This window comes from Ovis aries, chromosome 3 (genome assembly GCF_016772045.2).
Source record: "Ovis aries strain OAR_USU_Benz2616 breed Rambouillet chromosome 3, ARS-UI_Ramb_v3.0, whole genome shotgun sequence".
In the NCBI taxonomy this organism is placed as follows: domain Eukaryota; kingdom Metazoa; phylum Chordata; class Mammalia; order Artiodactyla; family Bovidae; genus Ovis; species Ovis aries.
Genome location: NC_056056.1, coordinates 161,802,654 through 161,863,601, shown reverse-complemented (window position 1 = coordinate 161,863,601; position 60,948 = coordinate 161,802,654). Strand labels below are relative to the sequence as shown.

Below are 60,948 nucleotides of genomic sequence, written 5' to 3'. Positions count from 1 at the left end.
TGTGGTGCTCGGGCTTCTCATTGCAGTGGCTTCTCTTGTTGCGGAGCACGGACTCTATAAGTTTGCAGGCTTCAGTAGTTGGGGCTCATGGGCTCAGTAGCTGGGGCTTCTGCGCTCTAGAGTGCAGACTCAATAGTTGTGTCTCAAAGGCTTAGTTGCTCCATGGCACGTGGAATCTTCCCAGAGCAGGGATCGAACTCATGTCTCCTGCATCAGCAGGTGGGTTCTTTAACACTGAGCCACTCTAGGGAAGCCCAGCAGTGCCTCTTGACTTCCCCAGTCCTGAGACATTTCTCTCATAGAACACAATAGTTACCCTAATGGGCAGACCCAAAATATTGAAAAGAACTCCCATTTGTCCTTATAGATATCTTTATTCGAAAACTTAAAATTCTGGCACATACAGATTTGAGCATTTAGATTTTGACTTCAGGGTATATATGTGAATAACTTTGATGATTTGTGGGTTAAATAGAAAATACCAACCTTAAAATTTAAACTTAGGCCCTCGCCCCAGAATTAAGCACTTTAAACAATTTTTCTGTTCTCTTACTTTTGACTTCTCCAGATTTTCATGCAGTTTTAGCGTTTTCTGCTAAGGCTTCAGCCAGAAGACCATACAAATTTCAAAGTGAGCAGCTACCATTTTAGGTATATGACAACTAAGAAACGCAGGGATGAGAAAAATGGAGTACATGCTGTGATTGGCAGGCTCAACTATCTCTCCATTAAGTAGCTGGACGTTAGGCAGAAATTAGAGAAATTCTTTCCTGACGTTGGCACTGTCTGCTCTCTTCTGGGATCTTGCAATAGACAGATGCCTTCTTTCCTCAGAAAAGCCCCTTTTCTTTCTTCATCTGGAGCTGTTTCCAGCCAGGCAGAGCAGCAAACTGCCCTCTTGTGATGCCAAACACAGAAACAAAGTCCCGTTCAGAGAGGTAATTCTAAGAGAGAAAACAAAGTTTCTAGTTAGAAGACCTGGCACCTGTCAGTGTTAATGGGGTGCGGGGGCGGGGGGGGGCAGAGGGGCCAAGAGATAGTCCCAAGTAGTTTCTTGAAAGGGGAAGTAGAATGAATTTTTCAGAAAGTCTGTGTTTGACTTAAATTATTCATTGGCTAGCTCTTCAGCTTGTGGAATCCCACCGTGGCCTGTGGAAGCGCTGACTGGGTTCACTGAGCTTGCAGTCCCACCTGGCACCAGTCTCTTGCCAGAAGGACAAGAAATGGGTTATATATTATGTATGAGTGCTAAACATTAGGCTTTGGCTGAATGGAGAGCTAAACTGAGTGACAGGTTTCCTTGCCTTATGCCCTCATCTGCCATTTTTTATTAATATTTTTCTTTTTTTATCTGCCATTTTTTATCCAGATGTTTTCCAATGCAGGATCAGGTGGATCTTGCTGAGAGCATAACATTCTAACATTTATTTATTAATGATTAATTAATATTTTCAGTCCAAGTAAAATTATTAAGGTATGGTTTCTGTTTTCAAGGAAGTTGTAGCCCAGATACTGAAGAATTGGTTACATAAGACACTGTGGAAAATTTAGAGACCCTTCAAGTGAAAGTTGCTCAGCTGTATCTGACTTTTTGCAACCCCATGGACTATACGGTCCATGGAATTCTCCAGGCAGAATTCTGGAGTGCGTAGACTTTCCCTTCTCCAGGTGATCTTCCCAACCCAGGGATTGAACCCAGGTCTCCTGCATCTCAGGTGGATTCTTTACCAGCTGAGCCACCAGGGAAGCCCATGAATACTGGAGTGGATAGCCTATTCCTTCTCCAGTGGATCTTCCCTACCCAGGAATCAAACCGGGGGCAGGCAGATTCTTTACCAACTGATCTATCAGGGAAGCCCAGAGACCCTTCAGGGGGAAAATAAATTCATTCATTCAACATGACTTGATTAAATCAGCTGAAAAGGAAGTTGTGCCTATGATCTGCCAGTCACCATTCAGGTGCTAAGAAGCTGAGAATGTGATGGTGAACAGTACAGACAAGGCACCTCCTTTTGAAGGTGTCAGGGAGTGGGGCAGACAGACATTGAGTGACCAAGTACAAGAGGACTGTAGGGGCTGAGGGAGGCAGGGTCGGGTGGCCAGGGAAGGCCTTCCTGGGGAGGTGACCCTGCAGCTGTGACCTAAACAATGAGGCGGACCTGGCTGTCTGATGATCTGGGAGAGATGTTTTTTCAGGCAGGAGCAGTAACCAGCAGAAAGGCTCACGTTTGAGGAACAGAAAAGCAGCAACTGGCTAAAGGGCTGTAAGTGAAGACAGTAGTGGCCTGTAAGACTAAATCAGAGGTGGGTAGGGGCCAGGTTGTATAGGGCCTTGGAGGCCATTACAGGGACTCTGGATTCTAAGTGCAGTGGGAAGCCATTCGAGGTGTGTTAAACAGAAGAGTATCATCTGCTGTAAAAGCCCATTGGTTGTTATATGGGGATCAGATTGTAGGGACAGAGGTGGAAACTCACTGGGGGCCTATGGCAGTGGCCCATGATGGCTGGCCATACTGGCAGAAGAGAGATGGAGAGCAGTGGGTGGCAGCTAGCTGGTGGGTTGATGTGGGAGGTGAGGAAAAAGAATCGAGAAGGAGCCCTGGATTTCTGGCTTGAGCTCCTGGGTAGGTCAGATGTCTACTGAGTGTTTACAGTGTTGGCCATACTCCGAGATGGTGCTTATGCAGAGTTCCACTCACGTCAGTCACTCACCTCCTTTTTGGCAGGGTTCACATCCTCTGGCAACTCCTGACTCTGATTTTTCAACAGAACTTCTAGGGGGTAATATTTTGGCTCAGAATTCAGGGGAAGGGTTGTGTCCCTCATATCCTAGGGAAGATAAGAATGTAGACACAATAAAAGACCACTCAGGTCTGTGCAATTGAAGTTCTGTGTTTATAACATTTAAATTTTTTTTTTTTCACCACTTCACACTTTATAATCATCTTTTAGAACAGTGGTCCCCAACACTGGCTGCATGTCAGAGTCATCTGGAAATCTAAAATATTTTAGTTTGGGGGTTCTTGGGAAGCTGATTCAGTGAGTCTAAGGTAAATCCTGTATCGTCAGTTGGCGTGAATGTTTTGCATAAATCTCACTTAAATACTGTGATCACATCCTTTCTCTTGGTGCTTTTACTTTGGGCTCTACATTTCTGGCCTTCAGATGATTTAAAATTGAAGTCATACTTCTCTTAAATACATTTTAAAGATGCTACATTGCCATGAGTTTTGAAATCTTGAGTTTTTAGAGCACAAACAACAAAATGCAAGATGGTTTGGACAGTGGTGCTGTGCACTGTCCTGATGTTAAAAAGCTGTTGGATTCTCGGCCAGGAGCTCCACTTTTGGGGGCCATTAAAACAGGGGTAATGGCCTGAGTTTCTGTGGATGCCACTGTCAGAAACTAATAGTGTCACCTGGGTTGAAGTGAAGTGAGCTCGCTTAGTCGTGTCCGACTCTTTGCTACCCCACGGACTGTAGCCCACCAGGCTCTTCCATGGGATTCTCCAGACAAGGATAATGGAGTGGGTTGCCATTTCCTTCTCCAGGGGAACTTCCTGACCCAGGGATCGAACCCAGGTCACCCGCATTGCATGCAGGCACTTTACCCTCTGAGCCACCAGGGAAGCCCCACCTGGGTTAGAAGCTTGTTATTTCTGAAAAATACTACTAGTAAATTTAATCTCTCCTGAGTGACAGAGTTGAATAATTTGATTTGGTAACAGCAAGTCTGTTCTAAATTCTGGAAGGCAGTAAAATAAGGAACTCGGCTCTGAAGCCTGCTTTTTCTACCAATTAAAACAATCTTCACATCCAATTAGACCGTCAGAGTGATACTGAGAAGGACATGATAGGGTTTCGGCCATGCTGTGTCTGTAGCATCTGCTGTTTCTTTCTGGCTCTGGTTGCCTGTGAATAGCTCCTCCAAGAAACTCACAGCAGTGATTCTTGTGATAGCAGCAGCGTCTCCCAGCTCCTCTTTTAACTGTTCATATGATTTCCCTGCCTGGAAAGAAGAGATAGAAAGCACAGGATGAGATGCTGCTTATAGTGGAGGGACGTCTCAGGTCTGGTCTGTAACCCTTGAGAGAAGAAAAACAGCCAGCGGACAGAAAACATTTCAGAGATAAACAGAAAGGACTATGCAGGGTTGGAAGGTACTTAAACATGATCTGCACTTTTTGCTGGTGGCTCCTCAATGTTCCATACTAAGAACAGTTGACTAGGAGTCAGAAAACCTGGCTTCTTCCTACTGGTTGTGACTATAGACAAGTAACTTCTCTGAGCTTCCTCATTTGTAACACAGGCAACAATGTTCCCCTGGCTATCAGGGTGTAATGTGTGTGGACAGACTTCACAAACTTTACTGCTTATCACATTGCCTGTTCCTGAGGCAAGCTGTGAATTTGCCGACTAAACTGCTGGGCAGGATGTGAAAGAGAAGGAAGGTGAAAACGCAAGAGGGGAGAAGGGAGTGGGGAGGTACAGTCCTGGGTCGACTCGGCCCTCGAGTACCCTGCCATCCTTCTGAGCTGTCAGTGCTGAGCACCCTGGCAGTAAGAACATCTCCCTGCTTCTCTGTCCTTACACTCCAAATGTGAGGGTCCCAGGCCAGGAACCAGCCTGTGAAGATGGGAGGCTCGAACCCCTGTTTAACGATCAGGATCGGTGTGCCGGTGTCTCGGCCGCTGGGGTGAGTGTGCAGGTACTCCTGGGCGGTAGACAGAGCACTCTCCTTCTCTGCGGCATTGGCCTCAGCCCCGATCCACAGGAACACCTGTTGTCATAGAGACTGTTCGTTACTGCGCTCACTCGTGCCAAAGCTAGATAGTACACGCTGCCCCGTCTTTCCCCGCCAGCAGTTCAGAGCCTCAGCAGAGTAAAGTTTTTCTCAGATTTGTTTTGATTTGTGTATCTCCCACATCTACATCTCTAGTCCTGAACTCTCTGAACGTCAGCTTCCTGAATCCAGCTGCTTGCAAAACATCTCCTCTTGGCTGTCTCCAAGCACCTCAAGTATAACACCCCCAACATGTAGCTCTTTTCTAAACTTGTATCTGCGTCTCCATTCTTGGGGAATGGTGTCCATTCAGTCACCCAAGGCAGTAACCTGGGAATCATCCTGAATGCCTTCTGTATCACCAGGACTGAGCTAGTTTACCTCCCACGCTTTTGTCAAATCTGTCGCCATCCATCCAGCTCTGCTCCACTGCTTCTGTGTGGGCCAGCAGCAGCTCTTTCTGAACTAGGACCGTGGTGTGCTGACGGGCCTCCCAACGTAGTCTTCTTTTTTGTCACACCCCCTCCCTCCTCTCCCACACTCGCCAGAGTGAGTGATCTAAAGCACACTCTGACCATGTCACTCACCTGCTTAAATTTCAGTAGCTTTCCAGGGTAAGTTCCAAACTTCTTGACTTGGTTGGTAAGGTCCATACCTACTTCTTTAGCTTCACCTCTAGGGCACTCTTTAACTCTGTATTATACTCTGATAATACTCTTTGTAGTTCCCTATATACTAGACTATTTCCTGCCTTGCTTTTCTTTTGCCTGGAATGGCCTCTTTACTTGGTTGATACCTGTTTCTCCTTGGAGTCTGGGAGCCATCTCCTCCAGAGAGTCTTCTCTGAGCCCTTGAACTGTGTTGAATACCCCTAATGTGTGCTCCCGAGGCACTTCATAGGTACCTCCATCACAGTAAAATGATGATTCTATGTCTGGTCTCCTCCACCTTCTATCAGCCTGTAGACTCTGAGAGTGGGGTGGGGCCCTTCGCCTTAGTGACACCACACCCAGCACAGTGATTAGAAAGGAAGAGGTGTCAGGATGTGGCGGAAGGGTGGCCTTGAAGATGTCCCCTTTTATCCCTTTATTCCCCCAAAGGCCCATATCTCCAGGTGTGGAGCCTGCTGCTCTTGGTCCTGAGAGAATGGAGTGTGTGATAGGTAGGATGGCATGATTTTCGCAGAGCATGGTGGGAAAATTCCCAGGATGGTGAGTTTTAAACAACATTCTATTCTCTCCAACGCTGGCAAAAAAGCAGGCTCTCCCTTCGGTCACAACTGACAATTGTTTGATTGACTTGGGGATGGTCCAGGGCTACCCTGGCTTAACTGGGGTTTGGGGGAGAGATACTATACAAAAATAGACTAAAGCGTGAGGATGTCTGTCATTCGTTCCAAGCTCTCCGGCTGTGTCTTACCTGGTCCCAGGTATCCAGGAGCATCACGTCACCTGGGTTCAGGTCGTCCTGGGTGAAGTCTATGATCTCAGTGACAGTGAACCGGCCAGTCTTATTGGAACATTCAAAGAGACGAGACTGGACATCTAGGATCTCCTGCTGTAGTCTGCAATACAGTCCATGCAGAGGAGCTGAGCTGCTTGGAAATCACCTGCAGTTCACCAGTCTGGGAGGCAGGGGGAGCCAAACGGAGGGGATGCTGCGGTCCTGTACCTTTTGTCACTGGCGTAGGGAGTTTTCCCTCCCAGCAGGTCCCAGAACTCAGCTGGCTCCTGGCCCTCAGCCACTGTGTTCTCAGTACCGTCGCAGAGAAGTCCGGCCAGCTCCTTAGCCATCGCCCGCTCATCCCCACTAGACCCCTGAGAACGGTGTGGCGAGAACACAGATGTTAGTCACACACAGGCACGTTGATGTGGGAATAAAGTGCCTTAGACTAATAACTCAGTGTAGAAGGAAATGGCACCCCACTCCAGTGTTCTTGCCTGGAGAATCCCAGGGGTGGGGGAGCCTGGTGGGCTGCTGTCTATGGGGTCACACAGAGTCGGACACGACTGAAGCGACTTAGCAGCAGCAGCAGCAGCAGCCAGGATTAGTCACCAAGCCAAAAGACCTCAGGACAGGGAGATAGATGGGTTTGTTCCGGTGCTTGGAAGGGTGGTTCTGGTGCTTGGAAGGGTGGAGGCGGGGGTTGGGGGCTGGGGGGGTGGGTGGTGGGTGGGAAGGAGGAAAACAGTGTGGAAGCAAAGGACAGGACTGGACTCTGAACTGGTCAGTGGGTATTGAGAGGTCACTTTTGTTTTACCTTCAGTTGGAATTTTAGCACCTACTTTTGATTTTTTTTTAAGAAAAAAATTAAACTTATTTTTAAAATTATATACAGGAAAATTCACCCTTTCTGCCATAGAGTTCTATGACTCTTGACAAATGCATAGAATCATGCTACCACCACCACAACAAAAACAGAAGTTGCCTCACCTCTGCAAAAGCTTCCCTCAGACTACCGTACCTTTGTAGTCAAACCCTCCCTGAATCCTTAGCCTCTGGCAACCAGGGATCTGTTCTCCATCACTACGGTTTTGCCTCTTCCAAAACCTGGTAAATGGAGTCCTACACTGTGAGGCCTTTGAGTCTAGCTTCTTTCACTTAGCATAACGCATCTGAGATTCTTCCTTGCAGCTGTGGGTGTTCTGCAGCTGAGTAGTATTCCATTCCAGTTGTGTGGAGGCACCACTGCTTGCTTATCCATCCTCCAGTTGATTTGCTTCCAGTTTTTGGCAATTACAAATAAAGGTGCTATTAAACATTTCTGTATAGATTTTTGTGTGAAGGTAGTTTTTTCACATGGGTACATACCCAGGAATGGGCTCATACAATAAGTATGTGTTTTATAAGAAACTGTCAAATAGTTTTCTAAGGCCATATTTGCATTTTCACCTGCAGTGTGTGAGAATTCCTATTGCTTTTTGCCACCAGCACTAGATATTATCAGTTTTTTAGTCATTACTCCTAGGTGGGTAGTGGTATCTCATTGGGGTTTCTATTTGCATTTCCCTAATGACTATTATTGAGCATCTTTTTCTATTCTGTTCTCTTTTGTAAAACAGTTCTAGTGCTTTTCAATGCATGAAATCTGAATTGACAAACATCATATTTTTAGTGTTCTTTTGTTCAGTGTTAATGCCTGTCCTATTACAGTGCATCACACTGGTGTGGAAAGATTGGCTTTTCCATCCTGCATCCAGCCTCCATGTGTTTAGCTGTTTATGGAGGGTCTCCTGGGTGTGAGGGGTGCCATTATTGAGTGTGTAACTGGAGGCCTAATTGTGAGAAACACCGCTGGTCCCTTTGAAGAATCTTTAGGAGAAGACTCCTCTTTGTGAGGACTGCTCCAGCCTACTCTAAGTTCCTTTGCCCTTGCTGACCAGAGGGTGGGTGCAGGGCTGGGAGCCAAGGGATGGGTGTGACTGCTGGGCCAGCCGTCCTACCTTGCCAAACCACAGGTAGTGCTCTGCCTGCGTCCGCAGCAGAAAGACATCATTGGAGTTTAGGGAGGAGGTGAAGGCTGGGACTTCCACTGCTTTGGTGTTATATTTGTTATGTCCTTGAATCTGGAAGAGTCTTACTGGAGGATCTGGCTCAGCATTTCCCTTCCTAGAAGTCCCACCCTAGAGAGAAAAAGAAAAGCAGAGTCTAGATCTAAGGTGTGCCGTGTGTGCTGAGCACTGGGCCAGCGCTGTGGAGAACAGGGCTGTATCTGACACCATTTTTGCCCTCAAGGAGCTTCTCAGCCAACTGAGAGAGGTTGAGGTGAGCCGGAGTCACGTTACCAACAGTGTTAGCTTTCGGGGGCTTCCCTGGTTGTCCAGCAGCTAAGACTCTGTGCTCCCAGTGCAGGGGGCCCAGCTTCAATCCCTGGTCAGAGAACTAGGTCCCACATGTGAGAGCTAAGACCCTCTGCAGCCAAATAAATAAATATTTTTAAGAAATGGTGTTAGCTTTCATTCTGAGACCTGAGTCATATGCCAGGCTCTTTTCTGGTGCCTTGACTATATCATTTTATTGATCCTCATAATAACTCTGTGAAGTAGGTATTATTATCCCACAGTGCAGGTGAGGAAACTGAAGCTCAGAAAACTGGCTAATCAATGACAAGACTAGGGCTTGACCACAGACTTGTGTATGTCAAGCCTGTGACATCATACAGTCCTGGTGGTGCTTCAGCCAAGGCTTTCTGGAAGACATGGGACTGGAGTCAGGGGCACAGTGGCTGGAGGAGGCAGACAGGACAATAGAGCACATGTGAGGTCTAAAGAGGAGACCCACCTGACTGGAGTGGAGTGTGGAGGTTAGGGAGCTGAGGCTGATGCACCTGCACAGGTGATACGGGTCAGATTATACAAGACCTTGAACATGACTAGGCAGGAGTGTGGATTTGAAGCCCTAGGCAGTCGGGATACACTTCAGTGTCTTAGAGAGATTCACCCCCTTCTCGTCTGTGTCCACCCCAAGCCCCACTCTCCACCCCTCCTCTCCTCTACTGTAGCTCCCTGCTGACCTGCTGGTTCTGAGCATTCTGCTTCTGGTGGAATTTTACCTAAGGTTTCTCACCTCAAAGATGACCAGCTTTCCTTTGAAGATGGCCATGAAGTGGCGCGGCTCCTTCCCCATGGTGACCCGAACCTGCACGGGGGCCCCTTCAAACTGCTGGTCCACCTCTACCGCCTGATATGCCGAGGCTGCCAGCTCATCCTGTGAGGCGTGGCGGCCCTGCAGGGGTGAGAGGGTGCAATGGGGCCCTGCCACCTCCCCCCTCCCCGCTGCTCAGTGGCCAGAGGAAGCACCAGGATCCAAAGCTAAGAGCCTGCCCCAGGCCTACCTGCCAGATATACAGGATGTAATGAGGCTTCCCATGCATCTCGTACGTATAGAGAACCAGATAGCAGTCTCCCCCGTAAAAAAAGCCATACCACTGGTGCTCCACGGGGACCAGCTCCAGGTTTTCTATCCTCCAGACCTGGGCATAGAAGGAGACACAGTTCCCCAGAGATGGGGGGAGTCCTCTTTGAACAAACAGCCACCTGGAGGGAACTGGGCCATGCTGAGCAGAGAATCCAGGTGGATAAGGCACAAAGGTCCATTCACAGTACCCCTTATCCTCTGCTGCTTCTTCCCAGTACTGAGGGCTTATCACATTTGCATGATTTGAATCCGGAGAACTAGGTCATCCCTGGTCAGATGCACCCCCATCACAGCTCAGAGGTGATTTGAATGCATCTGCCAGGTGAGCTGTTGACAGCACACTGGGGTGCCTACCTTTCCCTTCCCTGAAGAATTGTGGGAGAGCCCTGCAGACGCAGACACCTCTTAGGGAAGGGTCCCGAGGCCCCGGAGGTGACAAGGGCAGCAGAGGAGACACCGGATCCTGTGCGCTCCTCTGCAGCAAAGCAGCCAGGTGAGCCGGTGCCCTGCCTGCCCGGGCACACGGGGCACTGGGCTTATTACCTCAACTTTGCCATTGCCGTCATCCACCATTCTTTCCTGGGCTGCCACCCCTGGTTTGGTGTGCAGCAGAATTACATCAAATTTATCCTGGAAAACCTTCGCTGCAGAGAAGGGGTTGGGAGAAGCCAGGTGAGTGAAAAGCATCCGTGCCCGTCTTTCTAGAGACTCCCCACAATGAGAACACCATCTGGGGGCAGTCTTACCAACTTTACCCACGCTGAACGTTTTCCCCAGACCTGTGGTCTGTTCCTTCACCGTCCACTTCTGGAACAGCTGCTTGAACATGGCCGACTCGGCACCGTCATTGACGGTCTCCACGTTGGTGCTGCTGGGGTAGCCCTTCATCCTGATGAAATTCTGTGGGTACCCCCCCACCCCCAAAGGGCAGGTCAGTCAGGGAATGCACTGGGTTCTTGGCTTGACTGGTAATTCATCCCTTTGAAGCCATTGGATAAGATTGTTTCCTTCTGGGAGTCAGAGCCAAATTCTAACCCACTTCTGTCTAGGGACCAAGCTAGCTGCCTCAAGGAAAGGACTAAATGGAACACTTTGGCATTCCTTCATTGGTCATGATTATTACTGATTTTTTTTTAATCCCCTGTAGTATATTCCTTCAGCACTTTTGTACTCTACTGACTTTGCATCACCTTCATTTGCATTTTTTTTTTTTTTTTTTTTGCTTGGTAGATGCATCCTGCTTGGTTCAGCTGCAGGAGGCTGCACAATAATGTCATAAGTTCCTTGAGGACAGGGCTGTTGATATGTGATATTGCCTTCAATAATAACAGCCACCTTTTATTGGGCAGTTGTGTGTGCCAGTGTGTTTGAGTGCTTTACAAATGTTATTTAACCATCACAACAACTCCAGGAGGTAACACTAGACCTGGATTTGAATCCCAGTTTGTCTGTCTGACTGTGAAGTCACGGATATAACTGCGATATTTTGTGCTCCAGCGCCTAGTACGGCTCTCCGAGCACCTCTGACACTTTGTGGACAGACTTTTTGGATAATACTGCATGTCCATAGCTCCTACCAGGGCTTTAGACATGGCCATCTGTTTCTCAGCCTTTGTGGCTCCTCTTCCTTTCCACACATAGATCTTGGTTCCACTTTGGTCCAGGAGGTAGCAGTCCTGAAGCAGATGGCCAGGGACAAAAGTGGTTACTGCTGCCCGAGACCATAAGGAAGGCCTCTCTGTGCAGCCTGCCTCTGAAGCCAGGTCCAGCTACCCCAAGCCAAGCCCACCCAAGTGCTACTCACATCAGGGTTCAGTAAGTCCTGGACCAGAGGCCTCGTCGCTACCTCTGTGACCACCAGCTGTCCAGATGAATCTGAGACACTGCAGAAGGGGAGAAGTTAGCCTGTACCTTCCCTTCTACAACGCATCATGTGGTCAGTTTGCTATTTCCTGCTTTGGTCTTAGGATAAAGTTTCTGGGTAGAGTTTGGCTTCTTGCGACAGGCATGGCTTGAGTGCAGACTGGAATGTGATGGACACTGTTGTCTGGGGGAGACTTCTGTGTATCTCTTTCCTGAATATTATCTCCACCCTGCCCCTGACATTATCCTATCCACACCCCTGGGATGCATAGACCTGAGCCAAGGAACATTCTCTCCCAGAGACCAGGAATATTGCTAACAAGAGCAGACAGTAGCTGCTCAGGGAACAATGAGTTCCTTGTAGAAGCTGCATTCGAAGAAAGACTGAAAGAAACCCAGGTGCCTGCACCCCAGATGGAGCCAAGCAGAAGTGCTTGTTTCTCTGGGGGCCACCTTCTCCTGACCCCAGGTTCCAACCAGCAGCCAGCCTTAGCTACTCACTGATACAACGTGATGTTTGATTTCTGCTGCTGATCTATGACCTCATCTGGGACTGCCGGTTGGATAATGGAGCGCCGGCCAAGGGTGTCCTGAAGGACCTTCATCAGCTCCGGGCTGGCTGCCTCCTTGTCTCCCTCGATCACTCCTATCTCAGCACGGCCCCCTCGCTCCCTGTCCCGAATATCCTTTGCCAGAAGCATTGCCTGTAAAGAAGGCCAGGGATGCCCTTAGCTCCAAGAGAAACAGCCTAGATCCCAGACACAGGGGTTACCCTGATGCTGAGGAACCCCAGGCTGAGTCGCAGCCTCTGTCATGTGGCCTGTCTCTGAAACAGATGCTGCTCAAAGGCAGGCATCTGGCTGGAAGGGCAGGAAAGAGCCAGCCAGGAAAGAAGAAGGAAAGAGTAGCTGGGGGAAAGGAGGGGCCGACTGCATGGGCCACACCTTCAGGCGCTCCCCACTGTTGCTCTCCGGGCCGTTCCATTGGATGATGACCTTCCCAAGATCCAGCAAGAAGACATCCCCTTGGTTAAAACTGTCCCAGCTCATTTCCACCTGCAGAGAAGAGGTAGACATCAGGCAGAAGGAATTCCTGAGTGCCACGCGGAGAGGCCTCAGGCCCAGGACAGACAGGGGGCAGGACTCACCTCGGTGGCCCGGATGTTTCTCTTCCCCTTCACATGCAGCAGCCGCTTCACATCGTAGGTGTTGGTCTCCACGTGCTTCATCCCAGAGGCCACACCCCCCTTCTTGTAGCTGAGGGAACAACCGTTGCGTTATTTACTGAGAACCTGCTGTGTGCCAGGTCCTGGGGAGAGAGTCGTGGGCCACACAGAGGCAGCCTCTGCCCACACAGGTGATGACGGTAAATGAGCAAGGCAAACACTGATGCTGGTCACCCCTGCCACAGAGTTGCCCTCAGTGGAGGGCTTTTTGACAGAACATTTGGGGCTGTCTTCTTTGGAGGACTGACATTTGAGTTGAGATATTAAGAGTAGGAACCAACCGCCAGAGGACTAGATCTCCAGACAGAGGAGTGATTGAGTCCCCACGGCATGGAAGAGCTTGGTTTGTTTTGTTCTTGAAGCTGAACATCATGTGTGTTGGGGGAGGGGCACAGTCATCTCCCTGTGGCCTGAAGACCAACTCACTCCAGGAAACCACTCTCCTGCCTCTGGTCTCACCCCAACCCAGCCTCCTCTAGGCATCCCACATGTGAAGGGCACCCAGAAAGCCCCCGGGAGCAGAGGGCCTCTGTTGCTGGGTTCCCTGGTGACTCAACAGGCTGCTCTGTGCCCAGTGGGTCCTCAGTGAGGACTGCTCACCTGCAAGAAGCTGGCCTTCGACCAGCCTCAGAACTCTTGAGCTCCTTGAGATTGACAACAAAAGAATTCCAAGTGTAAATGTCGTCAATCTCAAGTGTAAGGTTTGGAGGTGATCAAACTCCTCAGCTCATGGAAGGCTGTCTGTCATCACTGGCCTTTACAAGACCCCCCTCTTGAAGTGTTCATGTGTTCCCTTCTATCTGCAAACCCTCCCCTCCCCGCCTTTTTCTCCCCACCATAGGCATCCATTCTAACCATTTAACATCTATCTTTCCATTTTCATTCTGGTAAACGTGGCCTGTTGTTTTGTGCTTATGTCATTTTTTACAAACATGAATTGGCATTCTGTTCTCTATTTCAAGCCTGTTTCTTCCTGTGTTCCTTAAGCCCAGTGTTTTTAAGGTGTGTCCACAGGTCAGATGTGTCTTAATGTGACGGCATGGTACTCCGTGCTGTCTCGGAGTGTTTCTCCTGTTCAGTCTCCCCGGGGGAGGCACGCCCCACTGCCTGCAGCTTCTCACCACCGCTAATACTACTATGAACATTCTGGCTCCCGTGCCCTTGTGGACCTGGGAACTGCCCCAGTGGCAGTAGCAGACTGCCCTCCGGAACACTGGGCCAGTCCTCGCTCCCACCAGCAGGGCTCCAGGCCCATCTCCCCACAGCCTTGCCAACACTCAGCAGCACCCAGCTCTCTAACTTACACTGGTGGAAAGAACAGCTTTGTTTTGATTCGCATTGCTCTGATTACTTTCTCACATACTTTTTAGCCTTTGGGTTTCCTCTTTGGTGGACCACATCTATGTCCTTGCTGTGTGCCCAGCTACTCACATGATGCCCTGCTTGAAGTATCCGTGGAAGGTGTCGGACTCGTGGTACTGGACCTCCCGGTGCTGAACAGGGCTGCCCCCCAGGTAGTCGTCCAGCTGCGTAGTGTAGATGGCTGCACAGCTCTGTTCATCCTGGGAGGAGTCCTTCCCAATCCAGAAGTGGATGTCTTGGGAGAGGAGGCTGCCCACTCTCCGGGTCTGGGGTATAGTCAAAGAGACTGGCTCAGGGGCCGGTTTGCCCCTCTGGCCTGGGAAGGTAGCTGCCTAGGGTGACTTGTGTCCCATTCTGGGCAGGCTCGGGCCTCTGTGTCCTGCTCTGCAGTCTCTTCCTCCCTGCAGTGTCCCCTGGGCAGACCTGTTATGTGACTCAAGCCCTAGCAGCCTGAGTCCCTCCCTACGTTTGGGGAATGCTGACAGCTTACTGTCCTCCACATAAGCAGAGGTGGGAGGATCTTCCCAGGCTAGACTGCAGGCAAGAGTTCTCTTGTTGTTCATTTGCACCCCTGCACTCTCACAGCTGTATAGAGCTGCTGTTTGCCAGCGTGGCTCTGTCAGCACCATCCATGTGCGAGGCTGTTCCCTCGGCTAGGTGAGCACTTTGAGGCCAGAGACGGCCCTGTGTCCACCTAGCCTTCCTCCACAGCACTGTAATCTGGGGTCTGGGCCCAGGAGGCCGAAGCCTGGCTGTGGGCCACGTGCTGAGGTTCAGACTGAGGGCCACACTCCGCCCCCCCCCCCCAATTCTGATGCAAAATTTAAAACCCTGGTCTAAGCACAGCCTTTGATAGTCAAACTGGAAGCCTGTTCCATGCAATAGCGAGGAAGAATCAAGATGGATACCAGAGAGGCCTGATTAACTTTGTGGGCAGATCTCCCAGGGAAGCCCTGGAACTGGCTTTCTGGGGAGGAGCTTGTGAGAATCAGAGGAGAGGGCGGGACGGTGCTCACCGAGAGGATGACATAGCAGTCTCCCTCGTAGAAGTTGCCATGGGCACTCAGGGGGACCAGCGCCAGCTCCATTTTCTGGAAGGACAGGGGTATGGGTAGGCTACATTCCTTCCCCCTCTCCCCCGCAAGCCTCCTCCCTCCACGCTATTATTTGGCACAGGTGACAGGGCTGGGGAGTGGGTGGAAAGGTAGGGAGATGTCCCCAACGGGGCATGGCGGCCAGCCCCAGGATGAGCGCACATCCCTTCGCCTTCTGCTGAGCTCCGCCCGCACAGCCCGGGGTCTGTCCTCCCACCACCTGCCTGGTCTCATCTCGCTACACTGAGGAATCTGTGAGCCCCCTCAGTCCTATGCAGCTGGGTGTAAGCCCTCAAGGAAGAGCCTCAAGTCTCCGAGCCGAAGCACCAGGGTCTCCAGCACTGACTCCATCTACCCAGCACTGGCCCAGGTCTGAGAATGGAGTGGAATACCCGGATTCTGTGTGGCTCTGGGGGCTGAGGGCTGGCTGTGTGCAGGTTCTGAGCTCAGGGCTCCTGTCTGGAGTCTGGATTGGAGCTCTGGTGCATCTGTCATAGCACGTCTGGCTCGTCCCAGGAGAGCCATTCATGTGGCCTCAGATGGGGACTTTCATCACTGTCTCCAAGGAGGTAAACCTGCGGTCCTATGTGAGTATATTCTATGTAAAATATGTGTGTCAAATGTGAAAATATTAAATATCCCACAGTTTGTGTGACTTCTTGTTCCTATTAGTTGTTAAATGCCCAGGGAGCCTTAAAAGCAGTGGGAGTGCCTGGCTCTGAGCAGCTCGCTAGGCAGCTGTGACCCCTCCTATGGACGACAGTGAGGTGGGCATCTCCCCTGGGTTTTATGCAGCAGTCTCTCACTGGGCTCAGAGCAGGGAGGAGGAGGAGGTGAGGCTTTCTGGACCAGGGCGGTTCCCAGCTACAGACCGGTGGTGCTCCAGGTCAGCCAGAGGGGCTCAAGCCAGAGTAGAAGGGATGAGCAGGGCCCCATCTATGGTGTACCCAAACTTCCTACTTTGCAGGAGCGAGAGTGCCCCGTGCAAGACAGGTTCCATTGTCCTGACTAGAGCAGCCAGTAGTCTTGGGGCTCTCTGGGTGGCCCGGGCCCCACCCATCTCTCCAGGGCATTTACTGGAAGTGCAGATGGCTGGATAAAGGGCCAGCTTATTTTTGCTTGGAGCCCTGCTCCCAAAGTGAAGAGCATTTCTTCCAGTTCACCCGCCCGCTCTGTGCAAGGATAGGAGGCCATGTTCTTCAGCCCTGCCTCTCACTGCTGCGGAGCCACTAGCAGGAGACTCAGTGTGGGGGGCCTTCAGCAACCCCTTCCAGCCCAGCTCACCTCTATCCTCCAGGTGATGATCCCAGGGTCGTTGCCCACAGCCCGGAAGGCGCTGCTCAGAGACATGGTGCTTGTCTTCCCGGGACTGAAACATCACAGACAAGTGGGGAGATGACGCCTCTCAGAGCAGGCATCCAGCCCACTTTCCTCCTAAGTCACTTCCCAATCTCTTGTCAGCCATCCGGCCATGTCCTCACAGCGCATCCCTGCACCGTCATCTCACAGTGATGTGGGAAATGACTTGTCCAAGTTCACATCGTAAGCCTGGCTGACCCAGCGGGGAGGTGGTGGGGGGTGGTGCCCACCGGAAGTTCTGCTTCGCCCTTGCCACTTCCCTCGTTAAGAGCTCTGGTGGTAACAGGCATGATTATTTACCAAAGGGGTGACAAATGTGTTAAGCCCTCTGTTGACTGACTTTCTCTCATTTAATTCTCATAAGCTGAATATATTTCCTTCATCTTAACATTGTGGGAAAATTGAGGTTCAGAGAGGTTAAATAATTTGCTCAGTATCACTGGAAAGAAATCCCTCCCTGATCTTAAAATCTCTGTTCTAATTACTCTGAGGTACTGCAACCCTTCCTAACTTACCTAAATCCAGTGGCCCATGGGGCTGAAAAGCTTACATCAGAGTATTTCCAAACTGAGTTTCCTTCTATCATTCTTATTCCAGTTCTCCCAGACTCTTTGCTTGGCAGGTCCTCTTCACAGTCCACTCTTTGGGCTTCCACTTACCAGACTTTTTAAAGTAAACCATCCTTAAACTATCCCATCCTGCTTTTGTCATATGACTAATATATTCCCCGTGCCTCACAGAGGAAAAGGGAAAGTAAAATGGCAGAGGTGGGACATAGAATTTAGGGGGTGGACTTCCCTGGCAGTCCACCACTTAAGACTCTGGGATTTCCAATGCAGGGGGTGGCGGGTTGGATCCCTGGTTGGAGTACTAAGAGTTCAGGGTGCCAGCAGGGACAGGTGGGCGTGGCCTGTGGACAGATCCTACCCACCGCCCCCCCCCCCCCCCCTCAGTCCCCCACAGATCCAGCCAGTGGTGCAGTGGCCTCCCGCAGGCGGGGTGTGGAGCGACAGCGAGAGGGAAAGAGAAGTGCGCATTGGGCACCATCTCTACTCGAGGTGTGTCTAGGGTTATCAAGCACCTACACATGGCCATGGTCACACAGCTTTTACATAATGAAGATTCCTGTGCGGTTCTTGCTCTCAAGGGGCCTGCAATTTCGTGATACACAGTAACTGATGGATGCTCTCACAGGCAAAGGTGAAGGATGGGCTTGACTGATTCATTAATCATAGGGAAAGGAAAAAACAAAAACCAAACACCCTGAAAGGTCTATCTGGGATTTTGCTGGGAAAGTGTTAGTCACTCAGCTGTGTCTGACTCTTTGTGACTCCATGGACTGTAGCCCACCAGGCTCCTCATCCATGGAATTCTCCAGGCAAGAATACTGGAGTGGGTAGCCATTCCCTTCTCCAGGGCATCTCCCTGACCCAGGCATCGATCCCGGGTCTTCTGCATTGCAGGCCATCTGAGCCACCAGGAAAGCCTGGGGTTTGGCTATTTGGAAGCATATTGTGTTTGTTAGGAGGAGCATGTCTGGCCATTCTTTTCTTGAGCCTTGGTAGATGAACCTAGGTTTGGATATGTGCCATTATCTAGTGTGGACACTGGCAAAACAAAAAAAAAAGAGAAACAAAAACCTCCCTTTGTCTACTGCTGTAGCAGGCCTAAAGCAGAGCAATGATGCGGAACAGTCAATGTTTGAGGATTTCATTTGATAACTGGCACTGCCCCACCCTGTGCTGCTTGGAACTGCTGGGGAATATTTGTTCAGGTTTTCTGCAGATCCTAGATTTCAGTCACTAAAGGTAAATGCCATGACCAAACTAGGGGAAGGGGATAAAGACCAATTCGTTCCTGGGAGAGAGCTAAGTGTAAACCTGCTAAAAGTCAAACCAGCGGTCACTAATTAGGACTGTGAGTCCAGGGGCCAAAAGTGGTCCCAATTCCCAACAGGGACTTAGCAATCAAGACACTCACTGGGCCAGGAGTCCTGAAATGCAGGACAGGACATGCTCACAAAAGGAACTTTGCCGTACTGGAACACCTAGAAGGTGTGATTTCCATCTGTGACACCGAAGTCTCCCAAAGCATCTCTCCGTCCCTCCTCAACTCCTAATTTATTAACTTAGTATCCTTTGACACTACCGATGGGTAGGGTGCGGTTTTGAAATCCCAGGTTAAAAGGTAGTGGCCCTTAATTCCTATCAACACTCCTATGAATGGACCCCAAGTAGAGGGAGCTGGTTTTCATTTATGCCTTGCTCTACACCATCTATTTGAGCTAGGGTATTCTCTTTCTTAGCTTTTGAAAATGTGCCTTAATGTTTAGGGGTCTCTCAAAAATTACCTCAACTTCTCAGCAGGAAGTTTGCAAAACTGACAAGCTCCTGCTTCAATCCTCTAAAAGCCTCATCCAAGAAGACAAGGCCAAGGAAATTTCAATGTCTTCTCCTTTCTTTCTAGTCTAGTAAAATTGCTCTACTGACATGCACCCATAAACCAAAGAGAACTTACCTTGCCTTCTCTCACCAGTCTTCCCAGTTTTCTTGCAGTCGGTAAGCAGTGTTGAGGAACCACCCAATGTGGGAGGCTCCAGGCCCTGCTGCCTTCTCTTAATAATGGCTGTGCAGACACTGGGTTTTATTTGCTTGGGTTTGCATTTTAACCGCATTTTCCTAGTCCTGGCCAATCACAGCCAACCTAGCCCTGGGCTTGACTTATTCAAACCAGAGGGAAAGCTTTATCTGTTCCTATTCAAAACAGCAAAAATAAGAGCAGACTTTTAAAGGCTTCTTTTTAACTCCAGTCCCACTCCCTGATCTAATTGATTTTTTAAAAGTGCAGTCCATCAATAATGCAGGAAAGAGGGTGGGAGGATATGAAATTTGCCATCCTGTAGATATGAATGCATTATGATGACAGGAGGCAGGGCTGGGCTGCCCGCTGAGCCCCTGGGGTGTCCAGGCTGGCAAGCGCCTCCCCCAGAAGCTTCTGGGCATTTCTCGGAGGTGAAGTCTGGGTGAAGGGCCTACAGTGTGTTATCAGGTCATCCTGTTTTGTCCCTTGGCAGTCCAATCAAAGTCTGAGTGCTTACTAGGTGCCAGGAACCACTGTTGAGTTTCAGGACTCCTGTTCTGGGAAAACCAGTAAGGGGCACAGAAGGAAGACTCTACGTCCCTAAGTCCCTCCAGGGCTTCTGGTTCCTCACCAGAAGTCAATAGGACACCAAGCATATGCTTATTAAGCACCTGGAGGGAATGGGGTTGGTTCCACCCAGGGGCCAGGGAAGAGCTAATAGAGCCCGACTTCTGTGACCTCGGGCAGAATCCCTGTGCTGAGTCCATAGTTGGTCTCCCAGCCTGGGCACTCCAGCCTCATAATGACAGAGGGGTTTTGAGGGAAGAAGGGGTTGGGGGGTAAGTTCCGAATGAACAACAGCAGGGGCAGGAGACAGCACCATTCATGGATGGGTTTTTTAAACCCACTTTTATTCATTAATTGTAAGTAATACAAATATTTCAAAAATATAAACAGACATTTAATGGCATCCTACATTTCAAGTTTTTGAATACAACAAATTTATCAAATTATGGACTTGTAAGCAAGGTGGTCAGAACCCCAGAGCCCAGTCACAGTGGGAGGCAGACCTCCCTGACCCTCCAGATGGCGTCTTGAAGGGGGTTGGGCGGCATAACAGACAGGTCAAATCTGAGATGACTACAAGCAAAGAAGCTCAGGGCCCCAAAGACTAGAGTCTGCTCCAGGGGCATGCCCCACAGCATTAAAGAGAATGCGGCAGGGGGCCAGACCTCTGCCTCCCCTCCCCGGCTTGAATGCAAGTATTTACTGGTGTTTTTTTTAAGACAAAACTAAAACCTCATTTTACAAAAAAGGCAACTGAGGGACAACAGTAACCAATAACCAAATGAAGACCTAAAGGGGAAAACAGGTTTACCTTCTGTAGACACTTGACCTGGCTGGGACATGGGGTGCAAGACAACCTTGGAGGGGGATGGGGAGTTGCCTTACTGAATGAGGCCTCCTCAGCAACAAGGTAGGGCTGCAAAACAGAACGGGACCCACTTCCCAGGGAATGACTGCCTTTAGACTTCCCATGCTGTTAGCACAGGGAAGCTTCAGGGGCCACTGTGAACAGAGGTGAATTTATACATTTATAAAATGGTCCAAATCTTTGTGAGGTGGGAGGGAATTAAACAGAAGGTCCCAGGTTAACTGAAGGCAAGTTACCTCAACCTCTTTAGTGAGGGACCATGGGCCCGCAAAGGGTCCCCTCTACAATGTGCAGAGTGAAGACCCTTACCTGACCCTTCCACACTGGTCCTGTGTCCAAAGCTCCCCCTATGAGAGGGACACGAACATCAGGCTTTTGATTTAGAAGCCCAATCAGAGAGACACGCTGTGTCCCTGAAGAGGCACCTTAAAAGAACTGAACTTGGCAGGTGGGCAGATTCCTGGCATGGCTTGAACTGGGGTTGGCCAGGCCTGGTGGCCTATTGCTTCCCAAAGGCCAGCCTCAAACAGTAAGGGCTGGTAGGAAACCCTGAAACAGATCCTGGGGTGAACTGGCTCCTCCTTGCAATCTTGCCCTCCTCCCAAGTTGAGTCTGGCCTGATTCCTCTAAGGAGCAAGTTTTGCAATCATCTCTTGTCCCTAACACACTGAAACTGGAGACCAGAAATCACATAACGACTTCAGGCTGGCTCTGGTCCAAACGGATAGACCCTGCTTAGACTTATATTTGGCTGAGCTACCTTTCCAGGGAAGGAGGGGAGGGGGTGTGGCATTTCTGGTAAGGAACCACAGGGGCGGGGCAGGGGTCTGGTGAGACAGGCCTGCGGAGCTGGGCTTCTTCATGCAGAAGCATCCCACCAGGTCATCCTGGGCCCTGGTCATGATCCCTTGGAACACTTAGACAAGCCTAACAGGAAGGTGGGTGGCAATGACACTTCCTGCAGACCAGGTGACCCAAAGGAGGGCAGAAAGGGTCCTTGAAACTGGGTCAGCCTAGAGCCTCTTATTGCTTGTTTAGTCAGAAAAGCTCGGCTGGACCCCATGGCAGATCTGGCCAGAGGTCTGACCCTTTGAGTGGGGCTTAGAAGAGGCCCCCCTGTGATACCAGGAGAGAGGCCTAGGCCAGGGGCTTGGAATCAGAAGCTCCTTCTTGTCTTCAGGAGATGTCGTTCCTGGCCAGCCCTGGAGCCCTCTTTCCCCACCTGCATGAAGCAGGATCCCACAGCCACCAGGAAATGCTTCTGGGGAAAAGAACACACACGCCTTGGGGGCCCTACTCCACTCATGCGACACCAAAGCGAAAGGCAAGGCCTCACAAAGCCAGAGGAAGAAACTGGGCAGCCAGAAGCCCAAGCTGCTGCTCCGCTGCCTGGTCCTGGTGAGCTCCTCAGACTGGCCTAGTGTGTGGGAACCGGAAGGGACAATGGGGGCGGTCCTGAGTGGGCAGTGTTCTCACACCTGAAGCAACTTACAAATGCTTGGTGACACCTGCCTCCAGGGAAAATGGGGGTGGGGGTGGGGTGACAGGAGCTCCCACCTGAAGGAGGGAGGGGAGGCCAAGGTTAAGGCAGTGATGCTGAGGTGGGGCTCCCCTTGGGGGGCCCCTTGTGCTCCCAATTACAGCAGCTCTTCCTCTTTTGTTTTCCATCCTGGGGAAACTTCCTTTTTGTGGCTTTCTTTTTTAAAAAAGCGTTTCACTATTAAGAAACTTTGAAAGCAAAGAGACTCGCAAAGCACAGGTGAGTGCAGAGCTCACTCACACCTGTTACTGTTGGCAGGGCGCACGTGTGTTACGTTGGCAAACTAAATGCAGAGAACACCCAGCCCCTCCGCCCAGGAAATGCAAGCGTGCCTGAGGCTCTGGAGAGAAAAAGCGCCAGCCAGCCAGCCAGCCAGCCAGCCAGGAGGGATGAAACACTCGGCACAGGCCAGGCCCTGGGGAAGACACGAGAGGAGAGAGCCCTGCCCAGGAAACAGGAGGGTGGGACGCTGAGCGCCCTTCCCGGACTTGGGAGCAAAGTCCTTGTGGCAGCACCAGCAGAGATTCCCTGAAGGGCAGACCGAGACAGCCCCAAGCTCAGCTGCCCTACAAGCCAAGGGGACACACACATTCATGCTTTGGGGACCCATCCCCACACCCCCGAGGCCTCCCACATTCACCTCAGGCCCAGGACTGCAGCTCTGTCAGAAACAAAACAGCTCAACACTGTATTTAGAAAGGGAATTTTAAAACAGAGTCAAAAGAACGGAAATCCGTTATCTGTCCTCTTCCAGGGCAGGGAGAAGACCTCCTTCCCCACAGGTTCAAGACTATGGCTAGGCGGCGAGGAAGGCAGGCCTGGTGCCCAGGCCTTGGGGAGATGCAGACAGGACCCGAGTCAGGCACTCAGCTGGAGGCAAGGGCAGCTGTCGGGCCACAGGACTTGATGGCCACTGGGCCTACCAGTTCTGGAAACAAGTTTCATCTTCCCAGAAATGTCGTTTCTCTGTCTGCAGCAGCTGGCAAGAGAAAGGCTTCAGAAAGACGCATGCCTGGGGCACCCAAAGGCAGCCCCTGACCCTACTCTCTCCTTGGCATAAACCTTACAACACTGAGGAAAGGCCATAGCTTTGGCAATGGAGCCTTCAACAGTCTTCATGCCTGGAGCTCGGTGGCTCTCAGGGTGAAGGGAGAGGAGAGAGACTAACTCGATGAGACTCTTGATCCTTCAGTTTCTCCCCCAACCTGAAACACTTCTATCCTGGGGCCACAGTTCACGGCAAGACACACACACACACACATTCTCTCTCTCTCTCTCACTCACATCTCAGGAACCCAACTCAGGGAGTAGGGAGTTCTGGTATCACTGGTCTGATATTTGCCCACTCGGCATCTAACCTGTCCTAATGCTCCTTCCAATCACGTCTATTTCCAGGCCTCATTTGGTGAGATGCTCCAGCTTCCACTCTGTCAAGCTGATCATAAAGGCACAGTGTAGGAAAGCCCCCTACTGGGATGGCCGTGGCTTGGCAGCAGGGAAGGCTAAGGGGCCCGCAGCTGCCCCAGGCTGGTGTAGACATCCTCAGCTCCGCTCAGCTCCTCAAAGATTGGGATCAGGTTAAGCAACTCAGTGTCCGCCATGTCGTCAAACCAAGACTGCACAGGCACCTGGGGAGGGAGAGGGCGGCCTAAGTCTCCCTGCCCCGGATCCCCCTGGAGCTTGGCCCATTCACCTGGGCTGGTGTGCTCCTCCAGTAAACCCCACAGCTCACCACCCTCCCTCTCCTCCCCGCTACTTCTCAGGACAGGGACTCTGCCAAGCCCTGCTGTGTGGGTGTGTCTGAACCACTCACTGCATTCTCTGGGTGGAAGATGTAGGAAGCAGGCGAGTTGTCCAGAATGAGGGTTTTCCTCAGGTCCCTTCCCAGGCGGCTGAGGTCCTTGACGTAGCAGCCCTGGTGGAACACACAGGACTCACGAAATAGGCGAGCCCGGAACACCCCACACCGGTCCAGCAGATCCGTCACGGGGTCAGCATACTGGGAGGAGAGAGGAGGCTTTTTGTGTGGATGCGGTCCTGGTTTCCCCGTGGCCTCCTGCAGACCCGCAAGGAGCTGCCACCCCTGCTCCCGGGCCTTTGCCCCCCTCCTGCCCCCAATACCTTGGCCAGGCTGGCAGTGAAGAGAACACATTCAAAGAGCTCCCCCATCCGTCTCAGGAACTCGTCCACGTATGGCCTCTTGAGCACGTATACCTGAGGAGAAGCAGAGCAGATTGCTGGAGGTGACCCTGTGTGGGGGAAGCTATGCTGCGTCAGGCCCCATCACCACTTGCGCAAGTAGGAGACTGGCTCAGTCCACATTCCCACAGCCCCGCCTCTGGGCCATTTGGCCAGCAGCCTTCTGCCCCACCGACCGGGGCACCAGCATCACCTCCTCACCAAGCTCCTGCTGGCTCGGTGGTCCCAACCTTGACCCAGCTCAAAAACAAACAAAAACACCTCAGGTCCCAGGAGCCATCTCTTTCCAGCGGCGAACCATCAGCTGCCTCCAGAAACAAGTAATCAAGAATAGGCCTCACGGATGGAAACAGCCTATCCTGGATTACTTGAATCCAGCCACAGCCTCGGCAGGAGTTTCTATCCTTGGTTCTGGCAGGACAGTCAGTCCAGGTCCCCATCAGGCAAGGTTGCAGATCTTTCCTAAAACCTCAAGCCCTCCCTTGCAGGGCTTCTCTGAAAGGCACCAGGGGAAAAGTGGCCTGTTCCTCTCCCGTGACCACAGATCCAACACCCCGAAGCATCTTGCCCTAGTGACTCCCACCCATTTTGTGCTTGCTCCTGCCAGCCACCCCACCCCTCGTGTCACCTGTCATCATCTTGCACATCATGGCCAGAAAGCTTCCCTGGGTGCGTGTCCCTCGTGGGTCTGCTGTGTGCCTGCCCCCATCCAGGTGTGCTCCTCTCATCCAGCCTACGTAGGTGCTCCTAGAACCATCCCTTCAAAGTTCTTTTTACCCACGTCTCTCCCTGCTCAAGAGCATGTGCCTCTGTGACTCTTCCTCCTGGAGGTGTCCTGGACTGGCCATCACTCACCAGACCCCTCCCAGCTCTGCAGCAGGAACCCTGGGCTCCAGGTAGCCACAACTGGGCCTCCTCTCACCTGCCGTTTCTTTACCCTTTAACAGGTCCTCTCTTCTTCCTGGTTACTCATCAAGCTTGGCATCCTCTCACCATTCTGCTGAAAACCCAACTTCTGCACATAGATACCCCATTACCACCCCCACCCCCCAATCATTTAAATCTCATCCCTTTTCCATTATTCACGTCTCTCCTTGTTAGCCAGGAGTTCACTGTGTTTATTTGTCTCTCTGAAGATATGCCTTTGTCTTCTCTCTGAGTTTTATACACCTCTATATACTCAAGTGTATTGCTCAGTTGTGTCCGACTCTTTGCAACCCCATGGACTTGCAGCCCATCAGGCTCTTCTATCCATGGGGATTCTCCAGCCAAGAATACTGGGGTGGGTTGCTGTTCCCTTCTCCAGAGGATCTTCCCAACCCATGGGTTGAACCAGGGTCTCCTGCACTGTGGGCTGATTCTTTCCCATCTGAGCCACCAGGGAAGCCCCCAAGCAGACTGTAAAGGGCTGCCACGCAGAATCTGGCGCTAGGCCTGGCGGAGCACCTCAGCTGGGAGGAGGGCCTTGGGACAAAGAGAACTTTTAATACATAGGAGAGCGATGACCATCCATGAGAGCCTCAAGTCCCATTTCCCTACAAGTAACTCTTCTGTTTGATTATCAATACCACCGATCCTTAACCTTGGACTGAGCCGGTTATACAGAGCCAGAGTCTGCTCTTACTTAGAATCAAGTGTTTTTAGATAGATGTGTACTGAGCATTTATTGTGACAGAATCCCGTGAAAGGACCCAAGGGGAGGGAGCTGCATAGAGAGATACAGAGGAGGAGATGCCTGAGCTGGGAAGGAAGAAAATTCACCAGCTAGATGGAATGGGTGGGCAGGGAAGGAAAGGAAACAGCCAGTACTGGCTTCCTTGCCTGTAACAGGCAGACACACCAACTCTTCAGATCAGAGAAAATGTAATAAAGCATTAACAGTGCTGGTCACATTCAGTAGGGGCAGGGCAGGTAAGTAAATGATAGCTATTACTGTTATTAAACAATACTTGTTTTTAAAAAGTTTGGCTGCGAAGAGAATAAAAATGGCACCTTGAGGCGACTGGGGGGCTGAATTTTTTAAGATGAGAAAGCCCTGAGTGTGCAAGGTACCAATAAAGATGGAGAGACTGAAGTTACAGGAAAGGATCAACTGATGGAACACAGCCGTGAGATACGGAGGACCCTGGGGCCCTGGGCCTGGCAGTACTTACCTGGTGAGTGGTCCCTTCGATCTCTACAGGCACTATGAAGTCAGCGTTGTTGATTGGCTGAAAGGCAGAGGAGTTAATGAGTCAGCTCATGAGAAGAGACAAGAAGCCCAGCCACACCCCAGTCCTGGCCAAGGCCTGTCCCCTGGGAGGAGAAGGGAGGGTCAGATCTCAGAGGCTCTAAGAAGCTCCTGCCGCCCCACTAAGTGGCTCTCACCCCAGTACAGGCTGCAATATCCCTTCTGGTTTTTCTACCTACTACCACCTGTAAATTCTACCTGAACTGAGAGTCTCTGGGCCTGATAAAACAGACAGGGACAGGGCCCAAGGCTGACTCATGGCCCGTAGCCTTCTTTTGGGCCTGTCCTATACAGAGCCCTGGTGGCTCCTATGCCACAAGAGGCAGATGCAGCCTGTTGGCAGTGACGAGAGAGAGCAGGAGCTCCTGCTCAACATTCTCTGGAGTGGTCTCCAGGTATCTGCGATGCCAGTGTGGCCAAATCCCAGAGGCCGGCCCTCCTGTCTCTATTCACTCTTCCAGCATCACCTTTAGGCCAATTCATGGCACCTGAGTCAGGTTCCCAGGACAGCCCGAGACGGGGGAGGAAGGGCTCCACAGGTCACGTTACCTTAAAGGAGCTATGCACAAGGGTTTCATCCAAGTCAATGACCACGCAGATTCTTCCCTGATCTTCCTCTGTCACCTCTGGGAGCAAGCAGGTCCCTGGAATCTAAAACCAGAGCCAAGGTGCTGTATCTGCCACCAAGATTAATGTCCCTCAACAGAACTCTGGGAGGAGCTAGGCCCGTTGAGGAGATGGAAGATGCCCCCCACTTCAGCCCGAGAGAGGTGACACCAGAAGACCAAAAGGAGAAAGAGTAGAGACCGACTCCCTGCTCCAGCCTCCCCGGGGACCGTGAAGTGATCCAGATACTAGAGACGGAGGCCAGCGCTGGTGGTCAGCTCCACAGGCTGAAGGCCAGCTGCTCCCTCCAAAATCCAAGGCCTTGCACATAGCGGGCCTTCAGCAAATGTCTGGGACAAACAGCTTCCCAGGTGGGGAGCTAGCCAGCACGCTACAAGGACTCAGGACATCGCCACAGGAGGTTAGCAGGGCTCACTGGGTCTCGGGGCTTCTGAGTAGACGCCCTGCAGAGTCACATACCTGATAAAACTGGTACTGGAGGCACTGGAGCAGATCCGACTACGGGAGAAAAGGAGGCAGTCAGTGCCAGCCACTAGTGCCTTTCCTGGCCGTCTGAAGCCCACTCAGCCCTGCAGGGGAATCTTCTCCCCGAGATCCCAGCCCCCTGAAGCCCCCTGACATAACAGAAGTGACTTTCCTTCAGAGCTGGGCAGGAAAGGGGCCGAAGTCTCCCTTCCGCACTAGACCTGATGAAGGATGGAGAAGGCAGTGTCCCTGAGCTCGGCTACCATTGCCTCTTAGAGGAACAGGGAACTGACGCAGCTGACGCCAACTGCACAGAGCCAGAATCCAAATCAGGACCCCTTACTACAGAGGCTTAGCCTCTTGCTTAGTCCAGAAACCAGCCTTTTCTTTGAGAACCTGTCTTTTTCCTATGTTCTCCGTGGGGGCACAGATGGCGGGGGTGTGTGTGCACGCGCTGAACCCCTACAAAACACAAGTAAGCCGATGTGAACCCACACTGCGGTCCTAAAATGTGAAGGGAGATAGAGTGCAGAGAGATCAGAAGTGTTTTTCCTGCCTTTGGCTAATAATAAAAATGTTATGGTTGTAGCAAGTAAGTGATCTTAATGGAAACCCTGAAGAAAAATGAAAGTCCTAGCACTTAGAGAAACAATGTCGGCATTTTACTGCATTTCCTTCTAGCTTGCTTTAGCAGTCTTTCCCCCTCATGACACATAATTTTGCTTTCTGTTTTTTGACTTAATGTTGCAACTCAACACTTCCACATTGTCGTGAACAGTTCAGTTAATACTGTCACCTTGTACTTCATTTAACCATTTCCCTGTTTCGGACAGTGAAGTTCATGTCTATAGCCTGGCTTTGAAAGAGAGGAAGGACAGCTAAAACTTTGATGGTTCAGAAAGAAATACCAATGGCCTAGGGGGAAAAAATAATTTCTATCCCCACCTCTGAGATGCCAGATGTATCTTCTGGTAATTATGGGAATCAAAGACACCCTATATATTTCCAAATGTCTCTAACAGGTACAGCTCAGAGTGCTGCAAGGAGTTACCAAGAAATGTGACAGAATTTCAGTTCCTTGGTTCCCTAAAAGTTCCCTGAAAGATAACTTGGAGGTTATCTTTGCTTAGTTAAAAATAAAAACAACAGTCACAGGACTTACAGCCAGAGAGATTTTAGTTCAAACCTTGATACTATCATTTACTAACCAATAACTCTTCAGGGGCTAACATATACACTCTGGGTTTCAGTTTTCATGTCTGTGAGCTGAAATCCTTGAGTCTCTTTGCAAGGCTGCTATGGGTCATATGAGACAACATATGCAAAGTGTGTTGGACAGTTCCAGGAACTTGGAAGGATCTGGATTACAGGGGCCCTCAGAAACCACAAGGACATCCAGGTGGCCCACACCACAGATGGGAATCAACAGGAAGAAGATGGCCCACGATGGGAAGGACAGAGGAAGGGCCTCCTCTGGGCCAGAGATCTTCTGATGCAGGCAAGGCTGGCTTGCCCTCTTGCTATGGTTACCGTGACCCTTACTCGCCCATGGCAGTCTCATCCTTGCTGGCATCACACCACCTTGGATCCAGCTACCTTAGCAATGGTGTTGGGTTCCTCCTTGTAGGGGGAGAGCTCAGTGGAGGAGGTTGACTGGCCAACATGCTGGGCACGAAAACAGCAGAAAAGGGCCTTGAAGATGTTACGGCCACGTGGCTTCTTAGGAGAGGACTTGGACACCAGGCCTAGAAAGGAGGGAATGACAGAGGCGTTAGCGACAGGACATCCACGGATGCCCACTTCCCGCGCTGGATTCCCTCTAGTCTATAAGCTCCACTGGGGCACACGGCACGGGCCAGGTGAACAACCAACCACAGTCAACAGTGAAATGTACGTGTTTATTCCAACATCTCTGTAAAGTAGAAACAGGAATCCCCAGTCCCTGGTTTGGGAAATGAGCTGCATAAAACTTGCTCTTAATTGCACAGGCGGGGGAGGGGCACTGAAAGATGGGCCAGGTACAGAATCCACTTTGGCAACAGCACACTAAGGGAACCCTCAAGATGAATTCACAAAACCAAAAATCCTCCCTACCACCAGTTTCCAGAAGACTACCAATTCTATAGAAGGGAGTGAGCTAGACCCCTTCAAGTTAGCAGAGCTCCTGTCCTGTCCTGGATCAGCTTCTTTCAATGCCCAATCAGTTGGCAGCACTAAGCCGAGACTAGAAAGCAGAACGGCTTCAGTCTCAAGAAGAACCTACATGCTTTGTTCACACACCTGTGTCCTTCCCACATTCCAGCCACTTTCCTTACCACTCCTTCTCCTCCAAGACCACAAGAAGGTCACTCTCTTGGGATACATGCATCCAGCGCTGGGTTCTGGGTTATGTCCCTGCTTCTAGGCTGTAACTGCCAAGTCCTGCCTTGACAATTTGGGCTTTGGAAATACAAAGCCATCTTAATCAGAGGCTTGGTAAAGCAGCCCCAGAAAGGTCAAGCTGATACAAAAAGCTATAGGTATTATAGGATCAACCAGAATCAGACTTTGGAAAACCTTTCTCAAGTTCCTTTTTAGATGAACTGTTCCAGCAACTGTGGAGCCAGAGTAGGAAGCCAGGATGTGTACTGTGGCCAGGAGGTGGCACTGCACCACTGCTCCAGAATGGTCCTTGGCCACAGGCCTGCTCTCCTGGGTCCAGGGCAGGAGATGGCCGTGGAATGAAAGCCACCCCACTCCACTTTAAGGCTTAAGGCAAACTCCAATGCAGGAAAATAAGCACCGGAAACACCTCCATCTCTGGCGAGGGTAGGGGACAAACAGAATGTAGCACTGAGGACAACGTTCCATGTGCTGTTGGGTTTAAGAAGGGAAAGGGGAGGCAAGGTGGTACCCAAACCGCCATCCCAGCAAGGCCAAGCTCCCTCTGCTCAGTCCTCAGAGGGTGTGCTGCACCTGCTTAGAGGCTGCTCCTATAGAAGTGATGGAGAGACATTTAACACCCAGTTCCTGGGCTGCCTGAGCCCCTGGAGAGGAGGGAAAACCAAACTCTATCCCTGGGACCAAGGATGAGGAAATGGCTGCTGACCATCAGTCAAGTGGCAGTCAGCACCGCCCCGGAACAACTGACTCAGCTCTGGCTCAACAGAGAGGCTGAGGTCGGGCACCAGTCAGTCCAGTCTAGCCCTCTCCCCTCCCTGGATCAGGCAGATCCCCTGACACTGGTATGACCACTTATAACCTTTCAGAACATGTTCAGGCTTCCCAGAGATGAGCCTAAAAACCTGGATATCACTCTTGAGCTCCTGGCCCTGGTGGAAAAAGCAGGATTTCCAGAGACTGGGGATCCTGGTCTGAAGGAAGAAGCTGCATTGGAGACCTTGCCCAAGGCTCCTGCGTCCAGGAGACAAACCTGTGAGCAGAGACCAGTACTTAAAGGCCACAAGGTAAGAGGTTCCTCGGACTTTTTCCTACTCTGAATAATCTATGCAGAAATCAGAGGGAAAGGACAGTTTCTCCACCTGTCTATATAGCCCACGTTCAATACCAAGCCCAGAGACTCAAACAGACGCTGACACAAAGCTCTAAGACCAAAGCTGAACCATCGCTTTTCCTCTGGCTTATGGTTTCTTCACACAGAACCACAATCAGAGGCTTAACCTGGGCACCAAGCCTTTCTTAAAAGGCCACACAGCCCAAGCCCTTCCTGAAGAGAGGCCGTCAAGAACGCACTCAGGATCTTAGTGACAGACGCTGTGAAGGCTGAGTAATCCTGGGAGGCAGCGGGGGTGAAAAGGGCAGCTGGCTGGGGCCACGGAGAGGCCTCACTGGTTCCCACTGTGGGAGGCCCAACAGGCAGGAGCGCTTCAGCCTCAGAAGGAGTTTGTGAGGAAGGGCTGGGGGCGCCTCAGCTTGGTTCAGACTCTGCAGGGGATGAGGGTCTCCTCAAAAACACAATGTGACCAGGCAGCCCCTGGGCCTCAGAGACCACGAATGCCTTGACCCCAAGGGCAGGCACTCGGAGCAGAGCACAGAGCCTTGGAGCCTCGGGAGGGGACCCCAGACCCATGACAGCAAGGTCAGCGCCCCAGAAGCCCCTCACCACCCCTCCACCTCTGGGGCCCCACTTCCCTCAATCCTTCTCCAGGCTGTCCATCCTCCTTACCTTTACAAACAAGCCACTGAGAATCCAGCAGGGCCTCTTCCGCCTCCCCCTAACATGGCTGCCTCCCGATGGGGCCTGCAATGGCCTCCAGCTTCTAAGTAGCTGGTGCTCAGCAACTCTGGCTGAGTGAGTGACTCTGGGGCCTCCAGGGCCTTGGTCAGCTCGACAGAGCCAGGACCTGTGGAAGCCTTCTGTGCAACTGGCCCACAAGAGTTAGAAACAAGCTCCCTTATGAGGAGAGGTGGGTAGACTGAAGAGCTGAGCACCTGAGACAAGCCACTCGGTCCTTCTGGGCCTCAGTCATGTTTACTGAGCACCAATGATGTGTCAGGCCCAGGATAAGATACCTGACATTATTATTTCATTTAATCCTCACTACAAACCCATCTATAGGCCTTAATCCCCCGTTTTATAGAAGGTTAACTGAAGCACAGAGGCTAAGCAACCTGCTTGAGGTTACACAGGGAGCAGGATAGCAGAGCAAGGGTGTGAACCCAGATCCACCTGAATCCAGAGTCAGGGCTCTTAGCTACTCTGTCGGGTCCCCAACAGCTCGGGCTTCGTGAGCATTTATTCCTGCAACAAGTGGGAAGCAGTGGGGCACTCTCAAGATCTCCTTTAGAGTGTTTGCTCTTTTCCTCTTTAGGCTGGACTGGTCAAGGATCAGTTTGGGTTTTGGCCCCCTTCTTTGCTGCCCTTGTGGGCAGTCTCTGAAAAGGGTTCGGGGTAAAACAGTACAAGGCTTTGGGATTCCATTCCAAGGCTCCCTTCACCCCTACCCCAGCCTAGCACATACTCTGACTGGCAGACAGCTCTGGGAGATCAAGAGGACAATGGGGGCAGGGAGAAGCTGGAGCCAGGACCTCTGGTCAGAGATCCTCTGTGTTGAGTGTTGAGGGGAAACACCCAAGGTGGGATCTGAGCCTTGTGTCAAAGAGCCTGTCACAGGACTCCTTTCAACCAGCCAGGGACTGCAACCGCTCCCCAGGAGAGGAGCCCTGGCACCAGCGGGTGTACAGGCCGGGGGAGGGGGTGGGGGGGGGGGGGGGGGGGGGGAGGGGTGGTGTGGATCTCACAGCACACAGTTTTGCCAGAGAGGGAGGGCAGGACTCCAGTGGGTACCACAGAGCTCCATTACTGATGTGTGCCTGCGCCCCCCGTTCCGAACCTCTGGTCTGAGGCTGAACGTCAGAAAGGACCAGCACTGACCTAATGGGGGGACCTCTGGCTTAAGAATAAAGTGTGCAGGTTGCTGAGAAAAGGGAGGCCAGGACACTCCTTCAACTCACTGCTGCAAGGCTTCCTACTGAGGCAGGATGTGAAGAGAAAGGGCGACGGGGAGGCATTGCCCCCCCCCCCCCCCCCCCCCCCCCCCCCCCCCGCCCCAGGACCACCAGGGCTGGGGTCCAGGCCCTGCCAGTTACCAACTCAGCCACACCGCTTCTTTGAGCCTTAGCTTCCTTATCTGTCAACTTCGATAACAAGACCACTCCTGACTGTGAGGACAGATAAAACTTACAAAGCACAGTAGCGCACCATGCGGAATAAACCTAAATCCATGCTGGTTTTAACACGTTATCTAAGGGGAAAACGACTGCACCTTGGCAACCCCATGGCACCCCCACCCCAGCACGTGGTTGAAGCTCTAGAACAGAAAGCAAGAAAGGTGTCAGAGAAACTCTGATCCTGAGCAGGCTTCAAAAAGTCAAAATCACCCCATACCTTCTCCCCAGTTCACTACAAAAGTTGTTTTCCAGTTGCAAATTCCCTCGCTGGCATCAGCAAGTAACAGGAAAGCAGGTGAAGCCATTCCACTTGAGACAAAGAATGGCCTCACCCCTTGTGTCCACCATGTCTGCCCCAGAGAAGCACCAGGTGGGGATGCTATTTGCCTCTGCCTCTTAAGAAGCTAGTGCACAAACATGCGTGCGTGTATACACACACACACACACACACACACACACAGATGGAGAAGGGCTTTGCCAGGACAACACTATTTTTAACCTCCTTCTGAAGGTCAGGCTCAGATATCGCCGTTGCCAACAACACAGCTTCGTGTCCCAGCAAAGGAACTCCTCACATACCCGCCTGGGATTCGGCAGAAGGCAAGCTTTTGGGCTGTCGGGTTTTAACAAGCCCATTCATGCAGAAGGATGCTTTCTTGGTTCACCCCTCAAAAGTACTTCTCTCGCCACCATCTCTCATCCCCCCACAGCAAAGGATGCCGCCTGGCTATGACTATAAAATGGCCTCTCAGAGGGGCCTCCCTCCCCTCAGCGTTTGGAGGAAGGAGCATGTGTGGAGCGTTTCCGGCCTTTCCTGGCCAGCTGCCTGGGACCTGAGGCCAAGACGCATCTGATTGGGGCTCCCCGTGGAGCGGAGTCCTCCCGGGTCCCCAGCACGGGGCATCCGTGCCTTGGCCGAGGAGAGGCCTGGAAGCGCCAGGTGGACGGAAGGGCTCTTGGACCATCAGGCGAGCCAGCAGGGGAGCCAGGTGAGAGGTGCCTCGACATCCCCCACACAGGAAAGGCTGGAAACGCGGGCCGACCGCGGACACTGCTCTCTTCAGGCGGCAAGGCAGGCGGGGCCCCTCCCCGCTCAGCGCCAGGTCCCTCGTTCCAAAGAGCAGTGGAGAAGCTGACGGTTCCGACTTTCAGAAAGTTGTAGCCGTGCTGTTTGGCTTGTGCCAGCGTGTTCTGTAGGAGCGCCATCCCTGCGGCCAGCAGCAGGGCTGTCCTGCCTACACAGATGCCTTCAGTAGCTCTTGCCAGGGCAGAAGGGCTCCCTGCCTCTCCCTCTCCTCTAAGGAAGGAGGACTTCTTTCAGTCCTGGGTCCTTCAGGCCACCGTGGGGTGGGAGCAGGGTACCCGGTCACCGGCAACCTCGTCTGCTTTTCCCCGGCCCCCTTCGGCAGTCTTGTCACTGATCACAACATGGGGCCACAACTTCAGGGCCCTTCCCTCAAGGACGACTCAGTCCTGGAAGCAAGGGATTCCTGGCAACTTCTGAAACAAGACCAAGATAACTGGGTCAATTTCAGAGTCAGCCTTTACAAGAGTTATTGGCAAAACACCCTTCCGGACAGCTCTAACATATTTTAGAAACAGGCTGGGGTTCCCAGGAGAAACAACAGGCCCTGGAGCATAGCATCTCCTCATAGGTGCATCAAGAGCAGGCCCAGACAGCCCATACCAGGGTGCTCTGGGTGGATGTCAGGAAGTGACCGGATGGTCCACCACAGCAGCAGGGACAGACACGAGATGCCACCCAGGAGAACCCACAGGCTGGCCCCTGCCCCTCTTCCACTGTGTGCAGCATCTGCTAGGCCAGAGGGGGTACTCGAAGCCATCCCCTCCCACCTTGAGCCTTCCTCTTCCCCTAAGGAGGTACTAAGCAAACCCCTGTGGGAGGTTAGGGGCTAAAAGAAACCTCCCAGCAGGACAATAACATCCTCTTAGCGGCTGTTTCCACCCGTCTCAGTGCTCTGCCTGATTTCTGGTTTGGTGAAGACCTGAAGAACTTAGTGTCTCCTCTCTCTCCAGCTATGGAGCCTGTTCTAGGTGACACATGCATGAGAGTGAGATGGAAAAAGATCGAAGGCCCAAGATACAGCAAGGGACTCGACCATCTCTCCTCTGACCAGTGGACAACAGGGTGATGACACAGGTGTCACAGACTTGGGCTTCAATTCTGGCTTTGCTGCACACAAGGTGTGTGGCCTCAGGGCTCAGTTTCTCCCTCTGTAAAAGGGGAAGACTAACGCTACCCAGTTCACAGAGCTGTGCGGATTACAAGTGGGTCTGGGTGTGTCCTGAGCCTAGTAAAACACTCCTAAATTCAGCTGCTTGCCTTCAGCACAAAGCATTTTCATACCCTTATCTCAGTCTCAATCTCAAACGGCCACATTGAAAGAGACCACAGAGGTTTCTTACCATTCCAGAGGTCACATAGAGGTCATGGCAGGGCCAATCTTGGGAAATGGCGTTTTCCAAGACTCCACAAAAACCAAGCATACACACACACACACACACTCTCTCTCTCTCTAGTTGAGGGTGGCCAACCATTTCCTTCCTTCCTTCCTCTCGTGGCTGGCCCCTGCAAACGAACTGGAAGGAGTCTGCCAGGGAGTCTGTCCCACCTACAGGGTCACTCACCCGCTACCCCCACAGCCCAGCTGCACGTGGACCAACCCACCAGTCTTGTTATGTCCACTGACAGCGCTAAGCTGGACATCAGGAAACCTGGCGCCTGCCCCACCTCAGCCACTCAAACAGCCTTGTGGGCCTGCCTAAGGCACAACCACCCTGGGTTGTCTGCTTGAAGGCCAATCAGGAAAGGGCCAGGCTGCATGGTCCCTTACAAGGTGGCTTCAGGTCACCTGAATCTTGAACAGGTACCTTGAGAGGTGGCCTGCACAATGCTGAGAGGAGGCTGTGTGGGTCAGGGTTAGGCTTGACTCAGTCAGTCCTAGCTACCCCAAATTGGCTATGTTCCCATGGACAGGGTGCTTGGTTTCTCGACAGAGGATTTCCTTACCTGTCCAGACAGGATCATTCCTACCTCACAAGGTCACTGCGGGGCTTAAGTAAGATACTAGATATAAAAGGCTGGGGCAGTTCCTGCCCCACAGTAAGTGCTCTCTATCATCTGTGATCATTACTGGTGAGGGAGGACCGTGACTCTGTCCATTTACACTCAGAAAACTTTCAGACCCCCCCTTTAGGAGCCACAGGGTGGTTAACAGCAAAACTGGACCCCTCCAGGGACTCTTCATGCTCAAGGCTAAACAGGCAGTTGGGCCACTGCTGCACTCACCTGGCTTTCCTCCAGGGACACCTGTCAGACTCACAGGGAGCACTTGGAACACACGTATGCCCGGCCCACCTGCTCATGCTCTGATTCTGTAGGACCCAGGTGGAGGTTGTATTTTTAGTAAGTGTCACAGGAGAGTCTGATGTGTGTCACTGGCTAAGAGCCAATGTCTAAAGGCTGCCAGTGGTCCTTGACTAACCCTTCCAGGACCAGAGGGTGATTCAGTTAGAGAACCCAAGGCCCCTTTCCCTACTACATCCCACTGCCTCAGTGTCTCTGCAGGCTTCAGGGGACTTGCACCCCAGAGCCTCATTTTCCTTTCTAGGGGTACTTGCTCTATTCTATCACAGAGTCAAAAGACCCAAGCCTGCCATCTCTTACTATAGGCCCCTGTTCCTGAGAAGGAGGCCCGAGCCCCCTCGGCGGACCCAGGAGACACTTCTAAACATCTGTGGTACACGCTCTGAGCCTTCTCATGAATCTGCTTGGCTCTCATTGGGTTTGGGGCCCCATTTGTTCCCTGAGATCTATGTGGGTGGGAAAGAGAAATTCTACAGAATGCAAAAGGATGAAAAGAGGTATTGAATAAAAAGGGAGTAAGAGCAAAGTCTGATTTGGGATGGGGGTAGGGTAGGAGAGGACGACGAGGATCACCTGGGAAAGAAAAGGAGCTGTCAGCAGGTCTGCTGAGAGATCAGGTTTAAGGCTAACCCCTAGAATAGCTGAGGAATAAAACAGAACATGCCTGTAACTCCTGCCCAGGAGGCCATGTGCTTGCTGGAGTACCCATTCTGCCATAACAGACCTGGTTCAGACACACTAAGACCTGAAGGGCTGGGCACTTGGCCAGACAAAGGTACTCTGTTCTGCTCGGCCTCTGGTACAGAGAGGCTTCCACTGCTAAATCACATTCTCCACTTTGATTTCTACTAGTTCATTCCTAAAACGTGCATGATAATAAACTCATCTGCATCTCAGTTGGGAACTGTTCCTCCTCTACAGAAGAGGGAGGGAGTTCAGACAGGGCCACACCCAATCCCATGTCCCCAGGACAAATGAGTTAAAGCCGTGCTTCCTGAGCTGGCCAGCCTGAGACAGGGTGAGAAGCACTTTAAGGCTGTCTGTGCTTTCTCAAGGTTCACTCCAAAAACACAGAAACAAAGACACAGCTCTGGAACATCTATTTCTCTTCAAAACCCCAGTTTCTTTTTCTCTCCTTGTTACCAGAATTTCCTAAAAAAAAAAAAAAAAAAAATACATATATATACATATATATATATATGTGTGTGTGTGTATGAATCTCACCGGGTTCTTTAACTCTTAGCGAATGTAGACCGTAAGAACGTAGCATACAGTTGTCTCAGGTCTTCACTGTACCCACTTCTGAGGGACTGAGCAACTGTTCAGAAGATTTAGACTTCAGGGACTCTACATAGGAGGTGTGTGGCTGCCCGGCCTCCTCCCACCCCAGATGCCTGGGCTCCAGAAAGAGCAAAAGGCCCAAGGCACAATCTACTTGCATAAAATCCCATCCAGTGTCACAGGGGCAGAGAGGGGGTCTGTGCAGCAAGGCTATGATCCTCCCAGAAGGCTTAAGCTCCCACATTAGTGTTCTCTCTGACCCTCAGCCACCTGTCTTTAACAATAAAACCCATATGATTATTTTGGTGCTTGTATTGTGTCCTTCAGGGAATGGAGGAACACTGGAGTGGCAGTCTAGCTGTCTAAAAGAGAAGGATGTTAACATTTTTCAATCATCTTCTAAGTACCAGGGATTACATATGTGTAGAGACCAATACTTCCATTTTACAGAAAAGTCACTAAGTCGCTAAGAACAGGGAAGTGGTTTGTCAAGTCTCACTGTAAACAGGGAAAGCAGGGATCTGCACCCAGGCCAGAAGCAACCAATTCTGCTCCCCAGCAATTCTCCCGAACACTTTAACTGCTGCCCCTGCCTTCTACCCTCCCCTCCCCAATCCCCTCTCCATTCCAAGAGACAAGATGAGAATGTAAGACAATAGCTCAACCTACCCAAAAGCTAGGAGGAAGAAAAGTTGAGAAGGGGAAGGGACATATACTTACATATAAATACATACTGTCTTTCTCTTGCTAAGTAATGAACACATGTATTAACTCTTCACAGAAAGGTTGGGTGCATCAACTTACTTCTATTTATCATTTTAACAAAGTCTGTGATCATAAGGGATTTGGAAGGTTCCACTGAGAGGATGAAAAGGGACCTCTCTTCTATTCAGCTGAAGACCCCTATAGTTGAGAGGGAGGAGACAGGAGTCAGGGACACGACCACCTCTGCCATCTCTGGAGGGGTTTTCACAGCAATCCCCGAGTCCAGCTCCACCGCAAACTGTCCAAGTCAGACTCAGCAGCAGAACTACAAACTCCCAGCCCAGGATGGCGGGCATTTACAATCATTGTTGCTGAGTTAGCAGGGCTCCCCTGGGCTGCTTTGGCAGGGAACAAACACAAGTGTCAGTCACCACCCAGGCCCCCACCCCACTCCAAGGTGGGGCAACAACTCCAAAGGAGACACAGGAGTGAGGCTCGGTGGCCACAAAGAAGCCAAGGCTGAAGCTGGGCCAGGATGGGAGAGGAACCCGTGGGGCGGGAGGAGCCAGCTGTAAACACACACCCTGGACGCTCACCCAGCCAGCTGAGGAAGAAAGCCAAACTTTTCAAGTTAAGGGCCTAGCTACAACTACAGTGAAAGGTGTCTGAGCTTTTACATGAGCGAATAAGGCAGAATTTCTCCCTTGTAGGGAGGAAGCAAGAGTCAGAAAAACCTGCCTCAATCCTAACTCTTAGGGATGGTCAGTTACCAGAACCTGCTGCTAAGACATGTGAGAAGACAATTCAAAGCATTACCATCAACTGTCTGAAAAGAAGGGGCATTAGGTCCCACAAAACAAAACAGAAGCAGTCCCAGCTCCCACAGAAGGGTTGTCAGTCACTCAAGCTCTGGAAGAGGTTGCCCCACCCTCGCAATTCACCCCAGGAGGTTATAAGCTAACCTATGTCCTTGGCTTCCCCCCATCTAACCTCGAAGCCCAAGGTACAGTCTCGCAGCAATGGGGAGACATCCTCAATGGCTGCCATAAATGGTGCTTTTCTAACCAAAGTGATACTAACTTTCCTTTTTCACTTTTGATACTCCACACAGCCCTAGCCTTGCTGGACCAGGGATACTAACTTTCCTTTTTCACTTTTGATATGCCACACAGCCCTAGCCTTGCTGGACCAGGGATACTAACTTTCCTTTTTCACTTTTGATATGCCACACAGCCCTATCCTTGCTGTACCAGCGAGCCATTTCACCCATCTGTCTGGGGAGATGGTCCAATTTGGGTCCTTTCATCATCAATGCTTTCAGCAACTTTGTTCTACTTCCCCTACTGTAATTACTTTTGAATCATCAACACCCAGCCAGCCTTAAAGCTCTGAGAGCAGAATGCTAAAGAAGAAGAAGAGGGAAAAAACCATCCAGCAAACAACTTCACTAAAAAACCACCCAAGCTAGGAGCCGTTAGTATTTTTCTGGAAATTTACTGATTAATAAAACTGGGTCTGTACTCCTTCCCCATATTTCCAAAGGGAGGCAGAAGCGTAGAGATAGGACACTGGAGAGGAGAGAGGGCCAAACTCTTAGAGAGAGAGAAAACATCTGCTCCCCACCCCCACTTTTTTTTTTTTTAAGATGCAGGATTTGTTTGTAAAGGATGAAGGAATCAGAAAGTTGGCTTGCTGGTTGCCGTTTGCCCAAGCAGTTCAGGAAGAAATCATGTCTTCTCTGGAATGCAGTCAAATTACAGGGGAGAGAGACCCCCAAGCTGCCAGCTTGAGGATTCAGATTCCTCCAGGGGTAAGTTTGAAGGATAAACCACACACACAAAAATGAAAATCGTAACTCTAAAAATTCAACCGACATCAGCAACTAAAAACTGTCAAGAAGACAGCTGCTTGCTCTGCTGCTATCTATTCTCTTCCCCACCACTTGCCCTGGTGGATAAAACTTCCAGCTTTTACTGGTAAGCTGTCTCTTCAGCAGTCCAGCCTTCTCCCACTCCTGGTGTGGTCCTCTCCCTGGGAGGGCACCCTCCTGAGCCCCTACAGGAGGGGAGGACCAGAGTGGGTTCAGGGTAGTTCTTCCCCTTCTCATCAACACTGCCCCCTCTGGAATCCTCCATCCACACGTTTCTTCATTTTTGGCTAGCACTTGGGAGTCTTTTTCTCAGAGGAGGTTGGGAAGAGAGCAGAAGAGTCAGGAGTGAAGTTATAAAACAGAAAGCCTCCCCACTTCAGCCTCAGCACAGCTGAGCAGCCAGGGGAGGGGTGAAGCTGCAGCCTGGTTAGTGATGTGGCCAGGAGAGCAGGGAGTCAGGGGCTTTGGGATCTGAGTAGGCAAGGCTTATTTAAATAGGGCCAGCAGATGCAGGAAGCACGCACTACTTCCCGCCCCCCAGCATTCCACCAAGGGAATTAGGGAATGGTGAAACCACCGGCCCAGCTTTTTAGCCTCTAGGCAAGTTGGGGGTGCTCCTTGGGACCAGGAACCCCCGAAATAAGTGATCTGCTGACTAATGTTGCCTAACAGGGAGCTGTGGGGCTACACCGAGGCCCCAGGGCTGGCCCCTCACAAGGCACTGGGCCTTTTTTGCCCTGTTCTGGGGGATCGAGGGATGAGCAGGGACGCTCCGAATTTGGTCCCAAGAGCGTGAGCTCCCCAGCCTCCCCAGGCCAGGTGGCCCGAGTCTGGGAAGTTCTCCAGAAAAAAAAAAAAGACTAGTCTTTATTCCCCGCGGAAATTCTGTCCGCTCTTCCAGACACATTCCTCAAGGCCTGATGAGGAACGTGGGGGAGGGGGAGAGAGTTTCGGGGCCTTCTCCAGGACCAAACTCAAAGATCCCACCCTCGGACCCCCACCTTCCCCGTCCCTAGGAAGGGCCTCGGCCCAATCACGCTCCAGCCCCCAAACCGACACCCAGAGAGGGCCCGAGACCCCCCCTCGTATCTCCCCGCGACCCGCAGGAAGACAGGGGCCGCTAGCCGATGCCCACCGAGAACTCGCACTTTTTCGCAGCGCGATTCAGAAACACGCCGGGTTTGATGCCATCCGGCGAATTATGTAACCAGGGACACCGTTCTCGAGCTAAACAAACGCGGCTCTGTGTGTGTGGCTGCGGCCCGGGGGAAGCGCACCGGGGCAGGGAGGGGCTTCGGTCGGGCCTTGGGGTCGCGCTTGTTTGCTCAGCGAAAGCGGCAGGAGACCGCCCGGGGAGAGCCCCGCGAGCCGAGGTCCCTGGCCCAGCAAAGGGCCGCGGGCGGACCAGGTCCGGTCAGCCAGGGCTCAGCCCCTCCCCCACCGCGGCCGCCCCCGCCTCCGGGCGGTGAACTTGGTCCCAAGTCCCGCCGGACGCCGTCACCGCCCGCTGCCTGAGCAACCCCGAGCTTTGGCGGGGGTGAGGGGCTGGGGGGTGGGGCTGGGAAATGCTGGACTCCAGTCCCGGCTCCATTCTAGCCCGAGGTCGGCCGGGACCCCCTCTTTTTCCTCCCCTCCCCAGTCCTTGTAGTCCTGGGGCAGCCGCGCGCTCCAGTGCGGGAAAAGTGACGACCCCACCCCCTAACTCTGGAGAGGATAGACGCGAGTAGACTCGCGCTTCGAGCGCTCACCCCTTAGTCTCTCTGCCCGGAGAGGGGGTGCAGGAAGGGGTGACAGCTGCGCGGACGACGCCCCTCCCCCTAGGGCGCAGGGAGCCCGGGCCCCGGCGCAGCCCTCTCCCGGGTGTGAGTGCGCACCAGGACGCAGGGGCGGATGGAGTAGGGGATCCGGTCGGAATCGCCCACTCTGAGCCCCGGGAGGTCAGGGGCCGAGACTCGGGTTCGGAGCTGTGCTAGCCCCCTCCCCGCCTGGGGGCGACGCAAAGTTTTGGGAAGTTGTTGCCCCTACCTTGCTTGGTGAGCACCAGGGCGTCTTCCCTCCGCGCCTGGGTGATGATGGAGCCGTGTTCCATCTAACAATCCCGCGGGCCCGGGCTGGCTGGGCGGGAGGACGCGCGGGCGCACAGGCTGGGCTGGGCTGGGCTGGGGGGCCTGGGCGGGGGCCCGCTCCGGCTCAGGCTCCGGTTCCCGAGACTCCGACTCCCACTGCTGTTCACATCCCGGCTCTTGTTCCCTCCCTGGGCCGGGAAGGGAGGCGGCCTGTATGGAGAGCGGGCGAGCCGGGTAACGGCTCTCCCGGGTGCCCCCAGCCCCGATCCCCCGGCGGCAGCTCCGGGCTCCTCAGTTTGGGTCCAACATGGAGAATCCGGAGCGAAAACAAGAGGAGGAAATGGGACACGGGGCGGTTTCCAGGCTCCCCCCTCCCCTCCGTACTCCAGATAAACAACCCGCGGCTGCAGCGCCCACCCCCGCGCGCCTCCAGGCTCCGGTCCCGGCCTCTCTACAGCCTGCAGGCGCTTCCCGCTTCGGGGCACAGTCCTAGGCCCCGGGCCCCTCCACCTGTGAGCCGCCGGGGCTGCGGAACATCCGGAGCTTTGCAGTTTTGTTACGGAAAAAGCGAATCCCCGAGGGGGGTGGGGTGGCGGGCGGGCTGGCTGGCGGGGGAGACTTGAAACCGCTCCGGCATTCCGATTGGCCCTCTCCGAGAAAAGGGGCGGGGCCCCTCCTTACTATGCGGTGCGGGGACCCAACAACATTCCAGTCGTTAAGGCCACGCCCCGGGCCACTCCCCCCTCGTCGGGCTGCGGCCTCCCAGTCTCCTCGGCCACACCCCCTTCCCAACTACTTAAAAGGACACTCCAAAGCTCACGTTTCCCTCCTCTGTACCGGGGTGTTCTTGTCTGGGTATCTCTACCCGCTTACGGTGGAATGGTTGCGCCCTTCGGGTAGCCAAGCAAGCCTCCAGGCATAAGTCAGGTCGGACCAGGATGAGAGAGAGGCTTCGGGCAGTTGTTTTACTTCCTGCTTGGCGCTCGAATTGTGGCCCCTTCGTTTCACGTAAGAGTACAACCATCGAAACCAGAAAGGGATACGTGTGGTGTGCGTGGTGTGTGAGTAGGCCGAGGACTTTAAGAATATCAGAGCTGGAACTGACCTCGGGATGGTCTGACTCTCACACAACAAATGAGACCTAAGGAGCCAGCTTTGCTCAAAGCCTTTCACTTACTCCTATTTAAGGCTTCTTCCCTTCTCCCCCTCCTCTCAATCCACCCCTGGGCGCTTCGCTCCCCCTCCCCCACAGTACCAGTCTCAGTTTAGATGGATAGAAGTCTCTAAGCTTAAAGTATCATCTCTGTGGACCCTTACTGCCCTCCCTCCGTGGTTTTAGGGCCCAGGCACTCTCCTGCTGGCTGTGACTCCTGGACTCAAGATAGTGGGTGAGGGATATACATTTGTTCCCAAGAAGTGGAAACTCCAGAAAGGCAAATTTCAGTTCAATATCAGGTCTTTTCCAGTGAGCTACAGCTATCCACAGGTGACATGGGCGCCTTGGGAGGAATGGAGCTGTTCAGGTCAAGGCTGGGGAGAGTGATGTCCAGTGAGATTGCACTGGGTGACTTCTGAGCTACCTCCAACCCCCATAGTTTATGATGAATGAAACTTAGGCTGCCAAGGAAGAAACTCTCTGGAAGATCAGGATTTCTCTGGCCCCTGGGAGGCTGGGGCAGCTGATGGCCTTCCTGCTGTAGTTCCCATTGCCCAATATGTACCAGGCCTCACTGGGGGTTGCCGGCCAAGCAGGTCACATCTTAAACTTGCTCCCCATGCGGACAGATGAGCTTGTGATGCATAAGCGCCTGTGTGCCTTAACAGTGCTCACGTGCACCTGTTCTTCTGTTCCTACACATACATACATAAAACCTTTTTATATAACACTTTTAAAGGAAATGCAGTTTTTCCAAAGTGAAAGCTAGTACAGAAGATCTGAATGATGCTTATGTAACTTTAAACACTGAGTTTGGGTAGATGCTAATTCATTAAAAGAAGGGGAAAGGGAGGAGTTCTCATGTACCTCCCATCATTGTGAAAAAGTTCATAAAAACCTTAAAAGATTCTTAAGGTAAATCTTTTAATAGGTTGCTAGGGGGCCTTTTCGGGCCCTGCCCCCATCCACTTGTGGGGAATTCTGCTGGTGAGATGAGGGGGAGTGCAGGCAGAAGCTGAGGACAGAGGATTGAGGGGTACCTGCCCCGCCCACCCTTACTCCCCCAACACTCCCTTCTTCCTGCTCTCTAGTGTTAGACAGGACACTTCACCTCTCTACACTGTCATTTCCTCATCCATGGAGACAATCCCTCCCTCATTTATAGTTTACAAAGTACTTTAACATACATTTTGTCATGTTTGATCTCTTACTGTTTTGAGATTGACAGAGCAGATATGCCCATTTTGTAGACAAGGAAACAGGGTCTGGGAAGATTAACTGACTCACCTAAGGTCTCACAGTTTGTTAAGAAGAGGAGGCAGGACTAGAAATTGTCTTTTTTTTTTTTTTTTTTTTTCGGTCAGGCTGCTTGCAGGATCCTAGTTTCCCGATCAGGGATCGAACCTGTGTCCAGAGCAGTGAAAGTGTCAAGTCCTAACCACTGGACTGCCAGGTAACTCCCTAGAAGTTGTCTTTAGACTTTAAGACTTGAATCTTAACACTTTACCATCGTTCTTTTCCTATCAATAGGATGGAAGAGATACCAGAATCTAGTCACTGTTTTTTCCATTTCTTCTTTTTCTTCCTTCCTTCCTTTTTTTTTCCTTGTCACTGTCTTTTCCTATTAAGAACTGACTGCATCACCTCCTCTGGGAAACCCTCCCAGATACCCACTTTCACACCAGGGCTTTATAGCCTCTTACCTACTCTCTCAGAGCACTTAGCATCATTTCTTGCAGATAGTTTGCTTATTGCCTTCCCCACCAGCAGATGGATTAAAACTGTATTGTTCGTTTTGGATCTAGCATAGTGCCCGACACAGAGCAGGCAGCCTTTCTTTCTGTATTTGCTGTTTGAGTTTATGTCTTAACTAGTGCTCTGAACCAGGGGTTCAGTGACCTACAGCAAGAAACATATTCTGAACCGTGAGATAACTGAAACAAAAGCTTCTTGGGATAATACTTATCCTTGCTATATGCGTGCACTATGATACTTTATTTATTCTACTTTTTTTTTTAAGATGCTGGCCATGATTTCATGACCCATTACCAGGTTGTGGCCAACAGTTGGAGGCACACTGCTTTCATCTCTGTGTGCTGAGGATGCCTTCTGAGTGCAGGGCTCTAGCTGTCCCTGAAGGATACAGAGTAGATGACCCTCAAGTACCTCTTGCTCTGAGGTCAAAGATAGTTTCATTTATAAGAAGACACACAGAAACCTAAGACCAGAGGCACAACGGTGCAAATAGAACCCAGGGTGGAGAGGTTAGATGAGGAAAGGTCCCCAAGAGGCCTGGTAAGGACCTTTGTGCCTCCAGAAACTACAAAGGCAGTGGCAGCTTTACTGGAGCCTGGACCACAGGCAGGGGCCTGGACCACAGGCAGGGGCCTGGACTCTTGATGCCATGGGGTTCTCATTGCTCTGTCCTCAGATTTCAGGTCCCTGACCCAGACAGCTCTCTGGGATCATGATGAGCATCTTTCCTACAGTTAAGGGAAGTGAGAGGCCTCACTTCTGCCTCAAACCATCTCATAACCTACCTCCAGGCCTTGGGCCAGTTGCTGGCTGTGTGACTGGGTGGGCCCTGTTTAATTAGGCTCAAGGATGCTAGCTGAGGCCAGGGCTCTCTAGGCCTAACAATTCTCCCAAGAGAAAGCTTGCAAACTGTATCAGGTCACCTACCTGTTTCTTCCCTTTATCTCAATTTACTTCCACTGGAAGGCTAGGGAGAGGCAATCCAGAAGCAACAGGATCTTAATGACCCTTATCCCCTCCCCAAGTGCAAGGTGTGGGGTAGTGAGGCTGGGGCTCCAAGGAGTGCCGCCCCTGTCTGTCTCCCATGGCTCTTTGGGTTGGCCTGGGTGTTCCTGAGCCAGGGTTGGGAAAGGGAAACAGCTGGAGAAGTTTCCTCTATGGGAGGGGCACACTTGCTCCAGAACTCTGCCCCTTTCCCCACAGAAAATGAGCACAGGGTTGGGCCAAGGAAGACTTTTCTTGACCCTCTGATGTTACTGAAACGTTCCATTAAAATGAAAAAAAATTTTTTTTACTACAAATGGACCACACCCATTTTTTTGCTTTCTCTGATTGTTTATTGCCGTTTCTCAGTTCCGTTTTGTACTGTAACTGAGAAGGTGGGATCTTAGCACCAGGGTTGCAGAGCCCTGTGGGCCTCCTGACCCAAGGTCTGTGTGGCCCTGCCCTGGCTATTCCGGGCAAGGACCTGGGGCTGAAGTGGGGTGGGTTAAAGTTCTGGTGACAGTGACTGAACAGTTGTGGGTGATGCCACATGTAGTATCTGGGGAGGGGAGGAGGAGCCAGTGGTAGTGGGTATACTTTCTATGTAAAGGAGTCTGGGGAACTTCACTGGAGCTTCAGTTTGGCATGATGCATTCTGCAAGGTGCAGGTATGTTCATCATCCCAACCCTATTACTTCGTTATTGAACCTCTTGATTTAGTTTCCTCATCTTAAAATAGGAATAACCAAATAGTATTACTTCACAGGTTACTGTGAGGATTAAATGAGATAATATGGGAAGCACTGAATGCCTGATACACTGGAGGTGCTCAATAAATAGGACTCTCATCAACCTTGGCTTCTTCATCCATCATCTGCCCAGTTCCCCAGGCCAGGAACCTGAGGTCACCCAAGACACCTCCTCCCCACTCCCCTCCACTCCCCAATCCATCCTGAAGCCAAGCGGCTCTTCCCCTCACAAGTATTTGTCAAGCCTTTTCATTCTTCCGGTTCCTACTGCTGCTATCTGGGAGGAGGCTGGCAACAGGCTCCTAATCAAGCTCTCTCCTGCTCTAGGGCCCATATCCAAATCCATCCCCAGTTCTCCTGGAAGATGCAAATCTGATCCTGGCTGTATGAAATGATTCAGCAGTTCCCTAGGACTTTCAGAACAAGCTCAGAAGCCTGGCTCTGGCTCTGGCTCTGGCTCACCCGCCCCATTTCTCACACACCTTCCTACACTCCCTGGTGCTTCTGTCCTGAGGAAGGGTTCACCTGCGGTTCTTTGGCACTGTGTGCTTCCATGCTTTTGCACCCAGGGTTCTTTCTGTCTGGAGGCCCTACCCCCTCCCCGGTGCGATGACTCCTCATCCTTTTAAAGTACAATTCAAGTGCCACCTCTTCCTCAAACCCTCCCAGGTCCCAGCTGGACTTCGATGTGCTCGACGTATTTCTCAATGCTCCAGTATTTTCATTCTGCTTTACTTGACTGTTGTCCCTGCTCCAGTGTAAGCTCCTTGAGGGCAGACGCTGTCTTTTTTCCTCCACACCCCTCATGCCCACACAGTGGGCTATGCTGGAAGCCAGTCCCGGTGGGCACTTTATTCCCTGGGAACTGTGGGTCTCCTGGGCCACTGAGCCAGGGAAGCCAGGAGGCAAGACACCAGGCTCCTGGACACTTTCTCTGCCACCCACGATGGCGAGTCCTAGACCCAAAGCAGAGCTTTGGAGCCTGATGGCCACCGCAGGCACAGGAGTCTGGGACCAGGGAGTCTGGTCACATCTAATCCTGGTTTTGCAAAGGAGGCCGGGAGCCGATTGAGGCTTGGCGGGGCCGACAGACACACCTCGCCAGGGCATTCAGAAGGGCTCGTGGCGAGCAGGAACCCGCAGCAGGGTGGACCCTTGACTTGCCCACCCCACAGGCAGGGTGCAAGCGTCTAAGATGAGGACAAACAGAACTATTTGGGGCTCGAGCCACCAGGCCTGGAATGGCGGCCTCCCAGAATCCCGGTTCCTAGGGAGCATTGCCTCCCCCTCCCTCCACCTAGTCCTGGGAAGCCACGTGACCTGCGCCCCCAGGAGCCACTAATCGCCCGCCTCCGTCCCTTCTCCTAAATAGGGAAGCGACAGGAGCAGATCGAGTTTCTAGGCCCGTATTTACAGGTTTCCTGGACGAAGCCAAACCGTCTACCGCCTTGCCTCGCTCCCCCAGCGCGCGCGCTGGGGGAAGAAAAGGCCCCCTCCTGCGCCCCACCCCCACCCCTCCAGTCCTCCCAGCCGCGGGTGCGGCCCCTTCCTCTTCCCTCCCTCCGCCGCAGCTCTGCCGGCCCCTCCGGGGGCGACGCTGAGGTCGCCGCATTCCAAACCCCTGGCGGCCCTTTGAGGTCACGTGGTGTGATGGGGGTGGGGCGGCAGGACGCCCCTGACCCAAGCCTGCGACCTGCAGGCTTCCCAGTGAGGCGAATTGTCCAGCCTGCTCCCCAGACCTCGTGGGAGTGAGGCAAGGCGGATTTTTACTGCCCATCACCTACTGTTTGCCTGGCCCAGGCTGAGCACTCACGCTTCTTACCCCCAGGCCTTCCTGAACCCGGCCTCGGGGCTCTCATCTTTCCCAATGGATGTACTGACCCTGATGCCGGGAAGAATTGAGGGCAAGAGGAGAAGGGGACGAGAGAGGATGAGATGGTTAGATGGCATTACCGACTCGAGGGACATGAGTTTGATCTAACACCGGGAGATGTTGAAGGACAGGGAAGCCTGGTGTGCTGCAGTTCATGGGGTCGCAGAGAGTCAGACACGACTGAGCGGCTGAATAATACCGGCTGGGAGTCAACGAGGCAGAATGCAACGGGGGTGGGGGGGGGGGGGGGGTGAGAGACTGGGTAGAGCCAATCGGTTAGTTTATGCAAAGACGGACCTTTGTCAGGCCAAAGTTAAAAGACTGTGTCCCCTTTGTTTAACCGGGGACCCAGACGTCTCTCTCCGTGGGGAAGATCCCCTAGAGGAGGGCATGAACACCTCCAGGGTTCTTGCCTGGAGAATCCCATAGACAGAGGAGCCCGGCAGGCTACAGTCACAGAGTCAAACACGACTGAAGCGACTTAGCACGGCAGGCCGACCTCTGAGACCTGTGTTTTAGGCTCTGCGACAAGAAAACTAAGAGGGAGTTGATTTCCTCCCGGGTTGGGCAGACAGTCTCTAAGCTGCTCCCTCTATGTTAGTATGAAATGGGTTAGAAATTGCCTTTACTGGAGCTGAACCTGGTCATCGTGAAGGGGCCTTGACTGCTTTATGGGATCAAAGCAGGAGTGAGGTTGAGGCACTGGCCACAGCCAGCTTGCCTGAGAAGTTTGATCTTATAGGCCAGGGAGAGTACAAAGGATAGAACGGAGATGACGCAAGGGTGGCATGTTTTGGATGGGGGCGGGAGGTCTGCATTTGAATATTTAGAACTCAGATCTGAACCCTTACTAAATGTGTCATGTATATTAATATTTAGCCGTTTGCATGATCATTCACTATTTTACCAGGAACAGGCCCTGACCTGGAACTGGAGGGATTAAGACTGAGTTCCTGTCTTCTTTGAGTTTACAGGCTAGTGGGAGAGCTAAACCAGTGAGGGGGCATTTGCAGTGCAGGGAACTAAAGAGCGACAGTGAGGACCAGACACACAGCTGCAAGATAACACAGAGGGGGAGCATTTAGCCCCAGACTAGGGGGGAAGGAGGATGGCTATGGAATAAGTGTTATCTCAACTGACGCTTGAAATTTAAACTGTCCTTAATCTGGAACTTCCCTGGTGGTCCAGTGGCTAAGACTCCATACTCCCAGTGCAGCGGGTGGAGTTTGATTCCTGGTCAGGGAGCTAGATCCCACATGCTACAACTAAAGATCTCATATGTCACAATTGAAAAAAAAGATGCCACGTGCCACAACCAAGAGCTGGCACAGCCAAATAATAAATATTAAAAAAAAAAAATCTGTTGCAGTGAGAGTGGGTGAGAGTGGAATAGGAACGAATAGCCTTCCAGGTCGAGGACACAGTGCACGCAAAGGCCCAGAATCAGGCTCAGTAGGGCTGGAGTATAGCCACCCTGTGGATGGTGCGCAGAACAGGAAGAGATGGAGGGAGTGCTCTGGAAGAAGAGGGCTGAGCTGATGAGTAATGCCCATTTCGGGGCAGGGGAGGGGGGCGATGAGGATGGGAGACCTCTGGTCCTCTGAGGCTACAACAGGGTCCCTGAGGCACTCTGTCTTGGAGGATGTGACACTTCCTTTTACAGTTGCTTTATAAAAGTAATATTTATTTTTATCGAGCTAATACATACACATTGCTTACAAACCAAATCCTTCTAAAGGGCTTGTAATAAAAACAGAAGTCCTACTGGCCTTTCTCCCAAGCTTTATCCTACTCCCCAGGGACAATCACTTTCAACTTGGTTTGGCCGTTTCTTCTGGAATTTCCTTCCTTATTTCTAAATAACATGTGTACTGCCGTTCTGGGTTCATTTATCTAATTTGTTCACTCCTTGTCTTGGTAGATGAGGGTTCTGGTTCTCTTCCTCGCTACCCACCCCCATTATGTTTATATCACAATTTATAGTCAAGTCCATGTTCAGTGATCTCATTATTGACTTTGAAAATGTTGTTTACTTTTGAGGCAAATATGCTGGTTTCATTTCCTTTTCTAATATAACTTTTTGTTGTGTGCTCTGTTTACATTTCCTTTCTTATACAACTTTCTTGTTTTTCCTGGAGTTAATTGCCTCAATTTTTTGTTTGCTTGGTTTTCTTTGAATCTCTGGCTCCGTCTTCCCACTCCCTTCAATGGTTCTGTAAAACGCCTTCTTAGTACAATTTTGCATATGGGCAAACCTGTCATGTAATCTTATTGGTTCTGTTTTGTTTCTCCTTGGAGACATTTGTCCTGTGGCACCCCATCCTTCTGCTTTTCTATGGATGCTTTGCTCTTAAGTCTTGCAGCACACCTGTCACCCTGGGACTGCCCATGACTGGTACTTAAGAATTCACTTTGCCCTTTTCCTCTCCAGGGACTCAGTGTCTTCCTCTTCCTCGATTTATTTCCTTTTGAGTGAAGCACATCCTCCAGTAGCTTCCTGAGAAAGAATGCCTGGGAAGTAATATTTTAGAGATTTAATGCTTACCTAAAATGGCTTTATCCCACCCTCCTTCTTCTTCTTCTTTTTTTTAGTGCATCTGTGCTGCCTGAGCTTTTTTTTCTTTTTTAATATTTATTTATTTATATTTATTTGGCTATGCTGGGTCTTAGTTGTGACACATAGAATCTTAGGATCTTTGATCTTCATTTTGGGATCTAGTTCTCCGTCCAGGGATGGAACCTGGACCCCCTATATTAGGAGCACAAAGTCTTCACCACTGGTCCACCAGGGAAGTCTCCCACCTTTACTCCTGATGACTACTTTTTGCTGGTTATAGAATTTTAGGTTGAAAATCATTTTCCTTCAGAATTTTGGAAATGCTCCTTCCTTATCTTGCAGACTTTGACTTTAGAGCTGAGAAATCTCATCCTATTTTGATTTTCGAGTCTTAGAATTCACCTCCCCCATGCCTACTTTTAGGACTTTCTCTGTTATCCCTGATATAGTAAAAGATCACAATTTATCAGCATGGCTCATTTTTCGTGGCACTTGACAGGTCTTTTTAATTAACAGTGGCTTTCAAAATGTGGGCCCCAGACCAGCACTACTAGCATCACCTGTGAGAAATATTAGCTATGTTAGAAAGGCAAATTCTAAGCCCCACCTCACAGCTACTGAGTCAGAAACTCTGGTGATAGGTCCCAGCAAACTGCCTTTTGTTGTTGTTTTTATTGAGGAATAATTGACATATGATGTCATATTAGTTCCAGGTATATGACATAATGATTTTATATTTGTATACATTATGAAATGATCACCACAGTAAGTCTGGTTAACATCAGTGACCATTGTTGTTGTTTTTCAGTTGTTAAATCATGTCCAACTCTGAGACCCCATGGACTAGAGCATGCCAGGCTTCCCTGTCCTTCACTATCTCCTGGGGTTTACTCAAATTCATGTCTGTTGAGTTGGTGATGCTATTTAACCATCTCATTCTCTGCCACCATTTTCTCCTTTTGCCTTCAATTCTCCCAGCATCAGGGTCTTTTTGAATGAGTTGGCTCTTTGCATCAGGTGGCCAAAATATTGGAGCTTCAGCTTCAGCATTAGTCTTTCCAATGAATATTCTGGGTTGATTTTCTTTAGGATTGACTAGTTTGATCTCCTTGCTGTCCAATGGACTCTCAATAATCTCCAGCACCACAATTCAAAAGCATCAATTCTTTGGTGCTCAGTCTTCTTTATGGTCCAACTTTCACATCCATACATAACTACTGGAAAGACCATAGCTTTGACTATATGGATGTCTGTCTGCAAAGTGATGTCTCTGCTTTTTAATACACTATTTAAGTCTGTCATAGCTTTCCTTCTAAGGAACAAGCTGCCGTCACCGTCCGCAGTGACTTTATATTGGAGCCCAATAATATAAAATCTGTCACTGCTTCCACTTTCCTCCCTTGTTTGCCATGAAGTCATGGGACCAGATACCATGATCTTAGTTTTTTGAATGTTGAGTTTTAAGGCAACTTTTTCACTCTCCTCTTTCACCTTCATCAAGAGGTTTTTTAGTTCCTCTTCACTTTCTGCCATGAGAGTGGTATCATCTGTATATCCAAGTATGTTAATATTTTTCCCACAGTCTTGATTCCAGCTTGTGGTTCATCCAGCCTGGCATTTCCTATGATGTACTCTGAATATAAGTTAAATAAGCAGGGTGACAATATACAGCCTTGTTGTACTCCATCCTCAACTTTGAAGCAGTCAGTTGTTCCATGCCTAGTTCTTTTGCTTCTTGACCTGCATATGGGATTCTCAGGAGACAGGTAAGATGCTCTGGTATTCCCATCTCTTTAAGAATTTTCCACAGTTTGTTGTGATCCACACAGTCAAAGGCTTTAGTATAGTCAACAAAGCAGAAGTAGATGTTTTTCTGGAATTCCCTTGGTTTCTCTTTGATCTGATGGATGTTGGCAATTTGATCTCTTATTCTTCTGTCTTTTCTAAACCCAGGCTGTACATCTGAAAGTTCTCAGTTCATGTACTGCTGAGGCCTAGCTTGAAGGATTTTGAGCATTACCTTACTAACATGTAAAATGAACACAATTGTTCAGTAGTTTGAACATTCTTTGGCATTGCCTTTCTTTGGGATTGAAATAAAAACTGACCTTTTCCAGTCCTGTGGCCACTGCTGAGTTTTCCAAATTTGCTGGCATATTGAGTACAGCACTGTCACACCATCATCTTTTAGAATTTTAAATAGCTCAGCTGAAATTCCATCACCTCCACTACCATTTTTTGTGTTAATGCTTCCTAAGGCCCACTTGACTTCACACTCCGGGATATCTGGCTCTAGGTGAGTGACCACACCATCATGGTTATCTTGGTCATTAAGATGTTTTTTATATAGTTCTTCTGTGTATTCTTGTCATCTCTTCTTAATATCTTCTACTTCTGTTAGGTCCTTACCTTTTCTGTCTTTTATTGTGCCCATCCTTGCATGGAATATTCCCTTGATCTCTCCAATTTTCTTGAAGAAATTTCTAGTATTTCCCATTCTATTGTTTTTCTCTGCTTCTTTACATTGTTCATTATAGAAGGCCTTCTTAGCTCTCCTTGCTATTCTCTGAAACTCTGCATTCAGTTGGGTATATCTTTCCTTTTCTCCTTTGCCTTTCACTTCTCTTCTTTACTTAGCTAATTTGTAAACCCTCCTCAGATAGCCACTTGCTTTCTTGCATTTCTTTTTCTTGGGGATGGTTTTGGTCACTGCCTCCTGTACACTGTTACAAACCTCCATCCATAGCTCTTCAGGCATTCTGTCTACCAGATCTAATCCCTTGAATCTATTCATTACCTCCACTGTATAATCATAAGGGGTTTGATTTAGGTCATACCTGAATGGCCTAATGGTTTTCCCTACTTTCTTCAACTTAAACCTGAATTTTGCAATAAGGAGTTCATGATCTGAGCCACAGTCAGTTCCAGGTCTTGTTTTTGCTGACTGTATAGAACTTCTCTATCTTTGGCTGCAAATAATATAATCAATTGGATTTTGGTTTTGACTGTTTAGGGATGTCCATGTGTAAAGATGTCTCTTATATTGTTGAAAAAGTGTGTTATGACCAGTGCATTCTCTTGGCAAAACTATTAGCCTTTGCTCTGCTTCATTTTGTACTTCAAGGCCAAACTTTCCTGTTACTCTGGGTGTCTCTTGACTTCCTACTTTTGCATTCCAATACCCTATGATGAAAAGGACATCTTTTTTTTATATATAATGATAGTTCTAGAAGGTGTTATAGGTCTTCACAGAATCAATCAACCAGCTTATTTGGCATCAGTGGTTGGGGCATAGACTTGGATTACTGTGATGTTTAATGGCTTGCCTTGGAAATGGACTGAGATCATTCTGTCTTTTTTGAGTTTGCACCCAAGTACTGTATTTCGGACTCTTTTGTTGACTATGAGGGCTACTCCATTTCTTCTAAGGGATTCTTGCTCACAGTAGTAGATGTTCACTCTTGCCATCTCATGCTTGACCACATCCAATTTACCTTTATTCATGGACCTAACATTCCAGGTTCCTACACAATATTGTTCTTTAAAGTGTCAGACTTTCACCACCAGACACATACACAACTGAGCATCGTTTTCACTTTGTCCCAGTTGCTTCCTTCTTTCTGCAGCTATTGGAATTGCCCTCTGCTCTTCCCTGGTAGCATATTGGACACCTTCAGTCCTGGGAGGCTCATCTTCTGGTGTCATATCTTTTTGCCTTTTCTTACTGTCCGTGGGATTCTCCAGGCCAGAATACTGGAGTGGTTTGCCATTCCCTCCTCCAGTGGACCATGCTTTGTCAGAACTCTTCACTATGACCCATCTGTTGCGTGGTCCTGCACAGCATGGCTCATAGCTTCATCGAGTTCTGCAAGCCCCTATGCCATGATGAGGATGTGATCCATGAAGGAGTCAGTCACCATACCTGGTTGCTGCTGCTGCTACTGATAGAAGTACAGTTGATTTACAATGTTTGTCAATCTCTGCTGAACAGCAAAGTGACTCAGTTTTACACACACACGCATATATATATATATTTAATACTTTTCCATTATGGTTTACTGTGATGAGAACTTCAAGCAACTTTCAAATATACAATAGTATTATTAAGTCGAGTCACCGTGGTGTATGTTCCATCTCCATCACTATTTTATAACTGGAAGTTTGCACCTTTTGAACCCATTTACCCATTTCTCCTACCCCACCCCCACCCCTCATCCTACCCCCCTAGCTTCTGGCAACCACCAATGGATTCTCTGTATGAAATTTTTGTTTGTTTGTTTTTGTTTTTTAGATACACATGTAAATGTGACCATACAGTATTTGTCTTTCCCTGTCTGCCTTATCTTATTTAACATAATGCCTATGAGACCCATTCATGTAGTAAGTGGCAAAATCCTTTATTTATTTAAAGTGGGCCATTAAAACTCATTTATTTATTTTTAGTTGCACTGGGTCTTTGTGTGTGCAGGCTTTCTCTAGTTGCAACAAGCAGAGGGGCTACTGTTCATTGTACATGGGCTCCTCACTGTGCTGGCTCCCCGTGCTATGGAGCATCTAGGCACGTGGGCTGCAGTAGGTGCAGCATAAGCGCTCAGTAGTTATGGCTCACAGGCTTTAGAGCTCAGGCTCAGTAGCTGTAGCACTCATGCTTAATTGCTCTGTTGCATGTGGGATATTCCCAGTCCAGGGATGGAACCCGTACCCCTTGCACTGGTAGGTGGATTCTTATCCACTGTACCACCAGGGAAGTCCCTGATGTGGACCACTTTTAAAGTCTATTGAATTTATTACAATCTTGCTTTTATTCCATGTTTTGTTTTTTTGGCTGCAAGGGATGTAGGATCTTGGCTCCCCAACCAGGGATTGAACCTGTGACCCCCTGCATTAAAAGGTGACATCTTAACCACTGAACCACCAAGGAAGTCCCAAGATCCTTCTTTTCTTAAGGCTGAATAATATCCCTTGTGTGTGTGTGTGTTTTAACAATTTGTGTTTTGACAGGCTCTCCATGTATTCTGATGCAAGCTAATGTTGAAGAATCTCTGTTCTAACAATTTATGTCCTTTGGATCTTGGAACTTCTTTTTTATTTGCTTCAGATTTTTAAAATTCTTATTATTTGGTTACTCAGCAAGAGGCTGTGATCAAAGAGGACTGATCCTCTAGTTTTCTTATTATTTTCTCTCTTGCTGACTGTTTCTTTCTTCTGTATTCTGGGAGATGTTCTATCCCCAGTGTTCTCTCCCAATCCATTTACAAAGTATGTTGTTATGACTTTCTTTTTCTCTTTCTTTTTTTTTAATTTTCAAGAATACTTTTGTGTTCCCTGTTTTTTCTTTTCCTTTCTTTTCAGAATGGTTTCATGTTCTTCCTCTTTGGATGCAGTCAGCATCACCTCTCGGAGGATATTCGTTTGACGTGGTCTCCCTATATCATCTCCGTTTCCTCTGATTTCATGTTTTCTGTTGTTTGTATCATATTAGAGACTTTCCTCATACACCCTGTCTACCTGGGCTGTCCATTCATGTTTGAGAGGGAGGCACTGTGAGCCAGTTGGGAGCACTCCCTGAAGGCTCCTGGTAGAGCACTTGAGGGGCTGGCTGAACTCTTTCTTTAGCGAGCTCCAGTTGTCAGCATCAGTGGCACAGTTTGGTTTTCCCAGAAGACGATCCTGTAGTCTAGCCTCCTGCTTGGAGGTTATAAGCCCAGCTGCCGGGGTTCCCCATGCTGGTAGAGTATGAGGGGTAGAGAGAGGTGTGTGGCAAGCAGGCCTAGTAACACAATCCAAATGCTGATTTTCCCTAAGCTTTTGATCCCACTCCTCCACCCAATCCCTGCAAAGTCCATGATCTCTCTATTACAATATTGTATCTCCAGAATTGACATCCCTGTCTCCTGCGTGAGTGGAGAAGGGGGTCACAGTAAGTCCTTGATAGTGCTGAGTACTTCTGAGTTTCCTATCAGATTGTTCTTTAAGTAGCTCTTCAAACAAGCCTCCTAGATTTTAGGCCCCTGCCTTCTAATTTCCTCGCTCCTTCCAATTCCTAGCTTCCCTGAGGGAAGGGTCAGCTTGCTTCTTGTGGGCACTTGCCTCTGGTTGTTTTGCCTTTCTTAGTCATTTGCCACTCTTCCATCCACTTTCTATGTATGTTTCATATGATGTACTTCAGGGCCCTTTTTTAAAACTGTTACGTACTTGGCTGTCCCAGGTCTTAGTTTTGCACATGGGATCTTTAGCTGTGGCACTGGAACTCTTAGTTGGCAGCATGTGGGATCTAGTTCTTCGACCAGTGATCCAACCCAGGGCCCCTGCATTGGGAGCTCAGAATCTTAGCCACTGGACCACCAGGGAAGTCCCTAGTTCAGAACTCTTAATGTCTCCTGGTTTAGTTGAAGATGGAGTTTAGGTTTCTGTTTCTGATTCTCCTTGTTGTTTGCGGAGTGGTTTCTTGAGAGAAAAGTGGAAACAGAAAGGACTGTATGCCACTCTCTTGTGACCAGAAGCCTGAGATATCTCCCTGAGGTGAACAGTAGAGGCTGACACCCCTGCTGACAAAGGGGGAGGTGGTTATCTGTAGGAGGAGTGGGCAGGGCAGGAGAGGAGCTTCAGAGCTTAGAAGAGCTGCTGGGGGCCTTTGATTGGGAGCTCTCCAGAGATAACAAGGATTACTGGGCCCCAGTGAGGTCTCCTTGAGGTGAGATGGAGAATCAGTGGAGAGGGCAGCAGGGAACAGTAATGGAGGTAGTGAGAGGCAGGGAGTAACCCCCTCCCTACCCGTACCCCGCTCCCCCGCAAGATGCAGAGAGTGAGAAGGCTGCAGGGCATTCTAAAATAGGGGAGGGCATAGTTACGTGACTGGCCTTGGGGCAGGCCATTCACCAGGAGGCAGAAGAGGATGAGACAATCTTGATAACCATTAATCATATGTCATTATGTGCCAGGGACTGAACCAAGTTCTTCAGGGCAGTGAGTGGGCAGCCGAGAGGAGGAGAGGAAGGGCAGGAGTTTAAGGTCAGAGACAGCAGGTCTGAGGCTCAGGTGTGAGGGTGGGGCAGGTCTGAGAGATGGTGGAGTCTTAGGTCCAGAGGTGAGACAGCGGCTTGAGTGCTGAACCATGAAGAGGCATCTCCTTGTGGAGGGACGTGAGGTGGAGGAAGTGGCGATGTGACTGCTCAAGTCTTCTTCGGGAAAAGCAGTGGTGGAAAAGGCCAGTCATCTACATGGATGCCCTCTTGGACGCCAGGGAAGAACAGAGTTTGTAAAAGGGAGGGCGGTCGCTTCAGTCAACTTCAATATTTACTGAACCTCCATGTGACCCACCTTTTCCAGGTTACATAGCCTGGGGCTACAGTCACAGTAAAGTCACTCGAAAATATATGGCCTCTGGCTCTAACAACTAATCACCCAGCTCCCCAAACCCCGCAGACTGTTTCCGGGGTCTCAGGACTATTTCATGCCCGCTCCTTGTGTGGTCGTTCCATTCCAGCTCAGGGCCATGTGCTGACATCACTCCTCCTGGCCATGAATGCCGCTCTGTCCCTCCTCACTGTGCAGCCCTTGGGCTGCATCAGCCAAAATTCTGTGGTTACAGGCCACAGAAACCAACTCTGGCTAACTGAAGCAGAAAAACAATTTATTGGATGGTTACTGGGCAGCTCATAGATTCAACAGCCACTCCCTACCTTTTTTCTGGGCTGGTGAGTCTTCATTTTGTTCTAGAATTTACCGGCCCTGTACTCAGGGAAGGAAACCCTCCTCTCTCAGTCACAGGAGATGCACGTTGATAAGTCTAAGCAGCCAACCAGGGTGCTTCTGTCTCCTTGCCAGTGATTGGTTTAGGCCTCAGGCATGTGATGCAGTCTTGGCCAATGAGACAGAAGGGGAAGCACACTATGCCAGAGGTCTCCATAGAATCCCGGAGAAGCTGACTGGAGCCTTGACTTTATTGAAGGTGGAGTTAACCCTCTCTTCCTCTGACAAATGATATACTTGTTTATTGCTTGAGTCACCTGTAGTTGGTCTTCTGTTGCTTTCCACCAGAAGGTCCTGTCTGACGTATAGCACATGCTTAGTCGCTCAGTCATGTCTGACTTTTAGCGACCTCATGGACTATATCCTGCCCAGCTCCTCTGTTCAAGAAATTCTCCAGGCAAGAATATTGGAGTAGGTTGCCATTCTCTTCTCCAGGGGATATTCCCTACTCAGGGATAGAACCTGGGTCTCCTGCATCTGCATGCAGGCAGATTCTTTACTGTCTGAGCCATCAGAGAAGCCCCAACTGACAGATAAGACACTGCCAAGTATCTTTCCCTGGTAGCCTAGGGTGAAGGAGGGAAAAAATAAGCTGATGGCAACAGAGTAAGATTGATAAATTTTCAAAATGAAGGAGGCTGATCTATCTTTTGAAGATACAAGAATTACCTCATAAATGCTAAGTCACTTCGGTCATCTCTGACTCTTTGTGGCCCCATGACTTCTCTGTCTATGGGATTTTCCAGGCAAAGATACTGGAGGGAGTTGCCATTTCCTCCTCCAGGGGATCTCCCAACCCAGGGATCAAACCCACATCTCTTATGTCTTCTGCATTGGGAGACGGATTTTTTACCACTAGAGCCACCTGTGAAGCCCACCCCATAAATAAGCACTGACTAAAAATGCTAGAGAGAAGAGGAGTAACTCTGGGAGGAGACTGCTAGTTGTTAAGTAGACACTGTATACCAGGCATTGTGAAAGGGGCTAGGATGTGCTGGTTACCAGAAGACAGATCTTGATTTTATGGAACTTTTGGTCTGAGCGGAGCAGAGAAACAAAGAGCATGCAAATAACAAAATAAACAGGATAGGGTAATGGAAAGTAATTTTCGGGCAGTGGTTAATTTTGTTAGATGGTGGTCAGGGAAGTCCACTCTGAAGAGGAAAGAGTGAGAATGAGCTAGACACATGAAGAACCCTATGGAGACTCCAGAAAATGTCTCAGGGAGCAGCAGTTGGCTCTGTCCTGGCTGGGAGTCCAGTGTCCATTCCAGAAAGGGAAAGACATGGCAGCAAAGCTTGCCCTGGAGACTCACACAGGCCAGGAGTAACAGAATAACTGAAGACATGTAGTTTCCCAGGTCTGCCAAGGACATTCACGCCCCTGTGACAGGATAGGCTGGGAACCCAGGTGTCATTGACTTGCTAGAGGCTGAAAAGGTTTGAACTGAGAATTTTGAGAGAA

General features: G+C 50.5%; 2 protein-coding genes and 1 non-coding gene across 7 annotated transcripts; all 3 read right to left on the bottom strand.

Moving 5' to 3' along the window:
- Positions 1-354: 354 nt before the first annotated feature.
- Positions 355-19,219, bottom strand: AVIL (advillin). Of its 4 annotated transcripts, XM_004006513.4 has the most exons (20): positions 19,120-19,219; positions 16,528-16,612; positions 15,166-15,240; positions 14,219-14,415; positions 12,710-12,818; positions 12,507-12,617; positions 12,064-12,266; positions 11,504-11,582; positions 11,277-11,375; positions 10,446-10,599; positions 10,243-10,343; positions 9,617-9,754; positions 9,349-9,507; positions 8,226-8,405; positions 6,454-6,599; positions 6,202-6,346; positions 4,591-4,779; positions 3,940-4,008; positions 2,713-2,829; positions 355-944 (listed from the first exon to the last, which is right to left on the bottom strand). In XM_004006513.4, exons 2-20 carry the CDS (start codon positions 16,591-16,593, stop codon positions 831-833), a joined length of 2,451 nt encoding a protein of 816 aa, XP_004006562.1. In that variant the 5' UTR covers positions 16,594-16,612; positions 19,120-19,219; the 3' UTR covers positions 355-830. The 4 variants fall into 4 exon arrangements, with proteins under 4 accessions (XP_004006562.1, XP_012030032.1, XP_060268869.1 ...); XM_012174642.3 differs by having other exon boundaries at positions 10,243-10,599; XM_060412886.1 differs by lacking the exon at positions 11,277-11,375.
- An 845-nt stretch (positions 19,220-20,064) lies between these two features.
- Positions 20,065-42,967, bottom strand: CTDSP2 (CTD small phosphatase 2). Of its 2 annotated transcripts, XR_001039255.5 has the most exons (9): positions 42,618-42,967; positions 29,275-29,423; positions 27,673-27,711; positions 27,136-27,237; positions 26,510-26,566; positions 24,279-24,371; positions 23,971-24,156; positions 23,516-23,785; positions 20,065-23,136 (listed from the first exon to the last, which is right to left on the bottom strand). XR_001039255.5 is itself a non-coding variant. In XM_004006512.6 (8 exons), the coding sequence occupies exons 1-8, from the start codon at positions 42,679-42,681 to the stop codon at positions 23,660-23,662; spliced, it is 816 nt and encodes a 271-aa protein (XP_004006561.1). In that variant the 5' UTR covers positions 42,682-42,967; the 3' UTR covers positions 20,065-23,659. The 2 variants fall into 2 exon arrangements, 1 of the variants encoding a protein (XP_004006561.1); XM_004006512.6 differs by having other exon boundaries at positions 20,065-23,785.
- MIR26A (microRNA mir-26a) lies at positions 24,659-24,742 on the bottom strand. Its single transcript, NR_107965.2, is given in 1 exon segment — positions 24,659-24,742. It is a non-coding gene; the product is annotated as a microRNA mir-26a (primary transcript).
- Positions 42,968-60,948: the final 17,981 nt, after the last annotated feature.

Excerpts from the sequence above, each read along its gene's own strand:
- AVIL (XM_012174642.3), bottom strand. The coding sequence starts at position 16,593 with ATGTCTCTGAGCAGCGCCTTCCGGGCTGTGGGCAACGACCCTGGGATC. Across the intron at positions 12,819-14,218 it reads TACTTCAAGCAGGGCATCAT|CTACAAGAAGGGGGGTGTGG; the intron begins GTGAGTAGCTGG and ends TTGTTCCCTCAG. Across the intron at positions 8,406-9,348 it reads GAAAGCTGGTCATCTTTGAG|GGTGGGACTTCTAGGAAGGG; the intron begins GTGAGAAACCTT and ends TTTTCTCTCTAG.
- CTDSP2 (XM_004006512.6), bottom strand. The coding sequence starts at position 42,681 with ATGGAACACGGCTCCATCATCACCCAGGCGCGGAGGGAAGACGCCCTG. Across the intron at positions 27,238-27,672 it reads TCCAGTACCAGTTTTATCAG|ATTCCAGGGACCTGCTTGCT; the intron begins GTATGTGACTCT and ends CTCTGGTTTTAG. Across the intron at positions 24,372-26,509 it reads TCGAAGGGACCACTCACCAG|GTATACGTGCTCAAGAGGCC; the intron begins GTAAGTACTGCC and ends GCTTCTCCTCAG.